The sequence below is a fragment of the Perca flavescens genome, chromosome 4 (genome assembly GCF_004354835.1).
Source record: "Perca flavescens isolate YP-PL-M2 chromosome 4, PFLA_1.0, whole genome shotgun sequence".
Classification (NCBI taxonomy): domain Eukaryota; kingdom Metazoa; phylum Chordata; class Actinopteri; order Perciformes; family Percidae; genus Perca; species Perca flavescens.
Window position 1 is genome coordinate 6,781,431 of NC_041334.1, and position 56,485 is coordinate 6,837,915.

A 56,485-nucleotide genomic window follows, 5' to 3' on the forward strand; every position below is an offset into this window, starting at 1 on the left:
TAGTTTTTTAGTAATCCTGCTGAGATATTCAAACCAACAAACAAACAGACAAACCAAACTGTAAACATACCTTCCTTGGCGGAGCTAACAGTTTGCATCAGTATAACTTGTCTATGACTTAGTTTTATTTCCTCACAATGGAATGAAAGGAGAATCAATATAAATATTGTATGCAGTGCAAAATATAATGCATCTAGCCTAAAACAAACAGGTCTGAGTCAGTGAGACATGGCCTCAGTGGACCTTCAGGGGCCCTGGAGGCTATTCCTGGGCGCTGATAAATAAGTAAATAAATTATGAATAATTAAGTTTTACTATGCCTTAGTTCAGTAAAAATGATCCCAGCTGGAGTATAATATAATCAGTGGGGTTCATTCTCATCACTCCTAAATACATAGACAGTGTTGATATTTCAGCACTATACAGCATAATAACTTATAAAAGGGACAATTCTAAACTATGGAGGACTTAACACAAAGTGTCTGTTGTCTAATGTGCACTCTTGATGGAAATGAAAATGTGTGTTAAGTGAATTTAACCTATGCAAATTTAATGATATAATTGTACAACGCATTCTCATGAACAGGTTTGTAGGATATTATACGAAAAGTTATGCACACTAAAACATATGACATCATACGAAAACCAGGAGACCGCTGGCTAGTCACGTGACATCGACTATAGAGCTGGGTGCTACAGAGCGGCAGATGCTAGCTGTTTAAGCTGCTAAAGAGCTTTGGGATGCCGGCTACAGACCTCTGTCACAGCTTGTTGAGTCAGCGACAGTAAGTAGATGTATTTAGCTACTAGAGAGCTCTGCGGCACCGGCTACGATGCTCAGCATAGTGCTCCGTCAGGTCAGCGACAGTTGGTGGTTCAGTTACCCGAGAATAGGTGACTGTGAGCCGGGTACAGAGCACCGCAAGCTGCCGGTCATTGTTAGTGTTTCTGTTACTCGAGAATAAGTGACTGTGAGCCGGGTACAGAGCACCGCGAGCTGCTGGTCATTGTTGGTGGTTCTGTTACTCAAGAATAGGTGAGTATGAGCCGGGTACAGGGCACCGCGAGCTGCCTGTCATTACGGTTCAGTTTAGGCAAGAAAAAGTGAGCGTTATGGGGCGATGAAAGATAAAGGTCCAACATGTAATATATTTACTGTAATAAATCCCAAAATGACCCCAATGCATCCTCAGATATTAAGGAAATATGCTAAGTTGAAATACTATCTTTTCTGACAACTAATAGCTAATGCCAGTATTTTCTCCTTTTGATATTTCCGTTCTGTGACGGAATTTCTGTTTGTGTTCTGGAATGTGTGTTGCTATCAACTGCCCAGTTTGACAGTCAAGCCGGGCCACCGGCGTGCTACAGCTGTGAAAACAGCAAACAAAAGTACAGGATCAACGGAGATAGATTCAACCCGTCCTAAAAAAATAAATAACGGCATGTTTCTAAGAGTTGCGTTACCGGCAGTGTTGGGAAAGTTACTTCCAAACATTACAGATTACTAGTTACTGTCATTTGAGAGTAATTTGTTATATTACAATATTACTATCTGAGAATTGTAATGCTTTACACTACTTTTGCATTACTTTTGAGTTACTTTCACCAAAATAACAGCAGAAGTTTGACTTGGCAGGTAGCTTGTGAATTTCACCACCGGATCAATAAAGTCTCTTCTTTATCCACTTTAATACATCATAGATTATTCATAATATTTTGTATAATTAATACGAAAATGTAAAGTAACTAAAGCTATACAAATAGAGAAGTAAAACGTACAATAGGAAAGTAGGAGAAAATGAAAATAATTAAAAGTACATTACAGTTGTATTGAAATATGGCATTGTTACTTTCCACGGCTGATAAAATGCGATGGTATTTATGTGTAGCAAGCCTACACATTAATTCCCAACATGTTTATATACCGTATGTCAGCGGCTCGGACACACTGCTGTCCGCGCTGACATAATGTCACCTGTTGGGACACAGATGTTGTCCGTACCGTCTCTGGTTCTGGCTCTGACCAGGAACAGTGACGGGACAGCTCACTTCAACGCAGTGTAATAACTCCTGAAAATAAATTCCATCTCGCAAATGTATCCGTCTCTGCAGTGATCTCAACCATCAAATACAGCAACAGGAAATAATGCTCACAGCTTTTTTTTTCCTGTGAAGAAATAAAAAAAACACCACTAAATGTTGCGTTAAAATGCGTTGTAACTCATGTAACTGAGATTGTAACAGGTATAATATTACCGAAATTTAATTAGAAATGTGTTATATTACTGCGTTACAGCAAAAAGGATTACATTACTGTAATTGCTTTATTCTTGTAAAACGTTACTCCCAACGACGTAACAATATTAAAATGTATTTGAAAGATGGAGACAGCTTAGAGCCCCAAAGGACGCCGAGTTGGCTAATTTACTCCTGAACAGGTAAGCATTAGCTCCAGGCTAACTCACATTGAATTATATAGCTAGAGTACTCGAGTTGGTTACTCGCAAAAACAATTGAGACACAACCAGTTAAGTGATCCTGACTGATCCTGGCTAATGCCGCCATGCTAACCCTGCTAACCCTGCTAACTGCTAACGTTACCGGAGGACCAGGCAAGTGGGCCACCCCTGTTTACAACGTGTAGCCTGTTCAGCGGCCGTAGCCGACAACACTAAGTTATTTTAAGCCAAGAGAGGGAGGGGGCTGTATATCAGAAAGAGAGGACCGTGAGTTTGGAGTTTGTTTAACAATTGTTGCTGTAATTCCAAGCCAATAAAGTTGTTCAGTCGGGAGAAGAAGACGGCAAGGTTGTTGTGTTTTTAGCGGTTCCTACCAAACCACTACAAATGAAAACAATAAGCCAGCAACAAAGAGTAACATTATTGATTAATCACATTTTTCAATTAATTGAATTGTTTACTGTAAAAAACAACAACAACAAATGCCCATCATGAGTTCATTTTCTTTTGGTCTGCCCAACAGTTCAAAACCCCAAACTGAATTAACAAAAACACAAGGGTACTCGGAGAGCGCAGACCTCTGCCAAGGCATTCTATCTTCTTGAAAAAGTCTTCAATTTGACATTTTAAAAATAAAGCCTTAAAACTCTTACATTTTCGTTCACAAAGTATTACATTTTGTTTACAAAGGTCTTAAATTATTTTGTGTCCTTTGGTAGGATTAAATAAATACTGTAACGTCATAAATAAATGCTTTGTATGTTTGTGACTTTACAATTTACTCCGTTTGGTGTTACTTGATGTTATACGACAGTACAGGTACAGTTTATGTCAGTGTTTTTCTTTACGCTCTTGACCCGAACCTTCATCCCCGCTGCTTTCTAGCAGCCTTTAGATGCATAAAGCAGAACGGGATGAAACAATCACTGAAGCAATTGGCATTTACATTGGCATATTTTATTACATTATATATTATCTTAACTAGCCAAGGTGGAACTTAATGTAACACCTCATAATGCACAAGTTTTTATTTTTTATTATCCATATTCATGATATGGTTGTGAAGTTGGCACTGAATTTCATCCAAGGTGGTATTCAAAATGTCTTAAATATAACTTAAAGAATCCTGGGGGTACCCTGTTAATGCATTGTGAATTGTCCCAGTCAGGAAGTTTTCCGATTATTCAGACACTACATGAATGCAACACAAATGCCCTATCTGGCAATGTTAACGACAGTGAAAACAAATTGGTTTATCTGCCATGTGATTCCTTTAGAAAATTACTGAGCTTTACTTTAAATGAGACTATAAATCTGTGAACTGTTTTTGAAGATTTACATCTTCAGTTGGATCTAATGGGCTAGGGGCTGAGAGCCACAGAGGGTGAGGAAGGCTCTGGCCTTTAAAAAGTAAAATCACTACCCTTTCTTCCGCCCACCCTACTTTCCAATCCCTCCACTCACACCCCCTCCTCCATCCATCTGTCGACCTCCTCGTGCCGCATGGCTAGCAGTGCCTCACTGAGCAGACATCCAGCCCAAACACTGAGTCCCAGCAGGGAATTTCACTGTGTGCTAGCTGTCTAGCTGGGACAGGATGGAGGGGCTGGAGGAGAACAGGCACAGTAGGGGGTGGAGGGTAAAACAAGCAAATATTTTATTAATTGAGGGGGGAGCCTTTAAGTGATCTTTATTAATCATTCACATCGTACGTTTCATTACAGCCGCTGTCACTTTGGCTTTGTTTTGAATGCAGAGGGGGCATGTTAATTAGCGTTCATGACTTTGGCCAGCGAATGCTTTGTTTTGAGTTCACCTTCTACGATTATTGCCACAAAAACCTACAAAACCTGCTATTATTATTATTATTATTATTATTATTATTATTATTATTATTATTATTATTATTTGTGTGATCTTTATTATTGTTGTTGACACATGGTGGAGAGGTGGAGAGGCATGCCAATAACACTGAGTGCCCCTTACGGATGTCTTAGACAAAGGCAAAAAAATTGAGGCAAAAATATAGACAGCTGTGTAATGTTCTGGTTACTCCCTCACAAAAAACACACTACATAACTTTGGCAACCCATTCTCCTACAACATACATTTACTACTAATTTGCTTTGCCAAATACTGTATGTATGGAGGAAAATACCTGATAGCACTCGCAGCAAATGTTTTTTTTTCCTCAGTCATTTGTTGGCATTTAGGGTGCGGCTTCTGAACCAAAGTACAGGTTTAAATCATTACATTTTAGTTATTCACCATGTTTTTGTTAAAAATAAATATTTTCCCCAGGGTCGATGATCATGCTTACCTCCATACTTTTTTTTTTTTTTTTTCACACATTCCTTTAACCAGAACAGTGCCACTGGGCGGCAGTACCAAAATATGTAAGATCTTTGTTTCATTGGAAACTGTTCCAGACCCTGTATATGTAGCTGGAGTTATGTACATTGATTTACATTGAATTGTAACCCTGAGTGACCAACCAGTAGGTTGGTCACAAGTGCAGTGACAAGGACGTGATCCCTCACTAGCTTTCCACCTGACAACAATGCTAACTGCATTTTATGGAACCCACAAACAAGATGGAAACACTACAGCACGCTTACGCTGGGTTTGTTTTGTGACTGACTCTGCCCACAGACTTTAGACAGGCTTCATTTTTAATTCTTTAATCTCAGAAAAATAAAGTTTCAGTTTTAAAGCAAATTTAAAAAGTTGCATCACTGCAGATCCATCATAGTGCAACCATCAAATTAATTAATACATTTATGGAAATGTTCTGGAATTAACCTTTAAATAATATTGAACTCATATTGTATATGCATTTGAACATACATTGCATTTAGGCATTTACAAAATAAAACACCTTTAAAACATGTTTTTTTAGATTTTTCCCAGATCTGCTTTGTATTGTATTGTATTGTATTGTTGATCATCTCCTTAAATTGAATCTGCTAATCAATGCTCACAAGGCATGTTTGTTCAGTGTACTGTGCTCCAGCAGTGGCAACATATTGCTGCATTATAGATTCAAAGTCTTCATTTCCACTCAGAACAGCTTTCATTTATTTTAACAGAAGTAATATTTGACATTTCAGTCACTCTGCGGTTGATGCCACAAAGACGAATGAAGTCCAAACAAATATGACTGTAGAGCTTTGAATGGCATATGACATGACTTGCAGTATTCACAGAAAGGCCTGAGCTAAATTAGATGTATTCCTCCAAAATACAAAATCAATGGCTTTTATTACATGAAGCAAACAAGGGTCATTGGTCAGGTTATTCTGTTGTAAGTAAAAGATGGAATCTTGTTGGTCCACTCTCCCTGGGGAGGTGTCCTTTGCATGGGGTCAAGAGGCTAACAGGATTAACTGCTAATAAGGAACTGTCATTCTGCAAATGAGTGGCTGGATGCATGGGGCATGAGACCCACTTTATCAACCTCACTCTCTGAATCCATAACACTGGAGTGAGATCCTCCCTTCCCCATCCTCAGGTGACTTAACAGGTACAAAGCTGATATCAAGGATGATATTGTGGTGCAATACTTTGACAATTCCTTTGTCATCTTCTAGTTTGTATGTGTATTAGGGCTGCAACAATTAATATGTGATGTCCACTGTTGCAGAACAAAGATTAAGCAAAGGTTTCCACAGAACACAAGGCAGAGGCCGGGTCTAAAAACAGGCAGCAGTCAAAAAGGTAAATGAGACGACAGTATCCAAAACACTAGGCAGATACTTTGGTAAAAAAAAAAAGGCAGAATGGTCTGCACAATTAGGCTACTAACTAGGGACACAGGAAAAAAGGCTGGAAAGCAAGACACAAGGGTACAAGACGAACTAGCACTGAACAAAAGGAGTGTATATACAACATGAGGGAGGTGGGGCACAATTAAACCCAGGTGCAGGACATTAGGGCGGGGCAGGTGATCAAAGAAGGCGGTTTATGGGCATCGGAAAAACATTTTTCCCAGTGAAAATTCACGTCACTTCCTGTGGGAATCAGAGGTGGGAAACTCGGGCGAGATTTTGCTAACAGAGTTTCCCAGTTGGCGACGCCTTGTTGACAACTGACGTTTGATGTAGGCGACTTTGGTTCACTGAAAATATTTAAATGACAATAAACTGTTTATTGTGGACAAACGCCTCTGCCAAGAAACACAGACATAACATGTTTCAAATTATTCATGAATAGGCCTATGTATAAAAAAACAACACCTTAGCCGTGTCCTTTCCCGTTCGTTGTCCTGCAGATAACACAAACAAACACCTGTCCATGTGCTGTTTGTATGCTCGCATAAGAAAGTATGAGGTAACTTCAGGTTCAACCCAGGGTTTTCTGTATCACGAAGGTGGATCACTTGTTACCGGGTTCAATCGCCGTGGTAACTTATTCTGAATGCCTAACCTGGTTGGGAGCAGGTTAAGTTGGAGATCAACTGGTGTAAAAGCACCGCCTACTGACCAATCAATACTCGATTGATAACGACGTCACTGTTCTTATAGAAGATCAGGCGGAGCTCGGTGCGAGAGAAAGAGAGAGGGAGAGAGAGAGAGAGAGGGAGAGGGGGAGAGAGGGGGAGAGATGGGTGCGCTCATAAAAGTTAAAACATTTAGAGACCGACAACCCCATTAACATTCGCTGATGGGTATTTTTATGAAATATATAGATTTTAATGGGAGGGAATTACATTTGTCGGCTTCTTGAGCTGTGTGTTGTCAATGTGCACATCGGTTTGAATTATGTTTTTATATGTTTTATTTGCTCTCACGATCGCTTCCACTGCCAGGGTTGCAACTGAAATAATAGGCTAAAGCAACGGCAGTTTAGGGAAAGCACAAGCGTAATTATGGTCAGATCTTGTGCCTGACTGATAAGTGATAGTGATAAGCATTGTGATTTACGCATTTACAGCGTCGCCTATTTTTTTTGCCAGCTTTCCTCCTGTTTTAGGGAGCAGCGACTGTATTGCGTTTTGCCTGCAAAACCGTGTCTGTGTTCTTCATATTTATGTAGAATTATAGTTTGCTGCTGTGCAAACATCGCTGGATTGGGAAACCCTGGGTTGATTGAACTAGTTGATAACCACCGTTGTGACACAGCTTATGCGGGACCGTGGTTGTTAGGGTTAGTGAAGCCGGATAACTGAAAGAAGTCCAGGGCACATTGACCTTGATTCGTAGTATAGGCCTCTGATGCTCCAGGCTACGCCCCAACAGTTGGTGGCAGTCATGCAACAAGTTGTTATGCCAAATGCCAATATAACAGAAGAAGAAGAACACGCATCCCGACCATGTGAACGCTGGCAGTCGGAAAAACAACATAATCACGGGGGTGGTCCCTGATATTTCCAGGTGGCATGAACGCACCAAAAGACCTGAAAGGAAATTGAAATAAAACAGAAACAAACAGTGAGTATCAAAATAAAACAGGAAATGAGCAAACTAAGAGATGAATGCGAAAGAAAAATAAAGACATGACCTACGAGCAGAAGCTGGGTGTGACAATCTAGCTCTATTTATGTGATCATAAAAAAAGATTAGTTTGACAGACTGTGTTGCATCGGCAAGGTTCTCCAACAGTGCTAGAGCAGCTGTCATTACGCTGTGGCTCTTTGTAGTGTCCCATTGTGTTTCTGCACACCATTATTACAGTTAAATCTCAGTCATCAGCATAATTAAACGTCACTCATAGCACTCATGTTGAAACTGGCTTTACAAAGTGCTTCACAATTCAGAAATGAAATAAACGACAGGGATTAACAGGGAGATGATGCTCAAATGTCAATAGAAAGAATTATTAAATGAATCACTCTCAAATAATTTAGAAGTTTTTAAATCTGCCTTTGATTGACATTTTATAGAATTCAGTTCAGCCTGCAATAACAATAACACATCAGTGATATTGTCAACTAATCTACAAGTAATGTTACCTGTTACCTCAATGCTGATTTAAATTAAAGCTCCATTTCATCAACAGCTCTTCCACAGGGAGCTATACCATCAAGCAGGATCTTATGGTGACAGTGACATATTCATTACCAACTGTCATTACAATTTTAAGCTGTTCAGAGCTCAAAGAAACATCTTCCTTTAAAGAGCAAAGAATGATCCAGCACCACCTAGCCTCCAATATCATCCCCTTGATGAGTCTTTCTCTTTCATCACACCTCAGGCCTGCCATCGTAGGTGACTTCTCCCCCTACTCTCATGTCTAGCTACCTCTCCTTATGACCTGTCTCTCTTAGTTACGCTGTTATAGTTACGCTGTTATAGTTCTAGACTGCCAGGGGACTTCCTTCCTTCCTTTGACACACTGAGCTGCTCTCTCCTCTCCCTTTCTATTACTATTACTATTACTATTACTATTTGTGTGTATCCCATCCCAGAAATGCTTGTTATTAATCCTAGCTTCTGGGGAGTTTACTCCCCGGAGTCCTTATGTTTTTTCCCCCAGCGTATTTCCTTGGAGAACGTTGGCACCAAGATCCTGGTTCCAGCTGTCGCCGTGGTCCTGCTGCACTCCCTGCCGAGCTCAGCGGTGCCCTGCAATGTCATGCTTCCTGCTGAACCCTGCAGCTTCCCGCTACATCCAGTCACTGTTCCATTATTAACGTGACTACTATTGCCACTGTTCATCACACCCCCAACCGGCCCGTCAGACACCGCCTACCAAGAGCCTGGGTCTGTCCGAGGTTTCTTCCCAAGACGGAGTTTTTCTTCGCCACTGTCGCACTGCTTGCTCTTGAGGGAATTACTGGAATTGTTGGAATTGTTGGGGCTTTGTAAATTATAGAGTGTGGTCTAACCTACTCTATCTGTAAAGTGTCTCGAGATAACCTATGTTATGATTTGATACTATAAATAAAATTGAATTGAATTGAATTGAATGTCTCCTCTTCACTTCTCCACCGATAATGTGTTGCCTCTGCTCGTTCTTTCTTTCATCCCCAAGAGTTTAGGATGTGAATCTCAGAAGCTCATTTGGGAGCAGTACTCCCATGCAGTCACAGAGCAAGAAAGTGAAGTCAGTTAGTGTGGATGAAGTTAGAGCATCGGTGTGCATTAAAGAGTTTCTCTGTTCAAGTGTTTCCAAACACAATAATGGTAGTTTAGGTGCTACATTTTACTATATATATACATATATATATATATATATATATATATATATATATATATATATATATATATATATATATATATATATACTGTAACGACATTTATGTATATATATACATATATATATATATATATACATATATATATATATACATATATATATACATATATATATATATATATATATATATATATATATATATATATATATATATATATATATATATATATATATATATATATATATATATATACTGTCCTTGCAATGAGTTGCTTCTTCAAAGCTAGACAGTTAGCTAACTGTGTAAAGTTCTCCAAAAAACACAAGGCATAACTTTTCTTAGGATTCGACGAATACATTTTACTTTCCTTATTGTTTTATGCTGTAAAACTGTAACAAAGAGCAAAAAACAGAAATGACATCAAACCAATACAGATACTTAAAGTATAGTACAAACCCACAACTTATAGCAACAGAAAATGCTGAGTCATAACTAATAGCCATGCTAACTATCAATTTAGTGATTGGACATTAGAAAACGCCAATAAACCAAAGATATGCCAAGTACAATTCCTTTTAACATTTTTTAGTAATATATACAGTACTTACAAATAGTAAGGCAAAAATATAGGAAAAAAAAATGCAGCAGGAGAGAACTGCACTGGCACTCTGCTCTGCAGCACAGTCACTTGACTTCTGATGAAAATTTACAACTGAAAGTGAAACTTAAACTAAAGCTACTGCTGCTGGTTAGCCAAAAGGGGGCACTGCTGCACACACAATTATGTTAAAAAGTTAGTGTTTTTATTCCATTATTCCATCCATTCCACTCCATTACAGACACAATACCAGCTGAGATCAGTTGCATTGTTTTTTTAATCAGGGCAGCAGTTTTCAGATTACATTATGTGCTTACATATATTTAGCATGTGTGTCAGAGGCATTATGTGAGAGGGGACAAGTCTAACCCACTTTTTAAAATTATTGGTTTTAGACATGACTTTCTGGACCAGTGTCAGTGCTTCGTTATCAAATCCATTCCGCTTGCTTATTGAGAGAATGCCCAAATCAGTGAAACTCTTTTCCACACGGGTTCTAACTAGGGGTGCACCATCCGATATTAGGATCGATCCAGTTTTGTTTTTTTTCTCTTCGTCGCAGCACCGGGACCCCTGTTAACTGCGTACCCTTCTCACTCATGGTAGTAACTTTATAACAAAACAATTAATAACCCACAACTAACTATCTTTAAAAGGATAAAACACCATAGCATATAACAATTTGTGACTTAAACAGTTTCTAACACTAATAATTTTACATTTACAAATGTACACCGCCCAACGGCATGCTGGGTAACATTATAGCCGCTAGACAAGCTAGCCAGGTAGCATAACAGTCTGTTAAGCTGGGAGAGGCTCTGGTTGGTACTGCACATTGAAGAACCAAGAAGAAAGTTAGCTATGAAGAGGAAAGACCGGAGTTACACCATAACAACGTGTGCTCAAGAGACGAGCCGTCTGTGGTTCCGAAGTTTTTTGTTTCTAAAAAATCGGACATATTTTAGCCACTGTTGTTGCCCGTTGCTCTAACGTTACTCGGCCGTGTTAACGTTACCGTGCTAACGTTACTGTGCTAACGTTAAAGACATGTCACTTCAAGTATGCAGCGGAGCAACATTATGAAGGCAATCCCCCTACGGTACCGCTACGGACCATTGAGAAAGACGGGTTCAGAGCAATGATTAAAACACTGGATTTAAGATGTCTTGCCTCGCTGCAATACGTCCGACAACCTGTTAACATTATTCAATCACCGAAGGAGGCTGACAGCAGAGCTCCGTTCAGTCGCCCACTACAACCACACTACAACAACCTAACTTACCTGTGGCCAAGGCAGTGTTTATACAACTAGCTTACAACTATTTTGTTTTGAAAGGGAAACAATGTTGAAGTTGTTCGTATGTGTAGGCTATTCATTTGATTTGAGTTTATTTTACTACTTTGCAATTTGCACAATAAAAATAGTTTAGCTTCTGTAACTGTTTCATGGATTCTCCTTCATATAAAGTTATAACTTATTGTATAATGTCGTGGAGCCAAACCCTTTAGTAATCAAAGCTTTTAGTAAACAAGATGACAATAACATGTTTTTGTGATATTCTATGTACTCCTAACAGTAGAATAAGCCATTATAAACCTATAAAGGTGGTCCATTATTGAAGGCCTATTATTGTTATTTATTTAAATTTATTTTAAGAAGTTTGATTACATTATATTTTCGATTTGAATGCACAATTGTTTTTTAAATAAATAAATAAGAATTCAATACATTGTATCTATTTTATTTTGTCTTAGTTAGGAAAGTCTGGTGCATTTAGTCTCTTCCACATGTTGGAAGGAAGGTATAAGGTGGAAGGTATACAGTTTATTATTAATTCAGCAACAGTATCGGATCGGTATCGGGTATTGACAGATACACAAGCCCTGGCATCAGTATCGGTATGGGGACTGAAAAAGTTGGATTGGTGCATCCCTAGTTCTAACATAGCATGCACACACATAAACATGAGCATGAAGCAGCCTTTAACAGCTTCTACAATTTCCTATATCAAACTAAGTAAAAATTAAAATATTTTATCCTCCTATAGACCAACAACACAGTATTCTCTGATGGAACATGTCCAGAGCTAGAGCTAGCAAGATATTGGAATTTCACTTTCCAGCATGCCGCCTTAGCGACTTCTGAGATGGGACTTGCGACACATTTAGCGGCTTATTCGAACTATCAGGGGAAAACAAGAAATATATTCAAATATGTTATATTTTAATTCATTCCCATGCATGAGTTATGCAGTCCATGGCTCTTCTGCCAACAGCGCGGGTCCCTCCCTCTCCTCGTGCACCATGCGCAGGCAGTCAGTAAGCTTGGGACAGGCAGAAGGACGCCACTCACAGGAGTTTAGTTTTACTGAATTTCTACGGTCACTTTGATGCTCTCGCTCTGAAACTTCCTCTGGACACTATAGAGCCCTATTTTGCACCCGGCGCAGCGCAGCACAAAGCCCAAAGCAAGTGTCTTTGCTCGTTCAAGACCGACGCAGTTGTCAATTTCCTGTCCAGCACCCACGTTGTTTAAATAGCAAATAAATAGATATGATAAATAGTATTATGATATATCTGCTCGCAAACTTTCACTTCACGCACAAGCAGATCAGTTTCTTCTCCTGAAAATCTCTCCTTCCTGCTCAGCAAATCTGCCATCATAATAGCAATGTGCCAAGGTACAAACCTGCCTGGCTTTTAAAGGGAATGAGAGATGACACTCTGATTGGTTTATTGCATGTTTTGCCCAAAATACACCTATGATTAATTAAGACACTAAGTACAACCCTTTATGAGCCATGCGCCTAACCGGCAGTTTGACAGGCAATGCGACAAGCATCCTATTTGCCCTATAGGGTTACATTGCAGTCTGGTTCGCAACAGCTGGTCACAGCATTTGCACTTCATACTGGACTAATTTCAAAGATTGTTGTTCCCATCAGTCACTTACACATGTGACAGGATGAGGTTTGCCCCTCCCTCTTACCTGTGCACAGGAGTGCGCACCAGCACACCTGGGGCTCATCCCCTTTGATTGGGAACAGGTGGGGGCTCTATTTAAGCATGTGTGTAGACTTGTTCTTTTTCTGTCTTCTTCAGCTGGACCGGGCTGCAGCCTCATACATGCTGCTGTGGGGCTATTGTGGTGCCACCACTAATTAAAGGGCCAGTACTCCCCAGGGCTTTCTTCAACCCACTGATGCTGTTCTGGATTCCGGCAAAAGTGTTCTGGGTTCCGGTAAAACTGTTCTGGAGTCTGGCAAAAGTTTCCTGGATACTAGTACAAAAGCGATTTGGATATATTGTATTAACTGTTTACATATTGCATGTTGGTTTTTTGTTCTTGTTATTTTTGGTTGATTTTGTTTTGATGTTTTTCCTTTCTTTTCATTATGCATGATGGTTTATTGATTTAAATTGTGTTTTGTTTATTTTTCTAATATCATTACTTACTTACTCATTTCTAACCGAAAACATATTGCTATTTTAAAAGAATATTTAACTAAATACAATTGTATATTTTTATAATTACTTGATTGTCTCTGACCCCCTGATTTTGAGAACGGACCTGTTTGCTTTTTAAAGGTCTTGGGCCTATCCCAAGTGGCGTTGTCGGACATTTTTAGTTTCTCGGGTGTCATAGGCCACTCTCATTGCCACACACAAAAACAAAGGAAAACCGGGTCCAGGTTAAAAAACATGAAGTTACCCTTTAAATGTAATTAACGTTTAACTTAACTGACAATTGACGGCTAAACTTCACTGTCACGTAACCAATTGTCACATGAACGGTGCGTTGTTATATTATGTAGCTTCACTTCCAGAGTAGTAGCTCTGAGTGTGTAATATTGCCATGGATGGGTTAATGGTTGAAAACCCGGTCTGACTACATAGTGTGAAATAACAGCCAAAAAGCTAAATAAACGCGTTGTGATATCACTCAAAATGACTTAACAAATTGTCGTGACCAGGCTCCTCTGACACACCATTTCTGTGTGTGATATAAGATGTGTCCATTCGGACAGATCAATGCCTCTGCTCCTCATCCTCTCTCTATCCAGATAATGGGGTTTAATGGGGCCAGTCCCCTGAGAGCCATCCATTAAGAGATGGGGTGGGGGGTTGCTCCAGGATGGAGGTGGGGTGCCATGTGTTAGTTTTGTGACAGAAACTCTGTCATAATATAATCAGCGTATTTGATTGGCAGGGCCAAATTGTGGTATTAATCAGAGTAAGGTTACACTGCAGACCATCTGCACTTGGACTGAGAAGTCCCCACCTCTGTCACTCCGTAAAGGAAATCAATATGCACTCAATGGACAGACAGGGTGTCTTCTGTCTTATATTTGAACATCACAAAACTGAACTCTTGTTGAAGTAGCGCTGCTGATTAGATTTCTGTCCTAATGTCCAACAGATATTAAATTGCATTTTCTTTTGTCTGCTACAACAACATATTTCCTATTTGAGAAGAAAATCAGAAACCAAAAGGAATACATTAATATGTTTTGTTTTCATAATAGCGGCCCAAGTTGCATTCAACAGAATACCATGTAATATTCATATAAGTAGATGGAGACCCTGTATCGATGAAGCCAATCAAATCTTGCATGAAGCTGTAATGTCAGTGTTAATTCTAACCAGGATGTTTAGAACGTTCTAAAGGGCATGGAAACATTAGATATTTTGTCATTTAATGAGGAGGAATCGTAAATACACACAGTAGACCCTATACCATCATTGGAGAATTTTACACTGAAATAGGAAGCTGTTGCACTGACAGAATGAATAATATGTACTTTCATGATCTCAGAATTGAGTAAAACTTGAGAATAAATTACAGCCAATTCTATTTGTTATAGTCCGTACTCTGAATGTTTATCTGACTTTTCTTTATTAAGTTTAGCCCTTAAATCCGACAAAGTAATTATTGTAGGGGAAATCAAAATTAAAGAGTTTATAGTATTTCTACAGAATCTTTTATTATCAAGACATTTTTAATAACTTTAAAATTCTTATTACACGACTATACGCCATTAGATAAAAGTTCGAACAGTAGATTTCTATCTAATAATCATGTAGCTAAATTTAAGGAAGTCAGTCCATTAGCATTTAATTCAATGCCATGCTTCAATATAACAGAGGACCCTGTTAGTCCGTCCTTAATTGATCATGTTATATACAGTGCTTTGGGCCAGCTGCAAACAACACTGGACTCTGATGCTTCAAATTAAAACAAGCCTTGCGGAAACTTGAAAGTTCAACCAATCTGGAAGAATGTTGTTTAGAGTCAAGACAGTCTGAGGGTTTATAGCAAGGCCCTCAAAAAATGCCAGAGCAGCCTATTACTCATCATTACCAGAGGAAAATAAGAACAACACAAGGTTTAATTTCAGCACTCTAGCCAGGCTGCCAGATAGTCAAAGCTCTATTGAGCTGTGTTATACTAAACATGTATTTATTTTTGAACGCTATTAGAGGTAAAAGTACGTCACCTCCTGGTCTCAACATGTACCGATTTATCTTCAAACACAGGAACAGATGTAAACCTTGAAATATATTTGGACTGCTTTTTACCTTCACCAATTAATTTTTCTACTTCAGTTAAGATGTTACACGTAGACCCCATCTCCAGTGACTTCTTAAAAAAGCTCTAAAATGTCCTGAGACAACTTCTGTTATGATCTGACATTATAAATACTAGTTGGGAGTTTGTGTAGGTGAGCAAAATTGGGCTAGGGCAGAAACATGATCCATGTAAGTACACATACGTCAACGATTTGAGTTATGCAGGATCTTTGTGTGGACCGTATTTCTACCCTTAGAGTTGAAATATTTTTAATATTAATTAATATTACTAATTATTATTAGTAATATTAGTGGTAGAGCTTTTGACTGCAGCTCAAGAGGTCCCCAGTTCAAATCTGGATGCCCCCTACTCAAGTGCAGTGTGCAGATTGTTATCTTTATGATAGTGGTTGTCTTTGATTTACACTTTCAAGCTTTGAGGTCTTACTAATTTTTATAGAGTTTGCATAGGTGAGCAAAGCAGGAATAGGGCAGAAACGTGGTCTACATAAGTACATATACGTAGACCCTTTGAGCTATGCAGGATCATTGTGTTCACCACATTTCTGCCCCAGCCTGGTCTCATGGAAGTTCGTGATATGGTCACGTTATTGAATCACGTTAAATGTTGTTGTTTTCGTGTGCCGATTACGAATTTTAAAGCAATTTATTTCAATGGGAAGCATATTTTGTGATCACGGAACGATGACGGTAGCGAGTAGTATTGATAAGGCGAAAGTCCGCGCAGGGAGGTTGCAGTTCCTTTCCTTGTTATTCTTTTCCTAACCACAACCATCCTGTTGTTGTGGCGTTTCATTTCCCCTTCAAATCTGGGGCCCCCCTACACAAATGATGTGGGCAGGCTGTCATCTTTGTTATACTGGTTGTCATTGAATCCCACCTTCAAGCATTAAGGTCTTAGTAACTTGTATAGAGTTTGCGTGAGTGAGCAAAACTGGAATAGGGCAGAAACATGGTCCACGCAAGTTCAACAAGTAATAGCTTAAAGGTAAGGCAGAAGCATGATCCACTGAAGTGTAGGTAGAAGCTGTGAGCAATGCAGGATGGCTTTATGGACCTTGTTTGGATAAACTACAAGTTCCTTATAGTAAACTCAGACAAACATTACCCCAAACACCTCCAAAGTTTATTATCTAAAGATAAACATAGCTACTCTGGTTGGCGTTGCCCTGGCCTTTAGCAGTACTGAAAGGAATCTCTGACTTATGTTAATTCGGGATATATGCTTTAACGCCAAGATAATGGACCAGCCCTAAGAAATGCTGCAAAAGGTTTAGACTGTCGGGGGACTTCTTATGACACACTGAGCACCTCTCTCCTCCTCCTCTCTCCTCCTCCTCTCCATCTGTGTGTGATCATGACGAATCAATGCATGTAAGTAACTGAGCTTCTTGTCTGGAGTCCTTGTGCTTTTTCCAAACTCAGAATTCTTGGATTGTGGTGGCACCTGAATCGGGGTAGCAGCTGCTGCCGTGGTCCCGCTTGAAGGCCCTGCTATGCCGTGCACTACTACAACAACTTTTATAAGTAAAAGTTCTTTTACCTTTACTGTTACTATAATTAGCACTGTTCATCATGTCATTTCATTATACCTGTGAGTCTTATTTCTGTATCTCTCTCTCTCTCTTTCTATTCCAACTGGTCGTGTCAGATGATTGCCCACCACGAGCCAGTTTCAGTTTTTGCCTGTTACAAAGATATTTTTCCTTATAGCTGTCGCCCCAAATGTATGCTGTTGTGGGAATTGTTGGGTTTCGTCAATTACAGAGTGTGGTCTTGACCACTATCTGTGGAATGTCCTGACATAACTTATGTTATGACCAGACCCGGGCGGCAGGTTTGGAGGCTCTGGGGTGAGCAAAATCTCTGGGGGGAAGGAGCAGAAACTGGTGCACATAGGTGGAGCGCACCGTTAGATCTGGTGGGGCTTATGCACGCACAGTCTCGGTTCTGGAACCATTTCTCCTGGATAGGGGTTGACATCCATTCTAATTAAGTTGCCCAGGGTGTGAGGCGCAAAGATGACAAGGGGATACTTTTAGCCCCCCTTGGCTGAGGAGATGAGTGTTGGATACTTTAAAAAGGTCATGAAAACTTTTAATCAGATGTGGGCACAGACCTGATTTTAACCACACGGTGGGGGAAAACCAGACTGTTGTTTTACTGCATATGCACCAAACAGGAGTTCAGTATTCGCCTTCTTGGGACCTTGACTGGAGTCCTGTGGTATGGGGCTCCAGACTGGGGATCAATTGTTCTGCTGGGGGACTCAACGCACCCCTGGGCAATGATGGAGACATCTGTGAAATAGTGATTGGGAGGAATCCCACCTTCCTGATCTAAAACCAATAGTGGTTGTTTGTTGTTGGACTTCTGTGCTAGTCATGGATTGTCTATAAAGGACACCATGTTCGAACATGGGATGCTCATAAGGTAGGTACCAGAGCACCCTAGGATGGTCAATTATGGATTTTGTTTGGATTCATCTGATCTGAGGCCGTAAACTTGACAAACATTGAAGAAACACAGAGCTTATTATCTAAAGATCACCATCTGGTGGTGAGTTGGGTCAGGGGTGGGGAAGACTCTGGACAGACCTGGTTAGCCCAAACGGGATATATGGGGTAAATTGGGACCAGCCATAAGGAGGCCCCTGTCCGGTTTAGACTTTCAACTCACTTCTCCGGACACACTGAGCACATCCCTGTGGAGGCTGGGGGTGTTGAACCCGACCAATCAATGTTCAAAGTTTCCATTGCTGAAGCTTCTTGTCTGGAGTCCTGTGGTCTTTTTCCATCTTAGGTGCCTCAAGGGGTGGTGGCACCTGAATCGGGGTACCGTGGTGGACACCAGTGGTCAGGGAAGCCGTCCGACTGAAGAAGGAGTCCTTCCGGGATATGTTATCTCGGAGGACTTCTTTTACAGTTGCAGGGTACTATAATTAGCACTGTTCATCATGTCATTTCATTATAAGAGGCAAAATATTGGGTGTGGGAGTCTTTTGGAGAAGACATGGAGAAGGACTTTCTATTCCACCAAAGTGTTTCTGGAAAATGATTGCCACCTCAGGAGGGGAAGTTTCAACCATCCAAGCTGTGTTCTGCCTGATGGGACACTGATATTTTCCACTGAGGAGGTAATAGGGCGGTGGAGGGATGCACTTTGAGGAACTCCTGAATCAATTACAGAGTGTGGTCTTGACCTTGTTATCTGCAGAATGTGGAGGATAACTTATTGTTATGATTTCCCATTAAAAAAGTACTGGTTTGGTCAAACAACTACACAGTGGCAAAATCCTAGGGAAACATGGTGAGATCCGTACAGAAATGCTCAAGGCTTGGGCTGTGGAGGGGCTGTCCTGGTTGACACGCCTCTTCAACATTGTTGGGATCCATTGCCAAAGGAGTGGCAGACTGGGGTGGTGGTTCCTTTTTCAAAGGGGACCAGAGGGTGTACTTCCAATTATTTGCCCTTGACACAGGAGATCCCTGGTAAAGTCTACTGGATACTTTAAAAGGGTTCGGAAAACTTTTAATCAGGTTGAGGAGGAACAATGTGATTTTAACCCTGGTGGAGGAACAACGGACCAGTTTTACTGCAAGGATCCTGTTCAGGCCTGGGAGGCATGGGGTACCGCTCATGTGTTTTGTGGATTTGGAGAAGATCAAGAGGTCCCCAGGAGATACTCTGGGAGGTGCCCCTATGGGGTGAGGGGGTTTGGGCAATCTGTCATCTGTGAGAGCTGTGTCCGGTTCTCTTTGAATCCCACCTTTCATTTGAGGGTTGGCCTCCGCCAAACTGGAATTTGTCACCAATCCTGTTTGTAATATTTCAACACAGGATATCGAGGCTTAAAGGGGTGGGGAGGGGTTGCAGTTTGATCCACTGGGGATCTCAGAAGCTCTTTGCAGATGATGGGTCCTGATGGCATCATCGACCTTGTTTGCATAAATCTACAAGTTCCTTATAGTAAACTCAGGGATGAACATCAGCCCCTCTAAATCGGAAACCATGGTTCTCATCAGGAAATAAACGAATGCCTTCTCCAGGTAGGGAATGAGTCCTTCCCCAAGTGAAGGAAAGGAAGTACCTTGGGGTTTTGTTAATTTGAGGGACAATGGAGCGGGAGATTGGATGATGGACCAGCCATAAGTGATGCTGCATTCAATCTTTAGACTGTCGGGGACTGAGCCAGAAGGCAAACACTGATCTACCTCTCTCCTTTCGTTCCTCTCCATCTATGGTCATCATGAAGGCTGGGTCAATGCATGTAAGAACTGAGATCCAGGTCTGGAGTCCTTGTGCAAGCACTCTCAATGGGTTTCTCAGGAGGGTGGCTGGCGTCCTGAGATAGGGTGAGAAGCTCAGTCATCCGTGGTCCCGCTTTGAGGCCCTGCCGCTGCTCCTTTACTACAACAAGCCAGTTGAAGTGGTTCTTTTATCTGGTAAGGATGCCCCTTAGCACTGTTCCTCATGTCATTTGTTCCAGGCACTGCCAATATTGGAGGAGGCTTAAGACCCAGGACTAGGTGGAGGGATTATATTCCAACCTGGCCTGGGAACGCCAGATGATCCCCCAGTCGGAGCTTCAGTTAATGTTTCTGCCTGTTAAAAAGTTTGGGGTCCCCTGCTGGAGCTGCTCCACCAAATGTATGCCTTGACAATTGATAAGGTTTCTGTCAATTAAGATGGATGGTCTTGACCTTCACTATCTGTAGAATGTCCTGACATAACTTATGTTATGATTTGACATTAAAAATACTGGTTTGGAGTACACGTAGGTGAGCAAAATTGGGCTAGGGCAGAAACATGGTCCACATAAGTACACATATGTAGAAGATTTGAGCTATGCAGCCTCGTTGTGTTGACCACATTTCTGCCTTAGTGTTGACATCCATTGTAATTAACATGAATTCAGATGTGCCTTTATCAAAGATGACAAGGCATACTTCTTTTAGTTGCCCTTGACACAGGAGATGAGTATTGGATACTTTAAAAAGGTCATGAAAACTTTTAATCAGATGTGGGCACAGACTGTGATTTTAACCACACGGTGGAGGACCAGCTATTGTTTTGCTGCATGATAAGCATGTTCAGGGAATGGCATGTGGGGGTATAGCTCAGTGGTAGAGCATTTGACTGCAGATCAAGAGGTCCCCAGTTCAACTCTGGGTGCCCCCTCTGCAAATGATTTGGGCAGGCTGTCATCTGTGAAATAGTGAATGTCTTTGAATCCCACCTTCAAGCATTTTGCGTGAGTGAGCAAAACTGGAATAGGGCAGAAACATGGTCCACGCAAGTTCAACAAGTAATAGCTTAAAGGTAAGGCAGAAGCATGATCCACTTAAGTGGAGGTAGAATCCTTGAGCAACGCAGGATGGCTTTATGGACCTTGTTTGGATAAACTACAAGTTCCTTATAGTAAACTCAGACAAACATTACCCCAAACACCTCCAAACTTTATTATCTAAAGATAAACGTAGCTACTCTGGTTGGCGTTGCCCTGGCCTTCCGCAGCACTGAAAGGAATCTCTGACTTATCTTAATTCGGGATATATGCTTTAACGCCAAGATGATGGACCAGCCATAAGTGATGCTGCTAAAGGTTTAGACTGTCGGGGGACTTCTTATGACACACTGAGCACCTCTCTCCTCCTCCTCTCCATCTGTGTGTGATCATGACCAATCAATGCATGTAAGTAACTGAGCTTCTTGTCTGGAGTCCTTGTGCTTTTTCCACTCTCAGAATTCTTGGATTGTGGTGGCACCTGAATCGGGGTAGCAGCTGCTGCCGTGGTCCCGCTTGAAGGCCCTGCTACGCCGCGCACTACTACAACAACTTTTATAAGTAAAAGTTCTTTTACCTTTACTGTTACTATAATTAGCACTGTTCATCATGTCATTTCATTATACCCACTGCTAATATTGCTGTGAGTCTTATTTCTGTATCTCTCTCTCTCTTTCTATTCCAACCGGTCGTGTCAGATGATTGCCCACCACGAGCCAGTTTCAGTCTGAGGTTTCTGCCTGTTAAAAATATTTTTTCCTTAAAGCTGTCGCACCAAATGTATGCTCTTGTGGGAATTGTTGGGTTTCTGTCAATTACAGAGTGTGGTCTTGACCTTCACTATCTGTAGAATGTCCTGACATAACTTATGTTATGATTTGACATTAAAAATACTGGTTTGGAGTACACGTAGGTGAGCAAAATCGGGCTAGGGCAGAAACATGGTACACATAAGTACACATACGTAGAAGATTTGAGCTATGCAGCATCGTTGTGTTGACCACATTTCTGCCTTAGTGTTGACATCCATTGTAATTAACATGAATTCAGATGTGCCTTTATCAAAGATGACAAGGCATACTTCTTTTAGTTGCCCTTGACACAGGAGATGAGTATTGGATACTTTAAAAAAGGTCATGAAAACTTTTAATCAGATGTGGGCACAGACCGTGATTTTAACCACACGGTGGAGGACCAGCTATTGTTTTACTGCACGATAAGCATGTTCAGGTCATGGCATGTGGGGGTATAGCTCAGTGGTAGAGCATTTGACTGCAGATCAAGAGGTCCCCAGTTCAACTCTGGGTGCCCCCTCTGCAAATGATTTGGGCAGGCTGTCATCTGTGAAATAGTGGTTGTCTTTGAATCCCACCTTCAAGCATTTTGCGTGAGTGAGCAAAACTGGAATAGGGCAGAAACATGGTCCACGCAAGTTCAACAAGTAATAGCTTAAAGGTAAGGCAGAAGCATGATCCACTTAAGTGGAGGTAGAATCCTTGAGCAACGCAGGATGGCTTTATGGACCTTGTTTGGATAAACTACAAGTTCCTTATAGTAAACTCAGACAAACATTACCCCAAACACCTCCAAACTTTATTATCTAAAGATAAACGTAGCTACTCTGGTTGGCGTTGCCCTGGCCTTCCGCAGCACTGAAAGGAATCTCTGACTTCTCTTAATTTGGGATATATGCTTTAACGCCAAGATGATGGACCAGCCATAAGTGATGCTGCTAAAGGTTTAGACTGTCGGGGGACTTCTTATGACACACTGAGCACCTCTCTCCTCCTCCTCTCCATCTGTGTGTGATCATGACCAATCAATGCATGTAAGTAACTGAGCTTCTTGTCTGGAGTCCTTGTGCTTTTTCCACTCTCAGAATTCTTGGATTGTGGTGGCACCTGAATCGGGGTAGCAGCTGCTGCCGTGGTCCCGCTTGAAGGCCCTGCTACGCGCGCACTACTACAACAACTTTTATAAGTAAAAGTTCTTTTACCTTTACTGTTACTATAATTAGCACTGTTCATCATGTCATTTCATTATACCCACTGCTAATATTGCTGTGAGTCTTATTTCTGTATCTCTCTCTCTCTCTTTCTATTCCAACCGGTCGTGTCAGATGATTGCCCACCACGAGCCAGTTTCAGTCTGAGGTTTCTGCCTGTTAAAAAGATATTTTTCCTTAAAGCTGTCGCACCAAATGTATGCTCTTGTGGGAATTGTTGGGTTTCTGTCAATTACAGAGTGTGGTCTTGACCTTCACTATCTGTAGAATGTCCTGACATAACTTATGTTATGATTTGACATTAAAAATACTGGTTTGGAGTACACGTAGGTGAGCAAAATCGGGCTAGGGCAGAAACATGGTACACATAAGTACACATACGTAGAAGATTTGAGCTATGCAGCATCGTTGTGTTGACCACATTTCTGCCTTAGTGTTGACATCCATTGTAATTAACATGAATTCAGATGTGCCTTTATCAAAGATGACAAGGCATACTTCTTTTAGTTGCCCTTGACACAGGAGATGAGTATTGGATACTTTAAAAAGGTCATGAAAACTTTTAATCAGATGTGGGCACAGACCGTGATTTTAACCACACGGTGGAGGACCAGCTATTGTTTTACTGCACGATAAGCATGTTCAGGTCATGGCATGTGGGGGTATAGCTCAGTGGTAGAGCATTTGACTGCAGATCAAGAGGTCCCCAGTTCAACTCTGGGTGCCCCCTCTGCAAATGATTTGGGCAGGCTGTCATCTGTGAAATAGTGGTTGTCTTTGAATCCCACCTTCAAGCATTTTGCGTGAGTGAGCAAAACTGGAATAGGGCAGAAACATGGTCCACGCAAATTCAACAAGTAATAGCTTAAAGGTAAGGCAGAAGCATGATCCACTTAAGTGGAGGTAGAAGCCTTGAGCAACGCAGGATGGCTTTATGGACCTTGTTTGGATAAACTACAAGTTCCTTATAGTAAACTCAGACAAACATTACCCCAAACACCTCCAAACTTTATTATCTAAAGATAAACGTAGCTACTCTGGTTGGCGTTGCCCTGGCCTTCCGCAGCACTGAAAGGAATCTCTGACTTATCTTAATTTGGGATATATGCTTTAACGCCAAGATGATGGACCAGCCATAAGTGATGCTGCTAAAGGTTTAGACTGTCGGGGGACTTCTTATGACACACTGAGCACCTCTCTCCTCCTCCTCTCCATCTGTGTGTGATCATGACCAATCAATGCATGTAAGTAACTGAGCTTCTTGTCTGGAGTCCTTGTGCTTTTTCCACTCTCAGAATTCTTGGATTGTGGTGGCACCTGAATCGGGGTAGCAGCTGCTGCCGTGGTCCCGCTTGAAGGCCCTGCTACGCCGTGCACTACTACAACAACTTTTATAAGTAAAAGTTCTTTTACCTTTACTGTTACTATAATTAGCACTGTTCATCATGTCATTTCATTATACCCACTGCTAATATTGCTGTGAGTCTTATTTCTGTATCTCTCTCTCTCTCTTTCTATTCCAACCGGTCGTGTCAGATGATTGCCCACCACGAGCCAGTTTCAGTCTGAGGTTTGCCTGTTAAAAAGATATTTTTCCTTAAAGCTGTCGCACCAAATGTATGCTCTTGTGGGAATTGTTGGGTTTCTGTCAATTACAGAGTGTGGTCTTGACCTTCACTATCTGTAGAATGTCCTGACATAACTTATGTTATGATTTGACATTAAAAATACTGGTTTGGAGTACACGTAGGTGAGCAAAATCGGGCTAGGGCAGAAACATGGTACACATAAGTACACATACGTAGAAGATTTGAGCTATGCAGCATCGTTGTGTTGACCACATTTCTGCCTTAGTGTTGACATCCATTGTAATTAACATGAATTCAGATGTGCCTTTATCAAAGATGACAAGGCATACTTCTTTTAGTTGCCCTTGACACAGGAGATGAGTATTGGATACTTTAAAAAGGTCATGAAAACTTTTAATCAGATGTGGGCACAGACCGTGATTTTAACCACACGGTGGAGGACCAGCTATTGTTTTACTGCACGATAAGCATGTTCAGGTCATGGCATGTGGGGGTATAGCTCAGTGGTAGAGCATTTGACTGCAGATCAAGAGGTCCCCAGTTCAACTCTGGGTGCCCCCTCTGCAAATGATTTGGGCAGGCTGTCATCTGTGAAATAGTGGTTGTCTTTGAATCCCACCTTCAAGCATTTTGCGTGAGTGAGCAAAACTGGAATAGGGCAGAAACATGGTCCACGCAAATTCAACAAGTAATAGCTTAAAGGTAAGGCAGAAGCATGATCCACTTAAGTGGAGGTAGAAGCCTTGAGCAACGCAGGATGGCTTTATGGACCTTGTTTGGATAAACTACAAGTTCCTTATAGTAAACTCAGACAAACATTACCCCAAACACCTCCAAACTTTATTATCTAAAGATAAACGTAGCTACTCTGGTTGGCGTTGCCCTGGCCTTCCGCAGCACTGAAAGGAATCTCTGACTTATCTTAATTTGGGATATATGCTTTAACGCCAAGATGATGGACCAGCCATAAGTGATGCTGCTAAAGGTTTAGACTGTCGGGGACTTCTTATGACACACTGAGCACCTCTCTCCTCCTCCTCTCCATCTGTGTGTGATCATGACCAATCAATGCATGTAAGTAACTGAGCTTCTTGTCTGGAGTCCTTGTGCTTTTTCCTCTCAGAATTCTTGGATTGTGGTGGCACCTGAATCGGGGTAGCAGCTGCTGCCGTGGTCCCGCTTTGAAGGCCCTGCTAGGCCGTGCACTACAACAACTTTTATTTAAGTAAAAGTTCTTTTACCTTTACTGTTACTATAATTAGCACTGTTCATCATGTCATTTCATTATACCCACTGCTAATATTGCTGTGAGTCTTATTTCTGTATCTCTCTCTCTCTTTTCTATTCCAACCGGTCGTGTCAGATGATTGCCCACCACGAGCCAGTTTCAGTCTGAGGTTTCTGCCTGTTAAAAAGATATTTTTCCTTAAAGCTGTCGCACCAAATGTATGCTCTTGTGGGAATTGTTGGGTTTCTGTCAATTACAGAGTGTGGTCTTGACCTTCACTATCTGTAGAATGTCCTGACATAACTTATGTTATGATTTGACATTAAAAATACTGGTTTGGAGTACACGTAGGTGAGCAAAATCGGGCTAGGGCAGAAACATGGTACACATAAGTACACATACGTAGAAGATTTGAGCTATGCAGCATCGTTGTGTTGACCACATTTCTGCCTTAGTGTTGACATCCATTGTAATTAACATGAATTCAGATGTGCCTTTATCAAAGATGACAAGGCATACTTCTTTTAGTTGCCCTTGACACAGGAGATGAGTATTGGATACTTTAAAAAGGTCATGAAAACTTTTAATCAGATGTGGGCACAGACCGTGATTTTAACCACACGGTGGAGGACCAGCTATTGTTTTACTGCACGATAAGCATGTTCAGGTCATGGCATGTGGGGGTATAGCTCAGTGGTAGAGCATTTGACTGCAGATCAAGAGGTCCCCAGTTCAACTCTGGGTGCCCCCTCTGCAAATGATTTGGGCAGGCTGTCATCTGTGAAATAGTGGTTGTCTTTGAATCCCACCTTCAAGCATTTTGCGTGAGTGAGCAAAACTGGAATAGGGCAGAAACATGGTCCACGCAAATTCAACAAGTAATAGCTTAAAGGTAAGGCAGAAGCATGATCCACTTAAGTGGAGGTAGAAGCCTTGAGCAACGCAGGATGGCTTTATGGACCTTGTTTGGATAAACTACAAGTTCCTTATAGTAAACTCAGACAAACATTACCCCAAACACCTCCAAACTTTATTATCTAAAGATAAACGTAGCTACTCTGGTTGGCGTTGCCCTGGCCTTCCGCAGCACTGAAAGGAATCTCTGACTTATCTTAATTTGGGATATATGCTTTAACGCCAAGATGATGGACCAGCCATAAGTGATGCTGCTAAAGGTTTAGACTGTCGGGGGACTTCTTATGACACACTGAGCACCTCTCTCCTCCTCCTCTCCATCTGTGTGTGATCATGACCAATCAATGCATGTAAGTAACTGAGCTTCTTGTCTGGAGTCCTTGTGCTTTTTCCACTCTCAGAATTCTTGGATTGTGGTGGCACCTGAATCGGGGTAGCAGCTGCTGCCGTGGTCCCGCTTGAAGGCCCTGCTAGGCCGTGCACTACTACACAACAACTTTTATAAGTAAAAGTTCTTTTACCTTTACTGTTACTATAATTAGCACTGTTCATCATGTCATTTCATTATACCCACTGCTAATATTGCTGTGAGTCTTATTTCTGTATCTCTCTCTCTCTCTTTCTATTCCAACCGGTCGTGTCAGATGATTGCCCACCACGAGCCAGTTTCAGTCTGAGGTTTCTGCCTGTTAAAAAGATATTTTTCCTTAAAGCTGTCGCACCAAATGTATGCTCTTGTGGGAATTGTTGGGTTTCTGTCAATTACAGAGTGTGGTCTTGACCTTCACTATCTGTAGAATGTCCTGACATAACTTATGTTATGATTTGACATTAAAAATACTGGTTTGGAGTACACGTAGGTGAGCAAAATCGGGCTAGGGCAGAAACATGGTACACATAAGTACACATACGTAGAAGATTTGAGCTATGCAGCATCGTTGTGTTGACCACATTTCTGCCTTAGTGTTGACATCCATTGTAATTAACATGAATTCAGATGTGCCTTTATCAAAGATGACAAGGCATACTTCTTTTAGTTGCCCTTGACACAGGAGATGAGTATTGGATACTTTAAAAAGGTCATGAAAACTTTTAATCAGATGTGGGCACAGACCGTGATTTTAACCACACGGTGGAGGACCAGCTATTGTTTTACTGCACGATAAGCATGTTCAGGTCATGGCATGTGGGGGTATAGCTCAGTGGTAGAGCATTTGACTGCAGATCAAGAGGTCCCCAGTTCAACTCTGGGTGCCCCCTCTGCAAATGATTTGGGCAGGCTGTCATCTGTGAAATAGTGGTTGTCTTTGAATCCCACCTTCAAGCATTTTGCGTGAGTGAGCAAAACTGGAATAGGGCAGAAACATGGTCCACGCAAATTCAACAAGTAATAGCTTAAAGGTAAGGCAGAAGCATGATCCACTTAAGTGGAGGTAGAAGCCTTGAGCAACGCAGGATGGCTTTATGGACCTTGTTTGGATAAACTACAAGTTCCTTATAGTAAACTCAGACAAACATTACCCCAAACACCTCCAAACTTTATTATCTAAAGATAAACGTAGCTACTCTGGTTGGCGTTGCCCTGGCCTTCCGCAGCACTGAAAGGAATCTCTGACTTATCTTAATTTGGGATATATGCTTTAACGCCAAGATGATGGACCAGCCATAAGTGATGCTGCTAAAGGTTTAGACTGTCGGGGGACTTCTTATGACACACTGAGCACCTCTCTCCTCCTCCTCCTCCCATCTGTGTGTGATCATGACCAATCAATGCATGTAAGTAACTGAGCTTCTTGTCTGGAGTCCTTGTGCTTTTTCCACTCTCAGAATTCTTGGATTGTGGTGGCACCTGAATCGGGGCAGCAGCTGCTGCCGGGTCCCGCTTTGAAGGCCCTGCTAGGCCAACACTACTACAACAACTTTTATAAGTAAAAGTTCTTTTACCTTTACTGTTACTATAATTAGCACTGTTCATCATGTCATTTCATTATACCCACTGCTAATATTGCTGTGAGTCTTATTTCTGTATCTCTCTCTCTCTTTTCTATTCCAACCGGTCGTGTCAGATGATTGCCCACCACGAGCCAGTTTCAGTCTGAGGTTTCTGCCTGTTAAAAAGATATTTTTCCTTAAAGCTGTCGCACCAAATGTATGCTCTTGTGGGAATTGTTGGGTTTCTGTCAATTACAGAGTGTGGTCTTGACCTTCACTATCTGTAGAATGTCCTGACATAACTTATGTTATGATTTGACATTAAAAATACTGGTTTGGAGTACACGTGGTGAGCAAAATCGGGCTAGGGCAGAAACATGGTACACATAAGTACACATACGTAGAAGATTTGAGCTATGCAGCATCGTTGTGTTGACCACATTTCTGCCTTAGTGTTGACATCCATTGTAATTAACATGAATTCAGATGTGCCTTTATCAAAGATGACAAGGCATACTTCTTTTAGTTGCCCTTGACACAGGAGATGAGTATTGGATACTTTAAAAAGGTCATGAAAACTTTTAATCAGATGTGGGCACAGACCGTGATTTTAACCACACGGTGGAGGACCAGCTATTGTTTTACTGCACGATAAGCATGTTCAGGTCATGGCATGTGGGGGTATAGCTCAGTGGTAGAGCATTTGACTGCAGATCAAGAGGTCCCCAGTTCAACTCTGGGTGCCCCCTCTGCAAATGATTTGGGCAGGCTGTCATCTGTGAAATAGTGGTTGTCTTTGAATCCCACCTTCAAGCATTTTGCGTGAGTGAGCAAAACTGGAATAGGGCAGAAACATGGTCCACGCAAATTCAACAAGTAATAGCTTAAAGGTAAGGCAGAAGCATGATCCACTTAAGTGGAGGTAGAAGCCTTGAGCAACGCAGGATGGCTTTATGGACCTTGTTTGGATAAACTACAAGTTCCTTATAGTAAACTCAGACAAACATTACCCCAAACACCTCCAAACTTTATTATCTAAAGATAAACGTAGCTACTCTGGTTGGCGTTGCCCTGGCCTTCCGCAGCACTGAAAGGAATCTCTGACTTCTCTTAATTTGGGATATATGCTTTAACGCCAAGATGATGGACCAGCCATAAGTGATGCTGCTAAAGGTTTAGACTGTCGGGGGACTTCTTATGACACACTGAGCACCTCTCTCCTCCTCCTCCTCTCCATCTGTGTGTGATCATGACCAATCAATGCATGTAAGTAACTGAGCTTCTTGTCTGGAGTCCTTGTGCTTTTTCCACTCTCAGAATTCTTGGATTGTGGTGGCACCTGAATCGGGGTAGCAGCTGCTGCCGTGGTCCCGCTTGAAGGCCCTGCTAGGCCGTGCACTACTACAACAACTTTTATAAGTAAAAGTTCTTTTACCTTTACTGTTACTATAATTAGCACTGTTCATCATGTCATTTCATTATACCCACTGCTAATATTGCTGTGAGTCTTATTTCTGTATCTCTCTCTCTCTCTTTCTATTCCAACCGGTCGTGTCAGATGATTGCCCACCACGAGCCAGTTTCAGTCTGAGGTTTCTGCCTGTTAAAAAGATATTTTTCCTTAAAGCTGTCGCACCAAATGTATGCTCTTGTGGGAATTGTTGGGTTTCTGTCAATTACAGAGTGTGGTCTTGACCTTCACTATCTGTAGAATGTCCTGACATAACTTATGTTATGATTTGACATTAAAAATACTGGTTTGGAGTACACGTAGGTGAGCAAAATCGGGCTAGGGCAGAAACATGGTACACATAAGTACACATACGTAGAAGATTTGAGCTATGCAGCATCGTTGTGTTGACCACATTTCTGCCTTAGTGTTGACATCCATTGTAATTAACATGAATTCAGATGTGCCTTTATCAAAGATGACAAGGCATACTTCTTTTAGTTGCCCTTGACACAGGAGATGAGTATTGGATACTTTAAAAAGGTCATGAAAACTTTTAATCAGATGTGGGCACAGACCGTGATTTTAACCACACGGTGGAGGACCAGCTATTGTTTTGCTGCATGATAAGCATGTTCGGGTCATGGCATGTGGGGGTATAGCTCAGTGGTAGAGCATTTGACTGCAGATCAAGAGGTCCCCAGTTCAACTCTGGGTGCCCCCTCTGCAAATGATTTGGGCAGGCTGTCATCTGTGAAATAGTGGTTGTCTTTGAATCCCACCTTCAAGCATTTTGCGTGAGTGAGCAAAACTGGAATAGGGCAGAAACATGGTCCACGCAAGTTCAACAAGTAATAGCTTAAAGGTAAGGCAGAAGCATGATCCACTTAAGTGGAGGTAGAAGCCTTGAGCAACGCAGGATGGCTTTATGGACCTTGTTTGGATAAACTACAAGTTCCTTATAGTAAACTCAGACAAACATTACCCCAAACACCTCCAAACTTTATTATCTAAAGATAAACGTAGCTACTCTGGTTGGCGTTGCCCTGGCCTTCCGCAGCACTGAAAGGAATCTCTGACTTATCTTAATTCGGGATATATGCTTTAACGCCAAGATGATGGACCAGCCATAAGTGATGCTGCTAAAGGTTTAGACTGTCGGGGGACTTCTTATGACACACTGAGCACCTCTCTCCTCCTCCTCCTCTCCATTTGTGTGTGATCATGACCAATCAATGCATGTAAGTAACTGAGCTTCTTGTCTGGAGTCCTTGTGCTTTTTCCACTCTCAGAATTCTTGGATTGTGGTGGCACCTGAATCGGGGTAGCAGCTGCTGCCGTGGTCCCGCTTGAAGGCCCTGCTAGGCCATGCACTACTACAACAACTTTTATAAGTAAAAGTTCTTTTACCTTTACTGTTACTATAATTAGCACTGTTCATCATGTCATTTCATTATACCCACTGCTAATATTGCTGTGAGTCTTATTTCTGTATCTCTCTCTCTCTCTTTCTATTCCAACCGGTCGTGTCAGATGATTGCCCACCACGAGCCAGTTTCAGTCTGAGGTTTCTGCCTGTTAAAAAGATATTTTTCCTTAAAGCTGTCGCACCAAATGTATGCTCTTGTGGGAATTGTTGGGTTTCTGTCAATTACAGAGTGTGGTCTTGACCTTCACTATCTGTAGAATGTCCTGACATAACTTATGTTATGATTTGACATTAAAAATACTGGTTTGGAGTACACGTAGGTGAGCAAAATCGGGCTAGGGCAGAAACATGGTACACATAAGTACACATACGTAGAAGATTTGAGCTATGCAGCATCGTTGTGTTGACCACATTTCTGCCTTAGTGTTGACATCCATTGTAATTAACATGAATTCAGATGTGCCTTTATCAAAGATGACAAGGCATACTTCTTTTAGTTGCCCTTGACACAGGAGATGAGTATTGGATACTTTTAAAAGGTCATGAAAACTTTTAATCAGATGTGGGCACAGACCGTGATTTTAACCACACGGTGGAGGACCAGCTATTGTTTTACTGCACGATAAGCATGTTCAGGTCATGGCATGTGGGGTATAGCTCAGTGGTAGAGCATTTGACTGCAGATCAAGAGGTCCCCAGTTCAACTCTGGGTGCCCCCTCTGCAAATGATTTGGGCAGGCTGTCATCTGTGAAATAGTGGTTGTCTTTGAATCCCACCTTCAAGCATTTTGCGTGAGTGAGCAAAACTGGAATAGGGCAGAAACATGGTCCACGCAAATTCAACAAGTAATAGCTTAAAGGTAAGGCAGAAGCATGATCCACTTAAGTGGAGGTAGAAGCCTTGAGCAACGCAGGATGGCTTTATGGACCTTGTTTGGATAAACTACAAGTTCCTTATAGTAAACTCAGACAAACATTACCCCAAACACCTCCAAACTTTATTATCTAAAGATAAACGTAGCTACTCTGGTTGGCGTTGCCCTGGCCTTCCGCAGCACTGAAAGGAATCTCTGACTTCTCTTAATTTGGGATATATGCTTTAACGCCAAGATGATGGACCAGCCATAAGTGATGCTGCTAAAGGTTTAGACTGTCGGGGGACTTCTTATGACACACTGAGCACCTCTCTCCTCCTCCTCCTCCCATCTGTGTGTGATCATGACCAATCAATGCATGTAAGTAACTGAGCTTCTTGTCTGGAGTCCTTGTGCTTTTTCACTCTCAGAATTCTTGGATTGTGGTGGCACCTGAATCGGGGTAGCAGCTGCTGCCGTGGTCCCGCTTTGAAGGCCCTGCTACGCCAAGCACTACTACTACAACAACTTTTATAAGTAAAAGTTCTTTTACCTTTACTGTTACTATAATTAGCACTGTTCATCATGTCATTTCATTATACCCACTGCTAATATTGCTGTGAGTCTTATTTCTGTATCTCTCTCTCTCTTTTCTATTCCAACCGGTCGTGTCAGATGATTTGCCACCACGAGCCAGTTTCAGTCTGAGGTTTCTGCCTGTTAAAAAGATATTTTTCCTTAAAGCTGTCGCACCAAATGTATGCTCTTGTGGGAATTGTTGGGTTTCTGTCAATTACAGAGTGTGGTCTTGACCTTCACTATCTGTAGAATGTCCTGACATAACTTATGTTATGATTTGACATTAAAAATACTGGTTTGGAGTACACGTAGGTGAGCAAAATCGGGCTAGGGCAGAAACATGGTACACATAAGTACACATCGTAGAAGATTTGAGCTATGCAGCATCGTTGTGTTGACCACATTTCTGCCTTAGTGTTGACATCCATTGTAATTAACATGAATTCAGATGTGCCTTTATCAAAGATGACAAGGCATACTTCTTTTAGTTGCCCTTGACACAGGAGATGAGTATTGGATACTTTAAAAAGGTCATGAAAACTTTTAATCAGATGTGGGCACAGACCGTGATTTTAACCACACGGTGGAGGACCAGCTATTGTTTTACTGCACGATAAGCATGTTCAGGTCATGGCATGTGGGGGTATAGCTCAGTGGTAGAGCATTTGACTGCAGATCAAGAGGTCCCCAGTTCAACTCTGGGTGCCCCTCTGCAAATGATTTGGGCAGGCTGTCATCTGTGAAATAGTGGTTGTCTTTGAATCCCACCTTCAAGCATTTTGCGTGAGTGAGCAAAACTGGAATAGGGCAGAAACATGGTCCACGCAAATTCAACAAGTAATAGCTTAAAGGTAAGGCAGAAGCATGATCCACTTAAGTGGAGGTAGAAGCCTTGAGCAACGCAGGATGGCTTTATGGACCTTGTTTGGATAAACTACAAGTTCCTTATAGTAAACTCAGACAAACATTACCCCAAACACCTCCAAACTTTATTATCTAAAGATAAACGTAGCTACTCTGGTTGGCGTTGCCCTGGCCTTCCGCAGCACTGAAAGGAATCTCTGACTTATCTTAATTTGGGATATATGCTTTAACGCCAAGATGATGGACCAGCCATAAGTGATGCTGCTAAAGGTTTAGACTGTCGGGGACTTCTTATGACACACTGAGCACCTCTCTCCTCCTCCTCTCCATCTGTGTGTGATCATGACCAATCAATGCATGTAAGTAACTGAGCTTCTTGTCTGGAGTCCTTGTGCTTTTTCCACTCTCAGAATTCTTGGATTGTGGTGGCACCTGAATCGGGGTAGCAGCTGCTGCCGTGGTCCCGCTTTGAAGGCCCTGCTACGCCGCACACTACTACAACAACTTTTATAAGTAAAAGTTCTTTTACCTTTACTGTTACTATAATTAGCACTGTTCATCATGTCATTTCATTATACCCACTGCTAATATTGCTGTGAGTCTTATTTCTGTATCTCTCTCTCTCTTTTCTATTCCAACCGGTCGTGTCAGATGATTGCCCACCACGAGCCAGTTTCAGTCTGAGGTTTCTGCCTGTTAAAAAGATATTTTTCCTTAAAGCTGTCGCGCAAAAATGTATGCTCTTGTGGGAATTGTTGGGTTTCTGTCAATTACAGAGTGTGGTCTTGACCTTCACTATCTGTAGAATGTCCTGACATAACTTATGTTATGATTTGACATTAAAAATACTGGTTTGGAGTACACGTAGGTGAGCAAAATCGGGCTAGGGCAGAAACATGGTACACATAAGTACACATACGTAGAAGATTTGAGCTATGCAGCATCGTTGTGTTGACCACATTTCTGCCTTAGTGTTGACATCCATTGTAATTAACATGAATTCAGATGTGCCTTTATCAAAGATGACAAGGCATACTTCTTTTAGTTGCCCTTGACACAGGAGATGAGTATTGGATACTTTAAAAAGGTCATGAAAACTTTTAATCAGATGTGGGCACAGACCGTGATTTTAACCACACGGTGGAGGACCAGCTATTGTTTTACTGCACGATAAGCATGTTCAGGTCATGGCATGTGGGGGTATAGCTCAGTGGTAGAGCATTTGACTGCAGATCAAGAGGTCCCCAGTTCAACTCTGGGTGCCCCCTCTGCAAATGATTTGGGCAGGCTGTCATCTGTGAAATAGTGGTTGTCTTTGAATCCCACCTTCAAGCATTTTGCGTGAGTGAGCAAAACTGGAATAGGGCAGAAACATGGTCCACGCAAATTCAACAAGTAATAGCTTAAAGGTAAGGCAGAAGCATGATCCACTTAAGTGGAGGTAGAAGCCTTGAGCAACGCAGGATGGCTTTATGGACCTTGTTTGGATAAACTACAAGTTCCTTATAGTAAACTCAGACAAACATTACCCCAAACACCTCCAAACTTTATTATCTAAAGATAAACGTAGCTACTCTGGTTGGCGTTGCCCTGGCCTTCCGCAGCACTGAAAGGAATCTCTGACTTATCTTAATTTGGGATATATGCTTTAACGCCAAGATGATGGACCAGCCATAAGTGATGCTGCTAAAGGTTTAGACTGTCGGGGGACTTCTTATGACACACTGAGCACCTCTCTCCTCCTCCTCTCCATCTGTGTGTGATCATGACCAATCAATGCATGTAAGTAACTGAGCTTCTTGTCTGGAGTCCTTGTGCTTTTTCCACTCTCAGAATTCTTGGATTGTGGTGGCACCTGAATCGGGGTAGCAGCTGCTGCCGTGGTCCCGCTTGAAGGCCCTGCTACGCCGTGCACTACTACAACAACTTTTATAAGTAAAAGTTCTTTTACCTTTACTGTTACTATAATTAGCACTGTTCATCATGTCATTTCATTATACCCACTGCTAATATTGCTGTGAGTCTTATTTCTGTATCTCTCTCTCTCTTTTCTATTCCAACCGGTCGTGTCAGATGATTGCCCACCACGAGCCAGTTTCAGTCTGAGGTTTCTGCCTGTTAAAAAGATATTTTTCCTTAAAGCTGTCGCACCAAATGTATGCTCTTGTGGGAATTGTTGGGTTTCTGTCAATTACAGAGTGTGGTCTTGACCTTCACTATCTGTAGAATGTCCTGACATAACTTATGTTATGATTTGACATTAAAAATACTGGTTTGGAGTACACGTAGGTGAGCAAAATCGGGCTAGGGCAGAAACATGGTAAACATAAGTACACATAAAACGTAGAAGATTTGAGCTATGCAGCATCGTTGTGTTGACCACATTTCTGCCTTAGTGTTGACATCCATTGTAATTAACATGAATTCAGATGTGCCTTTATCAAAGATGACAAGGCATACTTCTTTTAGTTGCCCTTGACACAGGAGATGAGTATTGGATACTTTAAAAAGGTCATGAAAACTTTTAATCAGATGTGGGCACAGACCGTGATTTTAACCACACGGTGGAGGACCAGCTATTGTTTTACTGCACGATAAGCATGTTCAGGTCATGGCATGTGGGGGTATAGCTCAGTGGTAGAGCATTTGACTGCAGATCAAGAGGTCCCCAGTTCAACTCTGGGTGCCCCTCTGCAAATGATTTGGGCAGGCTGTCATCTGTGAAATAGTGGTTGTCTTTGAATCCCACCTTCAAGCATTTTGCGTGAGTGAGCAAAACTGGAATAGGGCAGAAACATGGTCCACGCAAATTCAACAAGTAATAGCTTAAAGGTAAGGCAGAAGCATGATCCACTTAAGTGGAGGTAGAAGCCTTGAGCAACGCAGGATGGCTTTATGGACCTTGTTTGGATAAACTACAAGTTCCTTATAGTAAACTCAGACAAACATTACCCCAAACACCTCCAAACTTTATTATCTAAAGATAAACGTAGCTACTCTGGTTGGCGTTGCCCTGGCCTTCCGCAGCACTGAAAGGAATCTCTGACTTATCTTAATTTGGGATATATGCTTTAACGCCAAGATGATGGACCAGCCATAAGTGATGCTGCTAAAGGTTTAGACTGTCGGGGGACTTCTTATGACACACTGAGCACCTCTCTCCTCCTCCTCTCCATCTGTGTGTGATCATGACCAATCAATGCATGTAAGTAACTGAGCTTCTTGTCTGGAGTCCTTGTGCTTTTTCCACTCTCAGAATTCTTGGATTGTGGTGGCACCTGAATCGGGGTAGCAGCTGCTGCCGTGGTCCCGCTTGAAGGCCCTGCTACGCCGTGCACTACTACAACAACTTTTATAAGTAAAAGTTCTTTTACCTTTACTGTTACTATAATTAGCACTGTTCATCATGTCATTTCATTATACCCACTGCTAATATTGCTGTGAGTCTTATTTCTGTATCTCTCTCTCTCTTTCTATTCCAACCGGTCGTGTCAGATGATTGCCCACCACGAGCCAGTTTCAGTCTGAGGTTTCTGCCTGTTAAAAAGATATTTTTCCTTAAAGCTGTCGCACCAAATGTATGCTCTTGTGGGAATTGTTGGGTTTCTGTCAATTACAGAGTGTGGTCTTGACCTTCACTATCTGTAGAATGTCCTGACATAACTTATGTTATGATTTGACATTAAAAATACTGGTTTGGAGTACACGTAGGTGAGCAAAATCGGGCTAGGGCAGAAACATGGTACACATAAGTACACATACGTAGAAGATTTGAGCTATGCAGCATCGTTGTGTTGACCACATTTCTGCCTTAGTGTTGACATCCATTGTAATTAACATGAATTCAGATGTGCCTTTATCAAAGATGACAAGGCATACTTCTTTTAGTTGCCCTTGACACAGGAGATGAGTATTGGATACTTTAAAAAGGTCATGAAAACTTTTAATCAGATGTGGGCACAGACCGTGATTTTAACCAAACGGTGCAGGACCAGCTATTGTTTTACTGCACGATAAGCATGTTCAGGTCATGGCATGTGGGGGTATAACTCAGTGGTAGAGCATTTGACTGCAGATCAAGAGGTCCCCAGTTCAACTCTGGGTGCCCCCTCTGCAAATGATGTGGGCAGGCTGTCATCTGTGTAATAGTGGTTGTCTTTGAATCCCACCTTCAAGCATTTTGCGTGAGTGAGCAAAACTGGAATAGGGCAGAAACATGGTCCACGCAAGTTCAACAAGTAATAGCTTAAAGGTAAGGCAGAAGCATGATCCACTTAAGTGGAGGTAGAAGCCTTGAGCAACGCAGAATGGCTTTATGGACCTTGTTTGGATAAACTACAAGTTCCTTATAGTAAACTCAGACAAACATTACCCCAAACACCTCCAAACTTTATTATCTAAAGATAAACGTAGCTACTCTGGTTGGCGTTGCCCTGGCCTTCCGCAGCACTGAAAGGAATCTCTGACTTATCTTAATTCGGGATATATGCTTTAACGCCAAGATGATGGACCAGCCATAAGTGATGCTGCTAAAGGTTTAGACTGTCGGGGGACTTCTTATGACACACTGAGCACCTCTCTCCTCCTCCTCTCCATCTGTGTGTGATCATGACCAATCAATGCATGTAAGTAACTGAGCTTCTTGTCTGGAGTCCTTGTGCTTTTTCCACTCTCAGAATTCTTGGATTGTGGTGGCACCTGAATCGGGGTAGCAGCTGCTGCCGTGGTCCCGCTTGAAGGCCCTGCTACACCAAGACTACTACAACAACTTTTATAAGTAAAAGTTCTTTTACCTTTACTGTTACTATAATTAGCACTGTTCATCATGTCATTTCATTATACCCACTGCTAATATTGCTGTGAGTCTTATTTCTGTATCTCTCTCTCTTTCTATTCCAACCGGTCGTGTCAGATGATTGCCCACCACGAGCCAGTTTCAGTCTGAGGTTTCTGCCTGTTAAAAAGATATTTTTCCTTAAAGCTGTCGCACCAAATGTATGCTCTTGTGGGAATTGTTGGGTTTCTGTCAATTACAGAGTGTGGTCTTGACCTTCACTATCTGTAGAATGTCCTGACATAACTTATGTTATGATTTGACATTAAAAATACTGGTTTGGAGTACACGTAGGTGAGCAAAATCGGGCTAGGGCAGAAACATGGTACACATAAGTACACATACGTAGAAGATTTGAGCTATGCAGCATCGTTGTGTTGACCACATTTCTGCCTTAGTGTTGACATCCATTGTAATTAACATGAATTCAGATGTGCCTTTATCAAAGATGACAAGGCATACTTCTTTTAGTTGCCCTTGACACAGGAGATGAGTATTGGATACTTTAAAAAGGTCATGAAAACTTTTAATCAGATGTGGGCACAGACCGTGATTTTAACCAAACGGTGCAGGACCAGCTATTGTTTTACTGCACGATAAGCATGTTCAGGTCATGGCATGTGGGGGTATAACTCAGTGGTAGAGCATTTGACTGCAGATCAAGAGGTCCCCAGTTCAACTCTGGGTGCCCCCTCTGCAAATGATGTGGGCAGGCTGTCATCTGTGTAATAGTGGTTGTCTTTGAATCCCACCTTCAAGCATTTTGCGTGAGTGAGCAAAACTGGAATAGGGCAGAAACATGGTCCACGCAAGTTCAACAAGTAATAGCTTAAAGGTAAGGCAGAAGCATGATCCACTTAAGTGGAGGTAGAAGCCTTGAGCAACGCAGAATGGCTTTATGGACCTTGTTTGGATAAACTACAAGTTCCTTATAGTAAACTCAGACAAACATTACCCCAAACACCTCCAAACTTTATTATCTAAAGATAAACGTAGCTACTCTGGTTGGCGTTGCCCTGGCCTTCCGCAGCACTGAAAGGAATCTCTGACTTATCTTAATTCGGGATATATGCTTTAACGCCAAGATGATGGACCAGCCATAAGTGATGCTGCTAAAGGTTTAGACTGTCGGGGACTTCTTATGACACACTGAGCACCTCTCTCCTCCTCCTCCTCCATCTGTGTGTGATCATGACCAATCAATGCATGTAAGTAACTGAGCTTCTTGTCTGGAGTCCTTGTGCTTTTTCCACTCTCAGAATTCTTGGATTGTGGTGGCACCTGAATCGGGGTAGCAGCTGCTGCCGTGATCCCGCTTGAAGGCCCTGCTACGCCGTGCACTACTACAAGAACTTATATAAGTAAAAGTTCTTTTACCTTTACTGTTACTATAATTAGCACTGTTCATCATGTCATTTCATTATACCCACTGCTAATATTGCTGTGAGTCTTATTTCTGTATCTCTCTCTCTCTTTCTATTCCAACCGGTCGTGTAAGATGATTGCCCACCACGAGCCAGTTTCAGTCTGAGGTTTCTGCCTGTTAAAAAGATATTTTTCCTTAAAGCTGTCACACCAAATGTATGCTCTTGTGGGAATTGTTGGGTTTCTGTCAATTACAGAGTGTGGTCTTGACCTTCACTATCTGTAGAATGTCCTGACATAACTTATGTTATGATTTGACATTAAAAATACTTGTTTGGAGTACACGTAGGTGAGCAAAATCGGGCTAGGGCAGAAACATGGTACACATAAGTACACATAAAACGTAGAAGATTTGAGCTATGCAGCATCGTTGTGTTGACCACATTTCTGCCTTAGTGTTGACATCCATTGTAATTAACATGAATTCAGATGTGCCTTTATCAAAGTTGACAAGGCATACTTCTTTTAGTTGCCCTTGACACAGGAGATGAGTATTGGATACTTTAAAAAGGTCACGAAAACTTTTAATCAGATGTGGGCACAGTCTTTGATTTTAACCACACGGTGGAGGACCAGCTATTGTTTTGCTGCACAATAAGCATATTCATGTCATGGCATGTGGGGGTATAGCTCAGTGGTAGAGCATTTGACTGCAGATCAAGAGGTCCCCAGTTCAACTCTGGGTGCCCCCTCTGCAAATGATGTGGGCAGGCTGTCATCTGTGTAATAGTGGTTGTCTTTGAATCCCACCTTCAAGCATTTTGCGTGAGTGAGCAAAACTGGAATAGGGCAGAAACATGGTCCAAGCAAGTTCAACAAGTAATAGCTTAAAGGTAAGGCAGAAGCATGATCCACTTAAGTGGAGGTAGAAGCCTTGAGCAATGCAGGATGGCTTTATGGACCTTGTTTGGATAAACTACAAGTTCCTTATAGTAAACTCAGACAAACATTACCCCAAACACCTCCAAACTTTATTATCTAAAGATAAACGTAGCTACTCTGGTTGGCGTTGCCCTGGCCTTCAGTAGCACTGAAAGGAATCTCTGACTTATCTTAATTCGGGATATATACTTTAACGCCAAGGTAATGGACCAGCCCTAAGTAATGCTGCTAAAGGTTTAGACTGTCGGGTGACTTCTTCTGACACACTGAGAACCTATCTCCTCCTCCTCTTCATCTGTGTGTGATCATGACCAATCAATGCATGTAAGTAACTGAGCTTCTTGTCTGGAGTCCTTGTGCTTTTTCCACTCTCAGAATTCTTGGATTGTGGTGGCACCTGAATCGGGGTAGCAGCTGCTGCCGTGGTCCCGCTTGAAGGCCCTGCTACGCCTACTACTACTACAACAACTTTTATAAGTAAAAGTTCTTTTACCTTTACTGTTACTATAATTAGCACTGTTCATCATGTCATTTCATTATACCCACTGCTAATATTCCTGTGAGTCTTATTTCTGTATCTCTCTCTCTCTCTTTCTATTCCAACCGGTCGTGTCAGATGATTGCCCACCACGAGCCAGTTTCAGTCTGAGGTTTCTGCCTGTTAAAAAGATATTTTTCCTTAAAGCTGTCGCACCAAATGTATGCTCTTGTGGGAATTGTTGGGTTTCTGTCAATTACAGAGTGTGGTCTTGACCTTCACTATCTGTAGAATGTCCTGACATAACTTATGTTATGATTTGACATTAAAAATACTTGTTTTGAGTACACGTAGGTGAGCAAAATCGGGCTAGGGCAGAAACATGGTACACATAAGTACACATACAACGTAGAAGATTTGAGCTATGCAGCATCGTTGTGTTGACCACATTTCTGCCTTAGTGTTGACATCCATTGTAATTAACATGAAATCAGATGTGCCTTTATCAAAGATGACAAGGCATACTTCTTTTAGTTGCCCTTGACACAGGAGATGAGTATTGGATACTTTCAAAAGGTCATGAAAACCTTTAACCAGATGTGGGCACAGACCATGATTTTAACCACACGGTTGGAGGACCACCCATTGTTTTGCTGCACAATAAGCATATTCAGGCCATTGCATATGGGGGTATAGCTCAATGGTAGAGCATTTGACTGCAGATCCAGAAGTTCCCATTTCAAATCTTGGTGGTCCCTATAAAAGGGTTCTGTGCAGTCTGTTCCCTTTATGATAGTGGTCGTCTTTGATTCCCACCTTCAAGTATGGAGCTCTTCCTAATATGTACATCGTTTTCATAGGGGAGCAAACCTGGAATAGGGCAGAAACATGGTCTACATAAGTACACATACTTTTAAGCTCAGAGGTATGCACAAGCATGATCCACATGAGTACGTAAAAGCGTTGAGTTATGCAGGATTGCTGCATGGACTACATTTGTATGATCCTAGTACTGAATTTTCGGCCAGATGTCCTGTATGTCCTTTCTTTGTGTTGGAATTTTAAACTCCGGTGGACTTATCAGGACTATGGTTAACTGCTCCTCAGATTTCTGCATGGTTCTATGGAATTATCTGTCCAATCTGAGTTTTCCCTCACACAAGCTCCGTGTGAAGCTTGGTGCCGCCCTTGACGATTGTGATTGGTTTAAAGAAACGCCAAAAAAATCAGAGCACGTTTTTCTCCTACCCCGGAATGCTATGTGGACTAGCCAGACCCTCCTCCACTCCGCAGTGTGTGGATGGTCTGGCAAAGTGAGACTAGAGTGATTCTGATGTTAAATTCAGAAAATAATTATCCCAACACCTCCGAAGCTCATTGTCTGAAAATATACCTACTAGGGATGGCATTGCCATGGCCTCCAGCAGCACACTAAGGCATCCTGGAATTATCTTTGAAAAGTATATTTCCTTGGGTTTTCAATCATGTCATGATGTTTGGCTGTAATTAAAAGTCATCTTCCCAGATGTTGCCCCAATGTCTTCCCAGACACTATAGCCTCAGTTAACCTGTGAACACTATGAACTCTGAACCTTTTTTACCATTCCCAGGAATGTATGGATTATGTAACCCATGAATTGCTCTACATATCGTGGCCTACACCCCACTCTTTAGACCAAATGGAGGACTATTGAAACCTGAACAATGTTAGCTTTTTAAACAAAGAACACTCTGCAGCCATGTGGCCTCCTTTAACAAAGGAAAGGCCTACATGTAGAAAACACAGCCTATCCAAGCCTACAGGTGCCAAAAAAAACATTGAGGTTCATACCTAGGTGTTACCTTTAATTTTTAATCCAGATACTGGCTTTCCATTGGAAACTCAGCTCAACTCCACTCCACGTCATCTTGGTGCCACATTAGTCATTTTGTTTACTCTGTCTGCAACAATGGTTCAATTTCAAAGAATCTCAATTTCAAGTCTCGTGGCTTCCTCCGCCATCTTGTACACTTGTGTGGCTTAGCCACCCACATGATCAACAGCCATCTTCCTCCCTCTCTATCTCTCTTTCCTCCCTCTTCCTCATTCATTAATTTAATTCATTCACACATACACACACACACACACACACAACCTCACACCATAGGCTTGTTTGTTTTGCCTTTGTTATAGTTGTAGCAGGATAATAGATGTGTTTTGATTAAAGAATTATTTATTTTTTATTATTTGTATTACTAAAAGTAAATGCATTCTATTATACTTTAAAGAGAAGTTGTCTGTGATTATTGTTGTATATGTTGTAATAACAGCTGGTTGTGCAGGTCCGTGCTCAGATTCACTCCTTCACTGTTCACTTTATAAATATGAGAATAATTAATTAAGTCTATTAATATCAGTATTTTTAAGAGAACAACCCTTTTGAGACTGTATCCAAAGTTCAGTTATTGTTGACTGAGTTCATAGTCATGCCCCATTTACTATTTATTCAATTTGATAAAGTTATCAAATTCATAATTGTATTAATATTTATAAAATAAGATAAAATAATACACAGGGTTAAGGCCCACATAACTGGCCAGATGCTTCAAGCTATGCAGAATTGTGTGGACCATGTTCTCTCTCCTCAGTGTTGAAATCCAGTGTTATTAACTTTAATTTAGGTTGACCATAGCAGATATGCTCTATCGCAGATGAAAATACCAACTTCTTTCAGTTACCTTTCATACACAAGATGAGTTGTTGATACTGGAAAATAAGAATACAATTGGTTGTGTTTGATTACCACCTTCAAGCATGGGGCTCTTACTAACTTGTAGCAGCACTGGATCAGGATATATCCTTTAATGCCCACAAAACGGACCAGCACTTATTTAAGCTGCTTTAGGTTTAGACTGCCAGATGACTTCCTATGACACACTGAGCTCCTCTCTTCTCTTCTTTCCTTGGATTGTGGTAGCACCTGGATTGTGGTAGCAGCTGCTGCCGTGGTCCTGCTTGACGCCCTGCACAGTAGGTTAATTATTGTAACATGAACTTAGATGTGCTCTATGGAAGATGAAAATACCAACTTAAGTTAGCTGCCTTTTATACAGGAGAATAGTTTTGGATACTGGAAAAAAGACATGAAAACTTGTACTCAGATTTGGGCACAGGCATTGGCGTCGTCAAGTAATTTTTCAGCCCCAAAAGTAATTTTAAGTGTAGGCACGCAAAGTTTAGATGTGCAATAATATTGCTACATCTAGTTTGAAGTTCTTTGACCTTAACGTGACGTTTACAGTCTATGGTTCAGGCTCAAAAATAGAGAGAGCAGCGCGGCTTCTGTGGTCTGTGCAGCTTTAGGTAATCATAATGGATGCGCTCTGCTGTGGACATGCTGCGGCAGATGTGTTGGTCCATGTATTTCTGCTGTAGTTTCGGTTTTCCACCTCCAATGTAAAGCAGCGTTCAGCCGCTTCCCTAAACTTTGTCTCATTCAGAGACCAGAGATCTACCATATCAGCAGAGCAATAACGTAATGCACAGCAGATTACAGTGCAGGTGGATTATTTCCTGACATATTTTGACTTTATTCTTGTAATATTCCCCCCCTTTCATTTCCCCAAAATATCACAACTCTTCCAAAGCCAGAGAACACAGATGGGATGAGTTATATTTTTAATGTGCAGAATGTTTATAACATGAGCAGGAATCTTGCTGAAACACATCTGAAATATTACAGTCCAGGGGTTTATTCATGAATTAAAAATAATTAATGTATCATTCACATAAATAAGTGCCACATGCACATTTAAAGAGGTTACTTCATTAACAAAAGATGTGTTGACTCAGCAGAGATAACATTAAGTGAAAAAAGTTAATCTACAGAAGATTACATTTTTGAAAAGTAATACAGAATGACTGAGAGCCTTACTGCATTATATTCCACTATGTTTTTATATTTTGAAATATCATCTTTGTTTTCCTTTACATAAATAAAGATATTTCCAGCATAAATTGATGAGAAAAAGGTAAAAATACAAACGTAGGCAGAGGTGTCAAGTAACGAAGTACATATACTTTGTTACCTTACTTAAGTAGAAATTTTGGGTATCTATACTTTTACAGCAGACGTTTTACTTCTACTTCTTACATTTTCACGCAATTATCTGTACTTTCTACTCCTTACATTTTAAAAATAGCCTCGTTACTCCTATTTCAGTTTGGCTTGTTTTCATTCCGGCTTGTCATCGTTCAAAAAAACACACAAAAAAGAATTGCACCATCTGGATAGAGTGAATTTGATTGTGGTTGGATGAGAAGTATAAACATATACCATTCCGAGACCCTATTGGTTTGTACGCAATCCATCGCACCTGCACATGACACAAATCACGTCACACTCCAGCAGGGAAATAGCAGACATTTGTAGCCTAGTACGAAGATGTCCGTGGCAGAGACTCAAGAGAACTTGAGTGAAATGTCCCAACCAAGCACTAGCGAGGAGGTTGGTAGCCAGGAAGACCAGCCAACCCTTCTACATTCCTGGCGGTACCTGGAAGAATTTTTCGAAATGGTTGGATGCAAAAACAACTCCTTTCAAATGCGGTGCGAGCTCTGCGCACCCAAGTACCATGAGCTAATTACAATACTTATAGGCAACTAGTCGTCATATCTTCCATTCCATGAAACATGTTAATGCTCAGTAGTAGGCCTACACATATATGGTTCTTTAATGTATTTGCATTGTACTAAAATTAGTTCATTTTCAATGGGCATAATGTGGCTGAAACAGGTGCATCACATATTTTTCAACATTAACATTTCAATATAACATTATAGTCATTATGGCCTTTAGAAAAATGTTTTTTTGTGGAGGTGGGGTAGTGCACTATAGGCCTAAGCTTTTGTCCTTTTTTCCCCTTACATTATTTTAATTTTATACTTTAAGTAGTTTTGAAACCAGTACTTTTACACTTTTACTTGAGTAAAAAGCATGAGTTGATACTTCAACTTCTACGGAAGTCTTTTTAAACCCAAGTATCTATACTTCTACCTAAGGAATGAATGTGAATACTTTTGACATCACTTGTGTCATCCCCCAGCTCTTTCCACCTTTCCTGTCTATCCACTGTCACTGTCAAATAAAGGGAAAAGCCCCCAAACAAATAATCTTTAAAAGAGCAAAGAATGGGCCCACATGTATCTATCATTGATCTTCCTGCAGGAAAAAGAAAGCGCAAGCTTAAATTTAGTGACAATGAAATTGACCTATTAGTGCATGAAGTAACAACAAACCTGAACATATTACATCCACACCCTCGGAAAAAAAGGTGGAAGGTGTGGACGGCATACTGCTGAGATCTCTGTAGAGAATTAAGGTATGTGTGGTCTGTTATGATACTATTGTGTTGGCTTTATGTATGTATACATATGTTTATATAATTTATATGTCAACCTAACCAATGGGGTTAAGTCATTAAAGGAAGTGTTATATAGATAAATAATTACAAAATTTATTCTCAACAATGGAACAGACATGGAGACGGTTTTTTTTATTTAGTTTTTAGTCTGCTGCCAATAAATAAGGTACATTTTTACACACAGAAAAATGCGCTTCCTGGTTTAGACCTGCTTTTAAGAGGTGGAGAATTTCCCCTGCAGAATAGAGGCACGCTCTTACGTTGTACTTTGTAAATACCGTGGAATATATAATTAGGCGCACTTTACGGGTATCCTCCCACCATTTTGGGTGGAACTCCTTCTAGCCTAAGGTGAGCCTGGCTGGATGCACTAAACTGCACTTTTTGGTCCATATTCTGGATGGCAGAGTCTTGAACCAGGGTTTCCTCTTTTCTGTTTGTGTCCTCAGTCACATCTTTTGGCAAAGTGTCTTTATCCTCTTTATCAAGAGAGACTTGTGCAGAAGTTTTACTCTCTTCCATGATTCCCTCCAGCTCCTCGGAGGAAGGGAAATTTATATTCATAAAAAATATGACCGGAAAAGTGACTTCACTGGTCTCCGTCGAAGTATATGGCGTTGCAGTATCCACTTCTTTTACTGTCTATGGTTTTTCTGCTGTCTGATGTGAATGGGCTTCATTCCAGTTCACATTACCACCGCCTGCTGGCCGACTGAGCAAACAGTACATGAGAAAAATACATGAAACTGTATTTTATTATTATTGTTATCTGTATTGTTTAAATCCCCAAATACAAAGTTAGGCAAAAACATCAATATTACAAATATTTTATATTTTTATCTTTCCTATCTGCCGAGCGGAACGTACTACGTCACTTCCGTAGTATTCCGTTGATTTTTTTAAACGTTATTACGGTGCATAACTTACTGGAACAAAACTGAGCAACGTGTTGTTGCTGGTGACAAAACCACTGATTATATATGTACATTGAAGTGATAATGGCATTAAAGACTCGCTGATCGCTGTCCGATTTTCTGATATGAATGCCTGCATTGCATTGTGGGATATGGGCTTTGCATGCGCCCAGCTCGGCCCATATCGTATAATGTTCTGTCTTACAGCATACTGTAATATTTCACCGGTAATAAGACCAAAATAATATTATTATATAAAGAAATGAATACCATGATAAAATCTAAATAAATGTTGATAGATGTAGTGTTATAGTTTAAAAAATATCAATAAACAAAACAATCCATCTTCCCTGGCAATAAGACCGAAATAATAACATTAAAAGAAATACATATGATACGTTATAGGGCTAAAAATACCAATAATAGCAAAGCTGTATATAGCTTCTCTGCTGCAGCACGACTGGCAGAAAAAAATCGTAATTAAATTAAATTTAAATTTGTCTATATCCGACGGTGAGGGATTAACATGAATGTCTATCTGACAGACTCCCAAGTCGAACAACAACGCAAAGGGTACACCTCTTTCGTTTGGAACTTGACGCCAGGGGTCCTAGACCAGACATTTTACAAGTAGGGAGTGAGACTATCTTGTCTCCAGAAGTCTATCTTCCAGTTGAAGGTGAGCCTGGGTGGATGTATCCATCTGCTTGACATTGTCCATATTCTGGATGACAGATTCCTAAACCAGGGTTACTTCTTTTTTTCTGTGTGTCCTCCATCACATCTTTTGGCATAAAGTCTAGAATTTATGTATGTGTGTATATGACAGACCCACCCAAAAAAATAGGACACCCCCCGAAAACCATGGTGTAATTTGAACACTATGCAAACCGTCTATGTGATGAAGTCATATACAAACATTTCTTTGCTCTAGCAGTAAGACAGAGAAATAGAACGAGAAATAACTATTTATTACAATCTGCAGTTTTTTCATTTCAACCATGTTGTTATTCACTGACACCTACACACAGAACTCATTCTCCTCCACATCCAAAGTCTGATATTTATCAATAATTAATATCCACAAACTGGTACAAACTACTTTGGACCGCCTGATGTCTTGCTCTTAAGGCAGCCCCTACTGTAGAGCTCTCAAAACCCAAGAGCACAGAGAAATGCTTAACCTAATTATAAAGCAATGGCAAAAGATTACTTGGGAGAATGAAAGGCAGTGACTAAAGGCAAAAGTGGATGTGGACATTGTTATCATACCAAAATTAAATTTCAAATTGGTATAATAAATCTTTACTGTCAGGGGTTTATATGAGAAGCAAAAGCTGAGAAACTATTTAGCAAGTGAAAAAGGGGATAAAAATGCACCTGAGAGAAAAAAAGAGCATGTTTCCAAGCCCGTTTTTACCGGGCTTGGAAGCAGGGTACGAAATACGGGGGAGCTAGGGGGAGCTCGGCTCCCCTTAATAAGACATCTGCTCCCCTGAAAACGTAATTTGTGAAATTTTGGGGGTCTCTAAAAATATTGAAAATGTGTCATTTTGACGTGCAATTTCAGTTTTGTGTAATGTCATCATTGTGGATTATTATGTGTTGCAAAAATATCATTCATTCATTAATGCATGTCGGCGATTTAAACCTAATTCACTTCAATAAAGATAACTATACATGCTATTCTTGTCATGAGAATAAGGCGTGGCAGCACTGCGGGGCAAATTCAACTCAAGTTTAGTACATGTTAGCAAAAATATATATGTTGGAGGCCATCAATCGGTCTGCAAATTCTTCTGTCTATTCTTCTGTCTATTCTTCAAAATCTATTCTGCAGTAGGCATCATATAGCCATGGCAAAAAGAAAACAAGGCAGATTAATTCATTTTGGTATTAATAAGAAATTGTGTAGCAATGATTTTAATAGCGTGACCGAATTACCTGCTGCAAGCCCTGTCCCGCCAGGGTGACAATGCAAGAAGAAGCTGAAGAAATAATGTCCTCTCTGGCTGAAGATGGTGGTGGTAATAGCTCGTCAGAGGCCTGTCACGATCCTAACCTCTCTTGGTCCTCTCTCCCGTTAAATTGGAACAGCCAGCAGTGGAGAGACTAGAAGAACCGATATACATGGCTGTTTGTTGAGGATAGAATCTTGGGGTGTATCGCTTAGGTCTAACTGAACGGGGGAGAAATTATGGTATTCTTCGGTAGCCTGAGTAACTTTAACCGTTCATGTGAAATCTCAAAAGCCTGATGCTTTCTTTATAGACTACTTGTGGGTGACTGTTTGCTGTTTGACCTATCAATTCCTGTCGATAAAGTATAATAGGATAAATCCTGTATAGTGCATACACTTGTAGCTGTTTTGAATCTTTGTAAGTCATTGTAAGTTGCAAGAGCACAACTCTCCCCAACCAGATTGGGCTGTACTGGCCTGCCTCCCTCTATTTTGATTATGTTATTGATTATATGGTAGATGAAACTGACCACTATGACGAGAAGCAGGTTAGGGTTAGGGCTAGGTGGATGCTGCAACTCTTCAATCTCTAATTATAAGCTTTATCGAAGAGGAGAGTTTTAAGTTTACTCTTCAATGTGGTGACGGTGTCTGCCTCCCGAACCCAGACTTGGAGCTGGTTCCACAGGAGAGGAGCCTGATTGCTGAATGCTCTGGCTCCCCTTCTACTTTTAGAGAGTCTAGGAACCACAAGTAACATCTTATTTGCCAGCTGCAAAGGATCTGTAAATTGTCTTTTTGCAATTTAACAATGCGCAACATGAATTTCCAGATTTAGTTCCTGTTATAACTGCAGGAAACCTGCTTCATAAACACCTTGTAATGTAACACATCTGTGAATCATAAACAGCCCTGCAGAGAAGCCATGAGGCATGACAGTTGGTTAAGATGGTGATGAAGTGCTGAAAGCTTCTGTGGGGACCAGGAGAAAATAGGTTTATGAAGATGTGGCGATGTGGCTGCCATATGCCTGTTCCTGTATGTCATTTACAACATGCTGAGACAACAGGAAGCGGTTACAGTTGGATAGAGGCAGGGGTGTGGAACATTTTAACTGTTTTAACTGATTTCGGATCTTTTGCACCACTGGATATAAGTTGGTCTAAATGCAGTTTTAGAAGCTTAGAGAAGTTAGAAGGGGAAACAATGGTTGCCTACCAGGGAAGGGTTAAACTCAAGGGCAACTGGACTTGGTTAAATGTGCTCCATTTTCTTCTCTCATCAAAGAGTGTGACTGACTGACTCCTTGACACACCTTTTAAATCATCTGTACTCTCTGTTTAAAATGGGTATCCTCAAAAAAGTGTTCTTTATCCTTCAGATGTAAGTAAACTGAGTCTTGACCTGAGACATTCTTCTGTGTTAGTCCAAGTTGTTTTGTTTCCTTATACACTTCTTTGTGCATTCCTCACTTGCTTAGATGTGCAGTCTTTAGGGTGGACCAGTATCTGTCTTAGAATAGAATGCCTTTATTGTCATTGCATAATTAAAAACGTTCAAAGAAATTTTAAAGTGCTCATATTATGCTTTTTGGCGTTTTTTTTAAACCCTTAAAAATGTACCTATTTTAAGGGGTTTTAGGAATAGGCGCACAAAAATGGCTCGCTAGCCCTACACAATTTTCAAAATTCAGTCCCTGCAGTACGTTTAATGTAGACTAACGAAACGTGGTACATATATGTAGTCACAAGACGTACAAAAAAGCTGACTGGACCCATACCCTTAACGAAACAGTAAATCCGCCATTTTGAATTGAAAGTTTGAAATTTGTGCGAGTTTAGCCACATGTCGTACTTTAACGAACTCCAGCAATCCAACTCCATCCGATTGACTTCAAATTTGGTCTGTACCATCTTAGAGATGAAAAGTTATTAAAAGAAAAAACTTTTCATCATAGGGCCTGGCCGTAGCGGGGTGCCATTGTGTGTGTTTCGCCATCAAAACAGGAAGTGGGTGTAACTTGAGTGTACATTGTCCAATTGGCTCAAAACTTTTCAGGATTCAACCCGAGGACATCTACAGGCTGATATTGGCTCAAAGTCATAGCACCCCCTAGTGGCAACAGGACGTAGGCCCAAAACTATAAGTGCTATACTTTAACTAACTAAGAGATTTCATCTGATCAACTTCAAATTTTTTTTCTGCCATCTCAAGACCTTAACGATGAAAAGTTATTAAAGGCATTTATCTATGAACAAATAAGTTGTTGTAACTTTAGCGTACATTCTCACATCTGCCCGAAATTTCTCACGATTGACAAGGGTCCAGGCCTGAGGTCATCTATAGGCCAAAATTGGCTTTTGATCATAGGATCCCCCTGCTGGCAACAGGAAATCAGCCTTATATGACAAACATCATCTGATTTACATGAAATTTAGAATGTGTGGTCTACATGTGATACTGAGCCACCCCCTATACTTTAACCACACCCACTTACTCAGACCACGCCGCCTTTCATAACACAGGTATCATTAAACTCAGCAGAGTGTTCCTTTTTCATTGGTGACGATTTGCAGTGTCTGAGTGCCGCGCAAATGCACGGTCACAAGGAGCGGCGTCAGCCAGTAACCCCGACGTGCAACGAGGTGCGAGGGCCCGTCTATTGCTGCTTGCAGCTTTAATTGTGTTATATATCTTTTTTGTGCACGTTATAGGAGAAGAAATTAAGATATAAACTTGGGGAAAATTTTCGACTGATGGTTACAATAACAAATTGTTCTTACTTGCACATACAGTATGTCTATTTAAATTAATCTGATATCAGAGAAAAAAAGGTCTTGGTACAGCAAACATGCAAGGGCAAAGTCATATCTACATTCTTTCCGCTTTTTTATGGTATCTACACTGGGGCTAAATCTGGGCTGAAACACTGATATTCCAACATTAACCCTTTGGGTTAGTCTAAAGTCAACGAGCGCGAGGACTGATAGCCCACCAGGGTGACAGGGATGGCCTTGGGCTATAAGAGCCTCTCAGGTTTCTTAGCAGGCTTTTAGCAATCATTAACATCAGCAGTATTGATCGTGCTGCTCTGAGCAACAGATGTATACTATGCCTTAGGGGAGTGCAGAGTCTGGCCTGGTCATTCACCACTTGGAGTAGGATATACTGTAAAACATGTACAATGGTGTACTGGGCTTATGATGGTGATGAGTGTCACCCTTGAATGTGACACTGACTGGAAAAGTTATGCAAAGAGATATGTTTTCATTGACACCCTGACACGCCTTGTGAAAAGCAAGGTGTAATGATTACATATGCAATGGCTGCATTCCATTTAGGTGGCCCAGCTCCAGTGCCCTGGTGTTCCTGCTGGCTCACTGGTATAGCTTGTGGAAAGCCCAAATGACACACAGCCCTCATTAATGGTATTATTCACTGTGAAAATGGTCTGTAATGTGCCCAATTATCCTACAGGAGAAATAGTCAATAGTAAGGGTTATGTAAAATTTACTTTTTTGGATTTTTCCCATCTTTTAGTGTGTGAAGTGGAATGGATTTTACTGACGGCGCTCTGAAAAGTGAACATAAAGATGCACTGAAATAGAGACAGTAAAAGTAAGTGGGTCCAATTTTATCGGCCTTGTCCCGCCCACATACAGTGTTTCCGACGCCAATAGGTTCGCTGACAGCTAACCTGTGCTTTTGTTGCTGCCTCAATGTTTCCCTGCAATTTCTTTCCTTTATTGAAATCAGTAATTTATCCAACCACAAACATTGTAGAACTTTGCTAACTAACCATCATTAAATGGAAATGGACAAGATGACCACTCAGTAAGTCTGTGTGAGACAAAAAATAAATCACTCATACAGCACACCATCTAAAAGCCTCTACCATCAGTTGGACAGTAAACAAAACCCTCAATATGGCCCCTTACAGATAGTGGGGGAAATAAGTATTTGACCCCTTGCTGATTTTGCAGGTTTGCCCACTTACAAAGAATGCAAAAATCTACAATTTTAATCATATGTACATTCTAACAGTGAAAGACAGAATCCCAAAGAAAATTCCAGAAAATCACATCATATGAATTTATTAAAATTGATAACCATCTGATGAGGAAAAACAAGTATTTGACCCCCTGGACAAACAGCAAGTATTCTGGCTCCTACAAGCCAGTTAGTCTTTCTTTAAGACACAGCCCCAATCTGAACCAATTATCTACATCAAATACACCATCCTCACCTCGTTACCTGTATAAAAGACACCTGTCAACACCCAAACAACCAGCATCCAACATAACCACCATGGGCAAGACCAAAGAGCTTTCTACGGACATCAGGGACAAGATTGTTGATCTGCACAAGGCTGGGATGGGCTACAAGAGAATCGGAAAGCAACTTGGAGAGAAAAAATCAACTGTCGGTGCAGTTATCAGGAAATGGAAGAAGCACCACACCACCGCCAACCTCCCTCGGTCTGGTCCTCCACACAAGATCTTGCCTCGTGGGGTGTCCCTGATCATGCGAACGGTGAGGAATCATCCCAAAACCACAAGGGGGGAACTGATGAATCAACGGAAGGCAGCTGGGACCACAGTTACAAAAGAAACGGTTGGTAACACACTACGCCGTCATGGATTGAAATCCTGCAGCGCACGCAAGGTCCCCTGCTCAAGAAGAAACATGTACAGGCCCGCATGAAGTTCGCCATTCACCACCTGGACGACTCAGAAGAGGCCTGGAAGAAGGTGATGTGGTCAGATGAGACCAAAATAGAACTTTTTGGCCTCAACTCAACTCGTCGTGTTTGGAGGGCAAAGAACACCGAGTACAACCCAAAGAACACCATCCCCACCGTCAAGCATGGTGGTGGCAACATCATGCTTTGGGGGTGCTTTTCAGCCAAGGGGACGGGACAACTCCATCGTATTGAGGGGAGGATGGACGGGGCCATGTATCGTGGAATTCTGGACCGACATCTCCTTCCCTCAGTGAGAGAGCTGAAGATGGGTCGAGGATGGGTGTTTCAGCACGACAACGACCCTAAGCACACCGCCAAAGCAACAAAAGAGTGGCTGAAGAAGAAGCACATCAAGGTTCTGGAGTGGCCTAGCCAGTCTCCAGACCTGAATCCGATTGAAAATCTTTGGAGGGAGCTTAAAATTCAAGTTGCCAGGCGACAACCTCGAACCTGAATGATTTGGAGGCTGTCTGCAGGGAGGAGGGGCCAACATCCCTGCCGAAATGTGCACAAACCTTGTCACCAACTATAAAAACCGTTTGACATCTGTGCTGGTCAATAATGGCTTTTCTACAAAATATTAACATGCTGTTTGTCCAGGGGGTCAAATACTTGTTTTTCCTCATCAGATGGTTATCAATTTTAATAAATTCATATGATGTGATTTTCTGGAATTTTCTTTGGGATTCTGTCTTTCACTGTTAGAATGTACATATGATTACAATTGTAGATTTTTGCATTCTTTGTAAGTGGGCAAACCTGCAAAATCAGCAAGGGGTCAAATACTTATTTCCCCCACTGTATCACGGTGCATGCACACATTACTCATTTGACTTTATCATGCAAAGCAAAAGACATAGCAGAATAACTTTACTTCTGTCATCGAACAGGGAGACCCTCAACAGGTCACACAGAGCATTCAAGGATGCGAAAACATTACCAATGCATAGTTTTAGGATGTCCTCATGGGTTTATGCAATATTTGAAGTGTTGTAATGCACACAGTGGAGAGACCATCAGTAGCCTTGAACAGATTTTTTTAAATGGACCGTTTACAGTATCACCATCACATCATTATTATTAGTCCATGGGTGAACAAGAGGCATATTGTAACAAATAGAAATGCATTCTATTCCATTCCAGTTATTATTATTTAATTTTTTACATCGGATATACAGTACAGGCCAAAAGTTTGGACACACCTTCTCGTAGTAGCCACCTTTGCTTTTTTTGATAACTCTGCAAACCCTTGGTGTTCTCTCAATGAGCTTCAAGAGGTAGTCACCTGAAATGGTTTTCACTTCACAGGTGTGCTTTGTCAGGGTTAATTAGTGGAAGTTTTTCCCTTATTATTAAAAAATCAAAGCGTGGCTACTTTAAAGAATCTAAAATATAAGACATGTTTTCAGTTATTTCACACTTTTTTGTTAAGTACATAATTCCATATGTGCTCATTCATAGTTTTGATGCCTTCAGTGAGAATCTACAATGTAAATAGTCATGAAAATAAAAAGGAAACGCATTGAATGAGAAAGTGTGTCCAAACTTTTGGCCTGTACTGTATTTTATGCTACTTATTTTAATGAAAGGACATAAGACTCAGTCAACTCAGTTTTATTCAAGTCTGGAAAAAACGTATTAAATCTGTGTTGTCTGAAATGTACCAAACCAACCAGCCAATATTTAGATTATGACATACATCATCCATTACAGTCGCTCCAAACCCCCGAACCTCATTAACAAAAGTCGGCACGGTAAATAATAAAATAAAGAATGATTCCGAAATTATATTCAAATAAGGAAGTATAGTTTCAGTTAAGAACATTTAAATGGTCAAATTCTTAAGGCGCAGAATAATATAATATAAATAGTAGAAATACATTTCACTTTACTTTTCACACAAGGAAACAAGCAAACTTAATT

The 56,485-nt window shown here is 41.2% G+C and overlaps 15 non-coding genes across 15 annotated transcripts; all 15 read left to right on the plus strand.

Moving 5' to 3' along the window:
- Window positions 1-20,899: 20,899 nt before the first annotated feature.
- Window positions 20,900-20,971, plus strand: trnac-gca (transfer RNA cysteine (anticodon GCA)). The gene has a single exon. It is a non-coding gene; the product is annotated as a tRNA-Cys (tRNA).
- Window positions 20,972-22,319: 1,348 nt separating this feature from the next.
- Window positions 22,320-22,391, plus strand: trnac-gca (transfer RNA cysteine (anticodon GCA)). The gene has a single exon. It is a non-coding gene; the product is annotated as a tRNA-Cys (tRNA).
- Window positions 22,392-23,740: 1,349 nt separating this feature from the next.
- On the plus strand, window positions 23,741-23,812 carry trnac-gca (transfer RNA cysteine (anticodon GCA)). Its single transcript has one exon. It is a non-coding gene; the product is annotated as a tRNA-Cys (tRNA).
- Window positions 23,813-25,160: 1,348 nt separating this feature from the next.
- Window positions 25,161-25,232, plus strand: trnac-gca (transfer RNA cysteine (anticodon GCA)). Its single transcript has one exon. It is a non-coding gene; the product is annotated as a tRNA-Cys (tRNA).
- Window positions 25,233-26,578: 1,346 nt separating this feature from the next.
- On the plus strand, window positions 26,579-26,650 carry trnac-gca (transfer RNA cysteine (anticodon GCA)). The gene has a single exon. It is a non-coding gene; the product is annotated as a tRNA-Cys (tRNA).
- Window positions 26,651-28,002: 1,352 nt separating this feature from the next.
- On the plus strand, window positions 28,003-28,074 carry trnac-gca (transfer RNA cysteine (anticodon GCA)). Its single transcript has one exon. It is a non-coding gene; the product is annotated as a tRNA-Cys (tRNA).
- Window positions 28,075-29,423: 1,349 nt separating this feature from the next.
- Window positions 29,424-29,495, plus strand: trnac-gca (transfer RNA cysteine (anticodon GCA)). Its single transcript has one exon. It is a non-coding gene; the product is annotated as a tRNA-Cys (tRNA).
- Window positions 29,496-30,848: 1,353 nt separating this feature from the next.
- On the plus strand, window positions 30,849-30,920 carry trnac-gca (transfer RNA cysteine (anticodon GCA)). Its single transcript has one exon. It is a non-coding gene; the product is annotated as a tRNA-Cys (tRNA).
- Window positions 30,921-32,272: 1,352 nt separating this feature from the next.
- trnac-gca (transfer RNA cysteine (anticodon GCA)) lies at window positions 32,273-32,344 on the plus strand. Its single transcript has one exon. It is a non-coding gene; the product is annotated as a tRNA-Cys (tRNA).
- Window positions 32,345-33,697: 1,353 nt separating this feature from the next.
- trnac-gca (transfer RNA cysteine (anticodon GCA)) lies at window positions 33,698-33,769 on the plus strand. The gene has a single exon. It is a non-coding gene; the product is annotated as a tRNA-Cys (tRNA).
- A 1,349-nt stretch (window positions 33,770-35,118) lies between these two features.
- Window positions 35,119-35,190, plus strand: trnac-gca (transfer RNA cysteine (anticodon GCA)). The gene has a single exon. It is a non-coding gene; the product is annotated as a tRNA-Cys (tRNA).
- A 1,352-nt stretch (window positions 35,191-36,542) lies between these two features.
- Window positions 36,543-36,614, plus strand: trnac-gca (transfer RNA cysteine (anticodon GCA)). Its single transcript has one exon. It is a non-coding gene; the product is annotated as a tRNA-Cys (tRNA).
- Window positions 36,615-37,961: 1,347 nt separating this feature from the next.
- On the plus strand, window positions 37,962-38,033 carry trnac-gca (transfer RNA cysteine (anticodon GCA)). Its single transcript has one exon. It is a non-coding gene; the product is annotated as a tRNA-Cys (tRNA).
- Window positions 38,034-39,378: 1,345 nt separating this feature from the next.
- On the plus strand, window positions 39,379-39,450 carry trnac-gca (transfer RNA cysteine (anticodon GCA)). Its single transcript has one exon. It is a non-coding gene; the product is annotated as a tRNA-Cys (tRNA).
- Window positions 39,451-40,801: 1,351 nt separating this feature from the next.
- trnac-gca (transfer RNA cysteine (anticodon GCA)) lies at window positions 40,802-40,873 on the plus strand. Its single transcript has one exon. It is a non-coding gene; the product is annotated as a tRNA-Cys (tRNA).
- The last annotated feature ends 15,612 nt before the right edge of the window (window positions 40,874-56,485 follow it).